The sequence below is a fragment of the Nuphar pumila genome, chromosome 6, assembly GCF_984573655.1.
Source record: "Nuphar pumila chromosome 6, dmNupPumi1.hap1.1, whole genome shotgun sequence".
NCBI classification, from domain to species: domain Eukaryota; kingdom Viridiplantae; phylum Streptophyta; class Magnoliopsida; order Nymphaeales; family Nymphaeaceae; genus Nuphar; species Nuphar pumila.
The window spans coordinates 88,247,565-88,307,575 of NC_143254.1; the positions used below are offsets into that span (position 1 = coordinate 88,247,565).

The window sequence follows — 60,011 nt, forward strand, 5'->3', positions numbered from 1 at the left end:
GAGAATATACGTCTAACAAACTTGATGAATATTGTTAATTCGTTGGCATAGTTCATGAGTTTACTACTTCATATTTTTCTCAATCTAATGGAATTGCAGAAAGAAAGAATAAAACCCTAACTGACATGATAAATGCTCTACTTGAAAGTTCTGGATTACCTACCTATATGTGGGGGGATGATTTGAATATGGCTTATCATATTTTGAATAGAGTTTTTTAAAAGCATAAGGATAGTACCCCATTTGAACTCTAAAGAAATATGAAATCTAGCTTAAACTATCTAAAAGTGGGGGGTGCTTTGCAAAGGTACTTGTTTCAGAGCACAACAGGAAGAAGTTGTGTCCTAAAACTATAAATGATGTCTTTTGGGGTTATGTAGAGAACAGTTATGCCTATAAGTTCTTAGTAATTAAGTCTGATATATCTAGCATAGATGTAAACTCTATTGTTGAGCTTCGAGAAGCTATATTCTTTGAGGATGTATTTTCCATAAAAGTTTGTGTACCTCGGAATCTTTCTTCTTTAGATGTACTTTCAATTTTTGGTTTCATTCCCGAATATGTGAAAAGGATGATAGATGTGGGGGTTGATCTATCTTATTCCCACTCTAGACCAAATGAGTCTAAGGAAGTGGTTGAACAAAGAAGGAGCAAGAGATCACAGATTACCAAGGATTTGGAAATGATTATATCACTTACCTTATCGAGAATGATCCTCCCACTTTTCGAGATGCAATAACTTCACTTGAAGCAAGGCATTGGAAAGAAGCCATAAGGAGTGAAATGGACTCTATTGTCTTTAATGACACTTGAAAACTGGTTGACCTCCCTCATGGGAGTTTCTGTATTGGATGCAAATGGATCTTTAAGAAGAAGTTAAAACCAGATGGATCCATTGATAAGTACAAGGCTAGACTGGTTGCTAAGGGGTTCAAACAAAAGAAAGGAATAGATTATTTTGACACAAATTCTCTAGTTACACTGCACTGGCCTCCATTTATGATCTCTCGGTCTATCAAATGGACGTGAAGACTGCCTTTTTGCATAGCGATCTTGAAGAAAAGATCTATATGGATCAACCTGAGGGTTTTGTGGCTCCTGGTAATGAAAATAAAGTTTGTAGACTTATTAAGTCATTATATGAACTGAAACAAGCCTCTAAACAATGGCATGAGAAATTTGATAAAGTTATTTTATTATTTGACTTTGTTGTCAATGAATCTGATAAATGTGTTGATTGCAAAGATTAAAGTAATGCATGTATCATTTTATGCCTTTATGTAGATGATATTTTATTATTTGGTTTCAATATGAAATTTGTGAATGAGACAAAGTTGTTTCTTAGTAGTAAATTTGATATAAATGATACGAGAATTAGAAATGTGATCTTAGGCTTAAAGTTGACTCATTCAGCTGATGAAATAGTTATTTTTCAATCTCACTTTGTTGAGAAAGTACTTGAAAATTTTGGCTATGACAAAAGAAGATATGTAGCAACTCCATATGACCCTCCTACTCCTCTTTATAAGAATATGACTGGTGTTCATGTGTCTCAATTAAGGTATTCTCAGATTATTAGAAGTTTGATGTATCTTGCAAATTGCACGAGACCAAATATTTTATTCTCTATGACACAATTAAGTAGATATACAAGTTGTCCAAATCACACTCATTGGAAGGCATTGGATAGGGTACTTAGGTACTTGAAATGAATTATTTCTTTGAGTTTGCATTACAAAAATTTCTTTATCATTCTTGAGAGATATAAGGATGCGAGCTGGATAGCCATAAACTATGGAAGTTATGGCGTAACTGGGTATATATTTACGTTGGGTGACAGCGTAGTCGTCTGGAGGTCAGTAAAGCAGACCATCTTATCACGATCTACTTTTGAGGTTGAGCTCTGTGCTTTAGATATCACAGGAATGGAAGCTGAATAGTTAAAAAGTCTTCCTGGGGAACTTCTTTTAATAAGCAAACCAATTCTCGCAATATCTCTGCATTGTGATAATATGGTCACAATAGCAAATATCAAAAACACAAAATATAATAAAAACATAAAATACACATCCAAGTCAGAATAAAATCTGTAAGAAAACTGGTGTCTCAATTAGTGGTTGATGTGGACTATGTTGAATCCAAAGATAACACAGTTGATCCATTAACGAAAGGACTATAAGTCATTAGTCCTGAAATCCAGAGAGAGAATGAGACTTAAATTCATTAGTAGTTCATCTACAGTGACAACCAAACCTATCTGAGTGGAGATCTCATAAAGTAGGTTTAATATGGTAATAACAAGTTGTAGGGTGAACTAGATAGCACTTTCTTAATGTGATACTACGTATCCATGTCTTTTTTCCTGATTACTCTGGAAAGATATTGTAGTTGCGAGTAAAGAAAGAGTGAAAACTCTGAATGGGTTCAAAGCCTTCTAGGCGAGATGTTAGTAATGCATCTCTGGAGAAGCCCACCTATGTGAGTATGACCGCAGTTTAAAGAATTGGGTTATTCCTGAAGTCACTCATGAAACAGGATTCAGGCGCATGGCCATTAACGCGTCGGTCTTAAAGGTTACAACCATAACCTTTATCATGTTGTTGCTAATGGATACTCCTACACCAAAGGTTCAAGTTCAAAACTTTAGTTCACTTCATTATTGTGGGGGTAAAGTTAGTCAACTAAGGTAGTGGTTCAAACTGGAAGCTACCATTACTAAAATCATGATATGTCATATTGCAGATTACTCCATCTTGCATCTTTGTTTTCTCTTGTCTTTATTCTTTGAATTTGTGGGAGAATGTTGGATGTAAGAAGAGAAGAGTATTAATTCAAAGAAGAAAGTAATTTGGGGACAACTCCTTTATGAAGTTCCTTTTTGGACTTTGATGATGTGGAATAGTCCCATATTGAAGAATCTCAAAAAGGTTGTGGGGTTTATAACCTATATGGAGATTCTATCACTTGTTCCAAACAACAAGGGGATGGGATGACTACCACACACACACACACGCAACATCGTGTCGGGTCGGGCTTGGGTTCAGGTTTAGGTAATTGGCCCTTTAGGGCCATATCCATTATCGAAGTCCAATGTTCTTTTTTCTTCCTACATGTATTGTTTTTATTTGGATTAAATAAAAAGAAAACGAGAAAATGGTTAACGGATTGTTTCATTGACGGATCACGTTACCTCATAAATGATAACGGGTCTCTTCCACGTTTTAGTACCCGTTTAAGGGTTATAAAACGTGGTTGAAGGACTGCATTTACATATACACACAGACGCAAGTGGCTCTCGAGTTTTTATTTTTCTCTTTCTCCCTGCCCTGTGAGTGTTTCCTGAAAAGGGGGTTCTGGAGCAGTCGTTCACAAAGGTTGTCTTCGAATGGCGATCTACCATCGTAGTGTACCGATTCAGATCTTTGAAGTCATTGTATCATGGGAGAAGGACGCCAGACCCTTTTTGCACCGTATGTGAGGGCAAATCTTCTCTAAGAAGAGTATTTTTATACGCCTTAGCCTATTTCATAATATTAATATGATTGTGTTGTTCTTATTCTGTTTCGTGCATATGTTTGATTTGTTGTCTTCGTCTGAATTTTGGTTTAAAACCGAATATGACATGCTTAAACCCTATTACGAATTGAATCAATTGTATATATATATATATATCATGTTGTAGTACAATATGATTTATATCATGATTCTGGTATTGATTATAACAATATATACAACCATACCATTGGGATTCGAACTTGCAACGTGCACTAACTGGTCCTGCTAGTGGGCAAAGAAATGCAAGTTTAGGCTAATGAACTTGGTGAGAGAGATGATTTTTACCTGGTTATCTGAAACAACAAAATCAAACCTATATTGAAAATCCACATGCTCAACACAGTTTTTTTATTTTGATGACCAAGTCATTTAATGAGCCCACGCTCATGTAAAGTGAACCCTAGATGGAGTCAACACCACCCAAGCTCTTACAGAGACTGCCGGTTAAAAAAACCTTCACACCTAGTGCCAATGGGAATCAAACCTACATGTTTTTTTTGTAAAGCCTTTTTGGGAATAACGGTCAAGCTCGGAACTAGGGGTGGCAATCGTGTCGGGTTGGCGGGTCGACCCAACGGGTTGGTGGGTCAGCATACCTCAACCCGAACCCGACCCGTTTATTAAACGGGTCGGCTGTGGCAAACACGAACCCGACCCGTTTAATAAACGGGTAACCCGACACAACCAGCCAACCCATTTAATAAATGGGTTGGGTCGGGTAAACGGGTTCTCAGGTTGGCGGGTCAGGTTGGCGGGTTGACGGGTCGGGTTGGCGGGTTGGCAGACGGGTTGGCAGGTTGACCCACCCGCCTAGCCCGTTTATTAAACGGGTCAGCCGGGTTGGCATACCCCCAACCCGAACCCGACCTGTTGAATAAACGGGTTACGTGGGTCGACCCGTTTATTAAACGGGTTGGCTTAAGCCCAACCCGAACCCGCCTAAGAGGCGGGTTGGCGGGTCGTGTCAGGTTTTGCCACCCCTACTCGGAACCGAGCCGAGTGTGGACAATATTGTTCAAGCTCTGAACTTGAACATTTGCATTTTGAAGCGAGCCGAGTTCGACAGGCTGAGCTCGTGTGCATGCCTACCTAGTGGGAGTCATACCTACATGTTCTTTTTTCAAAAATGACACTTTGAAGTTAGCAATTTTAACCTAAATTGTTTAATCATTAAATTAAGCTCTTGAAAGAGAAAAAGCCCTACACACAACACAATCACGTATTAATACTAAACAAAATAAACCAAATAAATCATATCTAAAAGCAATAAAATGCATGGAAGTTAAGAAAAGAACATGTAATTTTGGTCGTGTGTGTAGAGATGTAAGCGGTTAGGACTCGAGTTGTGTCCAAATCTGAGTAGGTTTAATCAAATTCAGTAGCCAAAGTTGGATCCGATTAATAATGAGATTGGGAATTGGTATTGAATTTTGCATCGAATCCAAGTGTCGGTATAAATAAAATCCAAGTCCCACTAAGATCTGAATCCAAATACAAGTAAATGTTGGATTCTACATCACAAAGACACATGGATCTAGTGAAATATTTAAAATTTTATATTTTTTTATAGGAGTGGTTTCTTCAGGTTATAAATTAAAAAATAAAAAATTTGTATAAATTAAAATTTTAAAATTAAAAAAAAAAATCCAGCACCTCTAGCACACCTGACAGGTCCTATCTTCGAGATGGATGGTGATCATACCAATTTTGTTTTCACATTTAAGGGTATGTTTGATTGCATTTTATGTGATTAGAAGTCATATCATTGGGGGCACTCGAGTCGGATATACTAGAACACATTAACATGACTTCGACACCTTTGGACATTGCTTATTTTTTTCAGAGAGTCTTTTTCATCGTTGCCAAGTGTATTTTAATAAAAAATAATAATTTTGCATATTCGAATATCAAAAATATTTTCTGTGATTAAAAATTAAAAAATTGTATCCTCGTGCCCTGTTTTACAAAGAATCTAATTTTTGTGATGCGTATCTTTGTGAATAGATCCAATTTTTGTAATAGAACTTGATTCGGATCCGAATATCATATCAAAACCCTGGAAAATGTTCACTCTCAGAGTCACAGACTCGCACGCACGACACATTTTGAGAGAGAGAGAGAGAGATGGAAGAACCAGAGAAGCGGAGGGAGAGGCTTCGAGCGATGAGGGAAGAGGCGGCCTCCGCCCTCCACGAACCAGACGCTCCCCACCACCACCTTCCCTCTCCGTCCCTCTCAACCCCCTTCTCCGCTGCCCCTTCTTCCTCCTCCGCCGCCTCCCCCTCCTTCTCCCTCCATTCTCGCTTCGACTTCTACACCGACCCGCTGGCCTCCTTCTCCTCCGCCACCAACAAGAGAAGGCTTGTTAACTCTCCGCAAAACAACCCGTTGGACACCACCTTCCGATCCTCCCCGGTCTCAGGCAAGAAAACCACGCGGTATCGCCATTTTCTAAGGTTTCTTTTGATGCTTTTGTGTAACCGATTGATCGTTTTGTTCTTTTTTTCTTTTTTTTTTCTTGATTTGTGCAGATCAGAGAGTTCTCCAGAACTCCCCTCAGATGCAACCTAATGGGCAATGGAGAAGCCCGATGGGGATGAAGGCCCCTTTTGAAGCGAACCATAATCATGGTTCTTCTTCGAACAATTCGTACGGCACACCCAACTATGGTGGTGCTTTTCACAATCTACCGAGGGGGGGTTGTTTTAGCCCTAGCCCTGACTCTAACCCTAACCCTAATTTTAATTCAGGAAAGGGGAACGGACGAGGTGGTTTTAGCCCTAACCTTAGCCCTAGTTTTAATTTGGGGAGAGGGAGAGATGGTTTCAGCCCTAATTTTAATTCTGGGAGAGGGAACGGACGAGGAGATTTTAGCCCCAAACACAACCCTAATTTTAATTTAGGAAGGGGCGGCGGCGGGCGGCATTTCGGCAACAGCCCTAGCCCTGGTTCAGGCCGGAGCGGCGGGAGGGGCCGGGGATTCGTTTCGGCAAGGGAGTGCCCGGAGAGGTTTTACCATCGATCCATGGTGGAGGATCCTTGGAAAAATTTGGTACCCATTGTAGGAAGCCTGCTGGAAGCTCGGCTGCCGGTGGAAGTGGCAACTCCGGATTCTCTGAGGTCGTGGCTTCCGAAATCGATCAGTGTGAAGAAGGCGAAGGTTGCCGAGGACGCCGGTGTGTTGAATCCTCAATCGAGCATTGCCGATTGCTTGGCGCTGTCGTTTGATGACGCCGTCCGTGACCAGACTGAATTCTGAGAGCGGCTTGTGATGGCTGGGTTAACTCTGGGAAGCCAGTGGCTGGCGATGTGGGACTAACAGGTAGTTTTCATCTGTTGCAGAGGGTGGTGATTTGAATTTTATTGTATGTTAACTAATTCGTTTGAGTTGCATTCAGTGATTCATAATGCCTGTATGGTACCTTGTGTATAATATTGTAGCTTAGTGAGGCCAATGATATTGTAAATCATGGTTCGCATTTTCTGAGCTTATTTACACTACTGAACTCAAATTATATTTCAAGGACATCTAAAAATTGTGAGTTCAGTTCTTTCTTTTTATTGAACAAATTTCTAGATCAATATGGGTTGTCTTATTTTTTGCTTCAAATCTGTTATGAGAGTTCATATGGGTTTAGCTTTGGGCCAGCTGCAAGTTATTTGGAAAGTTAAGCTTGTAGTTATTGAATCATTGGAATCATGTGATGACCTGTAAGCCAAATCGTCTCATCTTCTTTTCTTGTGGGTGGTCTTCTAAAGTTGTTGGAACATGTAATTGTGTTAAAAATTTTATTCTTCGTTTGTCAATGTAATCCCTGCTTTTAATGAGAAAACCTTGGCCAATGCATCCATATCAATCACTTTGATTTGTTTTTTTCTAACTTCTAAGGAGTTCGGTCTTGCCTTATGTGGCCTACATTGGATTTTAGTGTGTGTTTTAACTTTTTTATTTTAATTGCGTGGTTTAGTTCACCCATTTGGTGTAAATAGCTTTATGTAGAGCTAGACGTATCACCTTTTCCCCATTGCTTGTTTGTGCTTTCACATTCTATGTTTGTTTCCTGATGACCTTTTCTGCCTCATCTATGGCCTTTCTACTGATCCTTTATCCTTGCATAGCAAACTAACAATGTATGGTACTGCCCCGTCATAAATGATGTTTTTTCATTGGGAAAAATATGATTTAAAAGCTGATCCCTACTATTTTGGACATGCTGAATCCATAGATGAGGACTGATAGGATAGTCCATACTCCAAACTAGAAGCCCATAATATTTTAATCCTAGCCCTAGGTGTGGTCATTAAAAAAGAAAGTAGGATTATATGAATGAACGATTTGAAGCCTTTCAAAGCTAAAAGTCCCTTGGTATTGCACATATTGCCAGGGGTGCAAACTGATCATGTTTGGCTGGACCTCGATTCCAAAATCCAAATCCAAGTGTATATATATATATATATATATATATACACACACACACACGAAGTATGGTCTGAAATGGTATTCAGACTGGATTCATTGTGCACATTCTGAACATTTGCAGTTGTGGGTTTGACTCGGATCAGTGTTTCATGTCGGAGCTATGCTTCAATTTAGATCTGATCTTTTTGTACATTTTAAATTGATTTCAGTTTTCTTTTACCCGATCCAGTGTTACCATTATATTTTGGATCTGGATTCAACCATACGTCATCATGTCTTATACAATTTTGGACTCAGGTTCGGAACTACTGCATAATTTTCAGACTCAAAATCGGATCAAACAGAATCTGGCTTGAATCCAATGTAGGGAACCTCTTGAAGAGGGGGCGTTTTTGTCATTCAGCATGTCCAAAATAGTAGGGATCAGCTTTTAAATAGACTTGCATTTGTTGCTGCAGTTCTCTTTGGCATGGTGGCTCATGTATATCGATTTCACTTTTTTGAGCTGTTGCTTTTGACATCATCCACCAACCCAGACACGCTGCTTGGATTGCAATTTCAATTTATTGATAAAAAAATTATTTGTTTTCACATTATTGATATTTTTTTTTCAAGTTATTGATAAAATTTTTATTGTTTTGCAAGTTATTGATTAAAATTTTATTTTTCTTCAAAAAACTACTCAAGTCTGCTAGCAAATGATGCCACTGAGCTTGCACTGAATGAGGCAAAGAAAATAACAACTGCATCAAACACGTGATTTTAAAAGCTTTTGATCCTTCATGGTGAAGACTTTCCTTTTGATACTTGACAAAGATTTAAGTTGTGCAAGAAATCTCTAATCTTTTTTGGCATATTAGACGCTCATAGATATTATACTTTATCTATGGTTTCTGGATTTCCTTTTCTTCTTTAATAGCTTTTTTCCTTCTCTTTCTGCATTTTTTGCTTGAAGGGCAGTTATAGTGCTAATCATTGTAAGAGAGTTCCCCAAAGCCTATTCTGAAGAATATTTGTTAGTTTTGAATGCTTAGCCATCCATTTACCAGTACTATTCTCATGTCTAAGAGCAAACAAAAAGTAAAGATATTAGCCTTTCCATCATGATTTTTAATAGGATCTAGCAGCATGTAACATGACGCTTATCCTAAGCGGCCAGTGTAATCCATCACCACTTCCTCTTTCTTGTCAATTACACCAAATGCAGTATTGTTCTCTGGTATAGCTAAACTGATTGCCTATTTTCAAAGGCAGGACAATCCATTGAGCACCTGTTATTATTGGCTACATCTGATGAAATTGTTGGAGTTTGCTATTCTGTTCTGTGTTGGTTGCGTGCAGTAGCCATCTTTTGTACTGGATGAAGATTTGACATTTATTGGCTTTTCTCCTTTTATTGTAGCAGGTACTCTTCTTATAGCATCCTGAAGCTTTGGGCCTTTTACTCGTCTGCGGTGCCTTTCTTCTGGCACCCCCAGAATTGTTTAATCTCAAAGCTATATACAGTTTGTGTCTTCTAAGTTTTTTGCAAAAGTTACCATGAAGATTGTCTTCTTGCCATGATTGCTAGTTTGTACTTTGTAACATCTGGTTCTCTTGTCACTAGTTTCTTTCAAAGTTCTAAAGCTATGATCATTTTTCATGTAATCAAGTTGTTTTTCTAGTCTTCAATTCAGATTCTCGTTGACTTCGTCAAAGAATCTCAAGTGCATCATCTTTGTCTTGACCATTGAAGTGATTGCCTTAGTGTATAAAATGTGTGATATATCATTTCGACTTTTTTCTTCCCAGTCTTATATTTATTTATCAGGATTCTTTGTGCTTCAGCCTTACTGCATTTTACATATGGGAAACATATCAGTTCACGTGCAATAGAAGTAAAGATTGCTAAGAAAATTAACTTACAGGATTTTATCATTTGAAAATGCAAATAATCAACACAGGGACTCGGCAAACTGGGTGCGGCACCCGCGTCGACGCTACATGGGTGCGGCACCCGGTGCGGTCAACGCACCCAGGGTCATTTGTGTCCTGACTTTTCTTCCAGCGAACACAGAGAGAGAGAGAGGGGGGAAGGATGCGGCAGGGGGGCCACCGGCATTCCGGCGAGCGCAGAGAAAAAAGGGGAGGGCACGGCAGGGAGTCGCCGGCCTCCTGTCGGCCCTTCGGCAAACAGAAGAAGGGGAGAAGGAGATGTGTACCTGAGAGAGTGAGAGCCATCGTCGTCATCGGTGATGGGGTTCGGTCGCACGGCGGGAGTTAGAGAGAGTGCACAATCTAGAGGGAGAGGAGGAGTGCATGGGTGAGGGCTTCCCCCTCACCCTTGCGTGATTCAAAGGACACGGGAGGACGCAAATCAGTAAACCCCAAAGGGGTTTCCCTTATCAACAGAGGGAAAAAAATTGATCCATAGGGTTTTCCCTTATCAGTGCGGGCGTTAAATTTTTTTTTTAAAGGGGTTTTCCCTGGACTCGGTTCCGGTTCGGATCCAATTTTGTTTTTTTTTTTTGTAAAATCGTGGGTTTTCCTTGAAGAGATGAGACAGCTGACCCTGGGTGCGTTGACCACACCCAGGATCATTTATGTCCAACTTTTGGAATATATATATAGCCCCCCCCACCCAACACACACACACCACCCAGGTTTTTTGAAAGTGCCGTACCCCCCGCACCCATGTGACATACTATCCAACTTGAATTTTCTCTCCTAATTATATGCTCACGGTCTTCAATTTCCTTCTCTTGTTAATCTTACTTCTGTCCCCTCGCTCTTATGAGATAGGGTTGTCATAACTTCTTCACCTTACATTGACAAAAGTCTTCTGAGCTTTCTTTTCTGCTAGTTCCCATCTCTCGAGTTCTGCAATATTTTATTGTTTTTTCCCTTGATTTTTAATGAAAATTTACTTTTCCATTCAGGAAAAAGATCCCTTTTTCTTACTCCTTAATGTATGTGTTATCCTGCTATCCCTGTATGTATATGATCCTTTTCGTTGGATATCAAGATAAGTCTCCTGCTTTGATAATGCCTTCCTGTGCAATTTTGCCATGGTTTTACAGCTGGGGCTGTTCTCTTGCAATGAATTGTTCCTCTATGTAGCGCCTCTAAAATTGCACAAGTTATTGCAACTGGGGATGTCAACAGGTCGGATGTAACCCAACATCCAACCTGAATTAGATTAGTCAAATTTGGTAGCCAAATCCGGATCTGATTAGAAATCGGATTCGGTTTGGTATTTTCATTGAAACCTGACCCAAATCCCGATTAAAATCTGAATCCGACTAAAACCCTAACCCGATTAAGCTTAACTGTCAGGTTTTAAGCTAGTCTGATCCGGATTTGGTTTTAATTTTTTCCATTGGAATTCGATCTGTTAACATCCTAATTGAAACCAATAGGATTCAACAAAAAAGATGTTAAGCAGTAATTATTTATAAAAGCAGCTTTGTTCTCTCTTGAATTTTTGTTAATGGTACTAATGCAGCTGCTCAGGTTGGTGCGCTTTGTTCCCATGTTATGAAAAGAAAAGATGGCAACTGCACCTCTTAATTGATGCTGTTTAATTGGTTTATTGAAAGCAAAATTCTGAGAGCTTATGCCTTTCTTTAGCTCAGCTACTCTTGGGTATTGTTGTTTTCCTCTCCATCACGGAAAAACTGCAACAGCCAAATCAGAAGTAAAAATCCCCTTTATTATGATGAACAAGAATCTGAATGTCTAGGTTTTTGGCCTCTCCGGTTATGAAGGATTAGGGGCTTCAACGTATAGCTGTTTTATATTAAACTTATAACAAAAGCATAAGATCGGCAAAGGTCAGTCCAATTCTTTTAGCCTGAAGAAGAGAATTCCAATCTAGTATTTTCGTGTTTGGTAGCATGAAAGTGTGCAGTCACACTTTCTAGATGAGCTTTCGAGGTTTGGAGAATCTTTCGAGGGCAGATCAGCTCATACCGAAGATTAAGGGCATGTTTGGTGAAGAGTACAAGAAAAAATAAACTTCATGTCTTTTTTTGTGAGAAATTGAAAAAACACCGAGATTTGTGACTATGGAGCTAAGCACACAATTATGATCATTGACTAATATTATAATCTTCAATAATAAGGATAAGTAGATAACTCCCTCAAAAAAAAAATCCAACTTGCTTGAGCCCAATGATTGGCCACATGTAAGACCAGGAGATGCCAACACCACAGCACAGCGACCCACATAAGGGCAACAAGCCCATTTGCATGTTGTAACCTGTTTGGCCCACGGATTGTCATCTAACCAAAGTATGTTTCTGGCCATGACAGGTTCTCAAAATAAAACACAAAACAGAGGTCAGGGAACTAACACAAAGATCATAAAGAACAGCAGGTTCACTTCAAATATGGCTTTCATTGCTATTCATTTGCTTCATCTGCAAACCATGGAGGGAAGAAACATTTTTCACCGATATGCCTTCTCAATCACCACCAACACCCTAAGAATCAAACAAATTACATTTTCGAATGCAGAACAATGATATAGAAAATCCACCAAACCACTGAGACATGGCAATATGGCATCAATGTCTAGCACATTACTAAAGCAGTTCAACATCAATGTCGATGGCAAAGCCGGGTACAGAAGCCATTTTGAATCAGTGGTGGCTTTTTGCTGCAAATCCTATCCAAGAATGCGTCAATCAGTTGGCCAGCCAAGCTTGCTGGATCATCAATCAGTGTATCCACAAACACACTCACCACCCTTCTTTCCTGCATTGTGGCTTTCAAGCTGAACCACGTTAGGAACTTAACTCGGAACTCCTTATCGACGTGTCCTTCACATTCTAGCCACCTGATCACCTTGACACAATGCTCATACTGTCGCTCTGCTACTTGTTTATCAGATTTTGGCAAATCTTTGGCAGCATCTGGTTTACATGGAGTGTCAAGGGGTGCGGTGTTCGAGCACGTGAGAGGCACAATCTCCATTGCCATGAGCATATCACACTCATTGTTCTTACTAATTTCATCCAACGAGCGAACCTTAGAGTGGTTTTCATGGCCACTTTTAGGATGTTTCACAGCTTGATTATCATCGCTGGAGTTGGAGTCCCTCTGTGACTCTGCCTGGATAACAGAAGCATGTTCACCAGTCACATTTTCCTCTTCCAGAGTAGAGCCAGAGTCTACTTTATCCATCCTATCAGCGCTGTGACTGGATGACAAATCGTTATCTCCTATGGGCATTTCTCTAGTTATCCACCTAGATTCACATTCCCCGAGCTCTTTGGTGTTGCTCAATGGAGCAACCTTGAAAACATATTCTGTCAAAGGATCCAAGCCCGACACCATGAATTTAGTCTCTTTGTCCAAGAAAATATACATGGGTTCTTCCGGATAGTCAAGTGCAGAGACACTTCGGTACCATAATCTGCAGCCATTGATGTTGTCTGGTGAGCTCTTGTCTTCAAGTTCTAAGATCACCATGACTGTTGTTGGTGAGACGTCTTCAAAATGGACGAGGAAGGAAGAGATTGTTGCTTTTGCTGGGACACAACAGGAGTCGTTTCACAATCGTGTACATAGAAGTGAGCAAAATCAATCAATGTGAGCAAATATATTAATGAAGACTTTAAAGAAAGAGGCCAAACCTGACATACTTGAGAAGTTTGGATCATTAGGCGGTTGCTCCAAACCTGCTTGCAGCATGGAATCAACAGCCTCTATTGCAAAGGAGCAGAGTTTCTGAACCTCAGCACCACAAGAGAGCCTATTTACTATCCCTCGGGCCATCTTTAGAGATACTTGACGAAGAGGCCCGACCTCTTCCTTCAGTTTCTTTGCAGCCACATTAACGATTTCATTAAGACCCTTGTATCTCTCAGTTCCTCTCAGAATCCTCTGGCATAGAGATATTCGATAACATAATATATCGACTCTTCTAGCATCCTTTGCAATTAATAGTTGTTTCCGCCAACATCTGCAGAGAATAATATCAGTATACATTCATATATGCTCAACATCTATTACATGATCTAAAAGGAAATGGACATGTTCAATAATCTTATGTATAATCAGTTTTATAGCTTCCTCTCAATTGGTCCTTTTGAAATTTTACTTTATCAAATTCAATGGGATGATGAAAGCATAATGTAGATAGCGATCATCCATAAAAGTAATCAAAGAAATAGGTGTAATGCAGAAAATTTTATTTTAAGAGGCAAGTAGCAAACAACCGCTTACACTTTGTGTGAAGTAAATGCAGAAAATTACAGCAGGACATTATCATAACATGTTTTCTAACAAAACTATAAAGAATCAAATCTAAAGGATTACACGAATAAACATGACCTTCATTTTAATATGCCAGGAAATTATTAAGAAGAGACCAGCATAGTACCCGAGGATGCCATTCACTTTTCCACATGACACACAGTAGAAACTTCCATCCAACCTTGGACACCGCCCATTCTTAGAAATACCTGCCTTGTCATGCTTGAAAGCACATTCAAGATGGAAAGACATCCCACAAAACTCATCTTGGTTAGGAGAATCAGAACAGCAAACCAACCAAAGACTAGGATCCTTGTTGTCATCATAACGGTAACAGATACAGCACGAGCACCTCTTGCAGAAAGCATCTTCTGGCTTCATAGTAGCTCTACATACTAAGTTCTGACATAGGATAACATTGGCATTTTCGGGCTCATCACTACTCATTGATGTGTGACTTGAATTGACAGATAGTCGCAGTGGATTATCCTTTTTTCTCTGCCTTTTGGGGCTACTTGGATTGCTATCTGGTGAGGTTGGGGAGGTGGAAATTTTATCAGAAGCACATTTTCCTGCCTTCCTCTCAGACACTAGTCTGAGAAGATGTTCGATCATTTTAGTCTTTGTTATGCCAGTATACTTCCTCTCCTTGCCCATTTCTGCACAGATAAGCTGCAGGAGATCTCGACGGCTCCAAGACTGAAGAAGGTCAGATGCATTTTCTGACCATTGTGAGATCTCATAAACTAGCTGTCGCTTCTCCTCTAAATTCATCTCACTACATTTTGCAGGATCAAGTGTATAACCTGGTCAATCAACAGACAAAATTTAAAGTCACATCAGAAAGTCCTATCAGCCAGACTAATCAACAAACAGCTTATATGACTTTAGGCATGCATTGATATCCAGATAGCATGACTAAACAAGCAGATAGAGCTTTAATTGAATGAGGCTTTCAGACATTGATTGGTACCCTCATTGATTTGGTTGTTCCTATAGGCAATTCTAGACTTAAGAACAGTTTCCATACAAAACCCTAAACAAAAGAGATGGACCTCAAAGCAACCAGAAAGGAAAAAAGATGAAGACACTTGTCTTCTTTTGCTTCTGGGTAGGTGGCTATTAGGTGGTGACTGCAGGGCGGGTGCTTCTAAGACACCATGATTTCTGTTTGTTTTAAGAATATTCAAGGTTGCATTTGGTTATGCTTGGGATGGGTAAAATCTTCTATACACTGATACTGTTCCTAGGACGAGATTGGTTTGCAAGTGTTTGAAAGGAAATGACATACTTTAGGGTTTTAACTTTTTATCAAGGCAAAGAAAAGCTAAAAATGTTATAAACAAAAAATTGGAAAAACACAAAAAAAAGAGGCAAGTCAGACAGGAATGAAGTGGGCATAAAAAGGTGAAAATAAGCAAGAGTTGGAACGTTTAGTCTTGTACTAAGGATGCTATCAGAGATGAATCTATCCTATGGATCAGCATAGAGAGAATCAACATAATGGAAAAAGAAAACAGAAAGATGTAGTCATTTTCTTATTTCAGTCTTTGAAAAAAACAATAATCTTACAGTTTCTAAATACACTAAAAAAATTATTTCACAAACAATTTTTGTTTAGAAGACCAGGATACTCTCTCTCTCTCTCTCTCTCTCTCTCTCTCTCTCTCTCTCTCTCTCTCTCTCTCTCTCTCTCTCTCTCTCTCTCTCTCCTTTGCAAATCTACATCACGTGTACATAAACATGCGACAGGGAGACAACATGAATACAGGCGAGGAAAACAACTTTATCAAAAGTAGAACATGAATGGCCACATTTATGTAAGAGCATTGTGTATAATATTATATTGTATGCATCCCGTAGAATCTACATTGAAACAAGAAGAATGGCATTGAGGCAGACATAAATGATCTGTATCAAGCAAGTTAGAGAAAAGGTGCTTGAAGAGCCAAACCAATGAGCCATGTGAAAAGAAACCATTGTGTCAGAGGTTTCTAGAGTTAATGAAGAAAAGGAACATGTTGCAATGTATTCAGGAAGTCCATAACTCATAAGAAGAATACGATGGTGCAAAACAGATAAAGGGATGAGCATGAAGTAGAAAATCAATCAATGAATACTAAGATGATTAAGCCATGTTTTGCAAGGAAATCAAATGCTAAATGGACAAAGGAATGAAATATTATCTGGAGGTTGGATAAGAGAAAGTCCAAGAAAATCATGGAGAAAGGCAGCTGGAGTTGAAACGAACACAAAGTTACTCGAAGTTTATTATGGATAGAAATAAAAGGAGAAATAGAAGCGGGAATGAAATAGGCGACCCCATATAGATGGGATAAGAGATGATAATGAAGCTAAATTCTCCTTATCCCACTTGCATAAGTTCCTAGATACTACATATTATCAAAATTCAAACGTTGTACTCCGTGGGAGATAATCTCCACCCTACAATAATATACTATACTATCATAGCTACTGGTATATTTACGACATGTATAAATACCATATATAAGTTTTCATGCATATCATGTACATTTACCATGCTAGTTTGCATAGGTATGCATATGCTATGTAAATCAGATCTCCAGTGGGTCCAATCTTATGTAAGTTAAGAATTTCTAGGGCAATTTATCTTAGATGAAATTATAGATCCATTACATTTCTCATCTTTCGTATAAAATTCCTTATCATTTGGCCATTTTGTTAACCTTCACTTTACCTTTATGATGCCCATGCTTTGCTTGGGGTCAAGCACCTCAGGTTGCATACAAAATGCATTCTTCATAAGCATGCAAAGTGATATTCTTATAGGTAGGTAGTAGCCGTAAGCATGCATACACACTCCCTGGGAGCATTATACGTAGGTTGCTTCAACCAAAAGGGTCTTAAAATTCATGAAGAAAGAAGCATTATCCACAACGGTAGGAAGTTTCATGCTACTGCACATAACCCAACTACTCTGGGCACACTGAATTATCACCATGGGCAACTAGAGGTGAAACCTTACCTCACAGCCAGCCAATGCATGAAAAACATGATGCGACGCAATTGAAAATCTTACGGCTGTTACAGATCACACAAGAAAAATTCAAGGAGACTCTCACTCAACAGAAGGAGAAAAAACATATGATACAGTTGCGATAGCTTTCCGCCAGTGTTCAAATAAACCAATATCACTTTGCAAATGCAAGCCATAGGAGGAAAAAATCAAAACTCTGATACTGAAATTCATTATTGAAGCCGTGAAAAAACTGAAGAGAAAATCAACATGACCATTCTTTCAGAACTACAAATACTGAGACAACTATTGCACACAAGAAAAAAAACATCAAAACCAGTTGAGAGAGAGAGAGAGATCCCTGATTTTGGTCAGGATGCATGCTCCAGTGATTGCAATAGATCTAATTTTCTCAGGATTTGCAAATGGGACCCTTCAATAACCCGGAAGAAGGAAAAAAAAGGAAACAAAACAGCCTTTTTTACAAACAGCCGGACGTTGACCAGCGCAATCACTAGAGCAAAAGCAGATTCCACCCACAGACTGTGATGCTGAGCCTCATGAACGCTCCAAGCATTACAATGGAGAACACCCACTATCTCCTGACATCTATAGAGAGGAATGAAAACCACAATCTTCGCAACCAATGAATGGGAGAGATGCACCAACTTCAGCACACCACAATTACCACCACCAGCAGCAGCCTTCCAACCATTTCATTCAAGAGAAATATAACCACCAAGAACAAATGATTAAAAAATCAAACTTTTTTCATCCACACCCACATCTGAAATCAGTCTTTTCCCCCCACATACACAACAATCCATACCCCACAAAAAAGAAAAAAGAGAGAGAACAGGAAAGTTCTTATCCACCATCAACAAAGCTAACCTGTGACGCTTGGTTCCATGCTTGCCAATGCCAATCCCTTCTTCTTCATCAACCAAAAACTACAAATACAACACAAAGCATGAGATATCCTTTTTGGCTATTCAAAAATACCCTGAAGAAAAAAATCACAGGAGATATGGTGAAACTGAAAACTACACTAGGAAATACGAAATGGGTAGGAGCCAATGAGTGATAAAAAGAGTCAGAAGCCCTGTTAATTATTTTTTTTAATTCTTTTCACCATTAAAGAATACTAGGAGGTTTAGGTAAGCGTGTAGCTTGTAGACTGTAGGGATAGTGTCATTCTACATGCAACAAATTACAGTATATTCATTAATGTGTTAAATTAAGATGAGAGGAAATTAGAATTTGTGGTGTTGGAGGTTTCGAGGGTCTCTGATAATTGTGTGGGAGAGAGTCTGTTGATGTGATTAGCAGTTTTTCCCAGAAAAGGAAATTATTGTTTTGTATTTTTATAATGGGAAGTGAGGACAAAGGGTGAGAAGGAGATTGTCTCTTTTTTATCGTAATGAACGCATCCTTCCAAGCTATCCAGCTAGAACATCTCATGCCAAAATTGCGCCCCATCTTTTGAGGAAAGGTCATCCAGTTCGGATCCAGGTCGACTTAGTTTGACCCGAATTTATTGAGGGATTCAGAGCTCGAATCTCGATCCGTATCTCAGTGATGCTTGGATACCTTATGTTCGGTTCGTTTATCAGCCTTTCTTGGGCCAAGAGTTTGCCCTCTGGCGCGGCCTGTCCGAAAAAAAAAAAGAAAATAAAGAGGCTAGAGCCCATTAAGTGGTCTTGGCAACAAGTTGGGTATCGGATCCATGAAGGTGCAGTTAGGCACACTCGTGTTCAGGTTATGTTGGCTGGAGAAAACAGAATCTCAAACCCGACCCACATGATTTAAAAAAGATTTAATATGTTTTATGAAAATATAAATATATAAACAAAACACTGTTTTTTTTTTTGACAAAGAAAGCTGAGGTTAGGCTAACCCCTACCTGTTTATTAATGAAACACATAAGAAAACATTAGAAAGGGGAAATCCAATATGTTATAATGAGTTTAATATTCAGTAAAAATCATAATCCAACAACCGAGGTGGTATCCCATTCCAACTGGTAAGCGGAGTCCTGAGTCAAGCTGAAGGCCCAGGATCGAATCCCTCTGCCACATTGGGGCGGCTGTTGTTCTGGTTGGGATCCGCCTAACCCCAGCTGGTCTTTCAAAAAAATAAAATTCATAATTCAAACGCGACTTATATATTATTTGAATCAGTTCATGTGACTCTAAACAACATTTGGGTTTTTGAAGGTGTTGAGTTAAAGGCCACAGATAAAATCTTGATGAATCACTTATGCTCTCTCTCTCTCTCCTTGCCCCCCCACAGCTTCACCCCTGCGTGCGACCCTATTTGTGACCCAACTTTGTGTCTCAGCCCTTACATGCGACTAGGGATGGCAGTGGACCGGGGCGGGGCGGGGGACAAGGTCTCCGCCCCGTCTCTAAAATGTAACCTTCATCCCCGGTCCACCCCTGTGGCGGGGGAGACTTTGGACCTCCACCCCGGCCCCATCTAAAAATTCTAATCCTTGCCCCGCCCCCGCACCCCCCGCCCCCGTCCCCGTCTCATATAAAAAAATCAATTCTCCAAAACAAAATGTGTCTGTAATTGCTAACTGTTAGTTGTGAATTCGCACTGGAAGTGACTGCATAAAAAAATATAAAATTAATGACACCTGAAGCTTCAAAAAATACAATTGCCACCTTTACAGATGGTAAATTAAATTATAATGGTGAAGGTATACTTCTGTCCTTGATTTGGGGAATTCATGAGAAAATGGTGAAATTGGGATTCTCGTGAGTTCCCAAACAAAGTAAAATTGTGAGGGCCAATGAGAATTCTCATTTACAAGAATGCTCATCTCAAAAATCCATATGAGGATTTCTTTCCCCAACAATTCATCAAGCAAAGCTATGTTATCCCAACTTTTCAACATTAATTGGAAATCTGACCAATGTCATTCATAATTTTCAACATACAGGGATGAATAGGATTTCACTTAGTCGGAGCTAAGCCAATATCATTTCACAGCCAAAAGGTTTGGTCTGATAATATCTGTGTCCAAACATATTACAAAAGTTACACAAAGCAAGCTGATACATTTTGTTGAGCTCTAAGCTTTCAACACAAATCACAGGCCTAACCTGCCGGTAAGGCCCAGCCTGCCAAGAGTATTGGGCTATCAATGCAAGTTTGACACCTCCTGCAATGCAGAACAACAAAAACAGTAATTACAGACAGTGATTACAGGTATTAGAATAATCAGTTTCTGCGCTAGAATGATCATATAGCAGCACATGAGACATCTGTTGGGGAGAGCCACTCCAAAACCCTGTTGAATATCCTACGTGAGAAGCTTTCGATTGTTTACCTCCCCTAAGTATTTTCTATCTACTTTATTTTTTTGTTGTGAGGAGCTTACCATGAATCCCCTATCCAAGAAGCTCTTGGAGTTACCTTTTTAGCCCATATAAGCATGCTTATGCCATGGCTGGGGAGCTGTCTCCTTCAGGATAGAGTTTCAAATATCTTTCCTTGAGACCTGTTCAACAATACACACATTTCCAAAGGAGTTGGTCCCTTCTTTTCGTCAATTAAAAGGAGTAAAAATTATGCCATATGTTGTCAAGAACTGGGAAAGGTTCATACGCACATGATCCAAAGATTTCCAAACCCTCGTTAACAGTCATCTTCTTAACAATAGATAAACATAATGTTAGAGATGAGAGAAATAAGAGGCGGCCCATTCCAAGGATCGGTCCAAAATCTACACATAGTGCCATCCAATTAAAACCCTGTAGGAAATAAATTCATTAATATTTTACCAGCCCCCATACAATTCCAATCCACGCCCTCGAACCTTTCAAGGCCCTAGCAGACCACATATATACTCTTATTCCATAGATATTTAGTTCTTATAAAATTGGCCCATACATACATTACTTCCAATTGATGAAATAATCTTTTTGGGCAGCTTAAAAGAGAACAATAAAAATAATAGGAATACTAGAGAGAATATTCTGAATCAATAAAATTCTCCCAGCATATAAAAAATTCACCTTCCATGAAACAACACGCTGCTGTATTTTTTGCAATTACCTGTTGACACATATCACCTTTCAGCTTTCCTACACAAAGAGGTATCCCTAGTACTTAAGAGAGCTCACGTACGACCCATCCTGATGTCCTTAAAAGACATCCAGCACCATGACCATCCAAATTGAGAGGGATGATTGCTAATTTATTATCATTGACCCTGATACCAGCAACCTTATCAAATTCTTTGAGCACATGTTTTAAGAACCGGATTTTCTTTTCATGTGGTTTACAAAATAGAGACATCATCAGTGAAAACAAAAATAAGACATTATTCTCAAAACAAGAAAAATTTATAACATTCATCTTAGTTTGTGCAACACCCAAATTTACTTTTCTAGACAATCTTTGTATCACCACAAGAAATAAATAGAAGTAAAAAATGATGAATTTAACAATTTGATAAATAAACTTGCAAATAAAGAATTACCATTAGCTCATTCAAGTCTAAATATCATCAGCATTGATAGCATTTGTATCTTCTACTTCACTTTCCTATGAACCAAACAAAATAGATTTTGTTAACAAGTAATAGTAGCATATAAAAGAGTGAGTAAAAGAACAAAATTTACCACATCCATATCTTCTAAAAATGTGTAACATTGTGGATTCGATGATAATGAACCTATAAATGAAAAAATAATGCATTAGTTATACATTATAACATAAGCATTCACTAATTATAAAAAAATGAACTTTCATTACCTAGTGCTTCAGCCCACAACCAATTTTGAGATCACATCAAAGCCTCTACTGTAGTTGGAAGAAGTCTACTACGATGTGGACTGATCACCCTTCCGCCTGCACTAAAAGCAGACTCTGAAGCAACTGAGGAGACATGAATAACAAATATATCCTTTACAATCGTTTGTAGAAGAGGATACTTGAGACCACTTGACTTCCAAAAAGATAGTATATCAAAATCTGGAGTTCTTGGCATCACCCCATCTTCTAAGTAATGTTCCAATTTCGATTTTCCACATGCTTTTTCAATATCTTTAGATTGTATAAACTTATTAAAGTCAGAAAGATCATTAATTGGTGGACATTTGGATTCAATACTTGATTGAGGAGGAGGAAGAAAAAGTTCAGGTACATTGGAGTTGTTTTCTTGTTTTTCATATTCACTAATCAACTCCAAACAAAGATTCTTAATCCTCATAATTTCATTTAAAGCCTCATTGTCTCCATAAATCTTCTTGTAATAATATTCCAACATGCTCAACTTGTATCTTGGATCTAAAACAGTGGCCACTCCCATAATACCATGGATCACACTCCAATACTTATTAAAATTTTCTAGCATTCTAAGCGTCATGTTTTTCACCACATCTTTTGGACAACTTAGTCACTTAGTCATCTCAACTCTAATCCCACAAATAGTTGGAAAGTAGGCATTTGTTGTAGGATACTTTGTACCTGAAAATAATTCTGTTGCGCAATGAAATAACTCTAATTTCACATAATTATCTTGTGCCACCTCCCAATCCTCTTCTTTCGGACAATGCTTGTAGTGGGGATCTCGATATGTCAAACGAGTAAAAACATCTTTATAAAGCAAAGCAGTTTAAAGCATGATAAAAGTTGAGTTCCATCGAGTTTTAACATCAAGAGCAAGTTTTTTGGTAATTGAAATATGCATTTGATGAGCAGACTCTTCAAATCTTTGTATTCTCATGGGAAATGATGTCCAATAAGAAGCACTATCACGAATTCTTTCAATTCTTTCTCCAATCACAATCAAACCATCTTGGACAATCAAGTTGAGAATATGGGCACAACAACGCATATGAAACAATCGTCCATGTAATATTAATGAATTAAATGGAAGTTTATCCAATAAAATATCTACAACTGCATCATTAGTAGTGCAATTATCCACCGTCAAACTTATCAACTTTCTATCAAGGTTCCACTCGAACAAACAATCCATCAAACACTCAGCAAGAACTTCTTTGGTATGTCGATAATGTACATATAAAAACCTGAACATAATTTAATGAAGGTGATTAAATATTGATATTGAAAAAACATGTTAGTAAGAATTGAAAAAAAAATGATTGACATTTGACAAGTACCTTATGATTCGACTTTGAAAGGTCCAAGAATTATCAATGAAGTGTGCAGTGATAGCCATGTATCCCTTCTTTTGATTGGAAGATGTCCACATGTCTGTAGTGATGGCAACTCTACTCTTAGTTTTTTCCAACAACTTTATTGTCTTGTCTTGTTCCACATTATAAATTTTGTGAATATCTTTCTTTACAGTGTTTCGAGTAATCATTTTGAACAAGGGTTGAAGAGTATTAGAATATTTTCTAAACCCATAATGATCAACCATACTAAAAGGATATTCATGTAGAATAATTATCATAGCAAGATCCCTTCTTCCAGCATCTTGAACAAATTGCCAACTCTCTATTATTTTTTCAAGATTCACTGTAGCTTTGTTTGTAGCCAAAATATATTGCTTCATATTATTATGCTTAAGCCTAAGACAAATCTTAATATGATCATGCAAATGAGTAGTTCCAGCCTTGACACCACCAGCAAGACATTTATGACAATGATTGCACTCTGACTTATCCTTTCCACCAATCTTTTTTCTAGTGAAATGTTTTCATACAACTGATTTATGCCTACTTGTCTGTTCAAGTGCAAATCTACCTGAATCAGTTGATTAATCTTCATTATCTTCCACTGAAATATGGTTGCTATCAACTGGTGTAATCAGAGCTTGAGACATACTATGCGAACTTGAAGGTTGAGAACTTATTTATTGGTTATTGGTTCTTCCTCTTCCATATCAAATTACTGTCCACCAACTTATAGATCTACAAAACATTCACAAAAAAGGGACTATCAACAAATTTCCAGACTGCTTATCAGATGTAAACTTTAATTAATTTCTCCGCAATTAAATTTCATACAGAAACATAAACAACTTGAACCAACCGAAACCAACCAAATTTGAAATACAGGAAACAAACAGAAACAATAACAACTTGAACCAATATGGAAAAGAAAATACTAATTTGATAAACCAATATGGCACTGTTAGACATCAATATGGCATTGAATTATATGCAGGTTTGCTTGCCAAATTAATCCGGTTATAAGGAATTTTTGAAGGAGTATTCCAAGCAGGAAGCAACCTATCGGCAATGTCTTTGGCTTTTTGAAGAAATATTTTGTCGCCCGATAGGTCATATGTGCTTAAAAGTCCACCAACAATTCTGAAATCCAGTGGTGTTGGAAACATAAGAAACTAAACAAATGAGAATCAGATCTAGAATGCCTAGTAATGCCATTTCAGCACAACATAAAAACTCTACACTTTGGATATCCAAAAATTAATTGAACCAGAAAATTAAACCTTATAATGCAACCTTATGGTTGTCTCAAAAACACTAGCTTCACACTCCTTATTCAGGTCCAAAGATTGTGCAATCCACCTGTAGTCAAAGGAAAAAAATGAAATATGTACAACAAAATATCAAAGAGAAGGCTACAAAAATATAAATGTCTAATACCAGAGAAGCAACTCACTCAAATGTTCAGACCATAAAATCTCATTCTTGACCTATATATAACCAAATATGAAAGATAATGAAGTACAATATCATTACTCAGAAAAGCCTAGGGAGGTCAGAACTGGAATTTTGTAATAGTTCAACTTGTGATGTGGGTCCAGTCTTTTTCTGAAGAGAATCACAAAAGAACAATTCTACACTTGATTATTTTTTCATATTTTGTTCAATGGAGCACAAGTAACTAATATTAGTGTTGGAAAATAAAAGGGCACCAATATGGGACAAAGGACTTAGGAAGCACATGAAATCAATAACTTGAAGACATTCCATGTTCACAATTCATGAAAGGTTTCTTATGAAGACATTCATTCCACATGTTCATTCGACCTAAAATTAGAGAACAAGTTTTATAGTATCTGATAGGATTCTACTTGCATGCAGTGCACGCAATTTTGTTCTTCAACTGTATCACTCATGTACACAGGTGAAGCTAAGCTTTTGTACTACAGGAGCAGTGATGCCTTCTTTCATGTTGATCCATTTGAATACATATCAGGGTCCCATATTTAGCACCCTTCACCATATTTTGTTACTATTGGACTTAAATCCGAAAAAGTCAGTCCACTGATAACAAGCAAACTTTAAATGAATTGAGTGAAAATGGTTATCAATATGGCACTGTTAAACCAATATGGCATTGTAACTTGAGATCTGCCTATCCATGTCCAACTTAGGAATTGCTGGAAATTAAACCATTTGATGTTGCTCAACCAAATTAGTCACCAATGTGCCAGAATACCACCAATGGTTATCATCATTATTTTAAAAGAAAATGAAAACAAACATGTATGATAGTTCCTTCGTAATCATTAACTGAAGGCAGTGTCAAAAGTCCATCAACATCATATTCCCTCAAAGTTGAAATGTACAATGTCGAAAATGAGTTTAATCTCCATTGGCTGTGGTTCTTAGGTTCAAGAAAAAGAAGGTGAAGAAAAAAGGGAAGGTGAGGAAGATTGGGAGAAGAAGAAAGAAGGGGAAGAAAAAAAAGAAGGTGAGGAAGATGGGAAGAGGAGGGGCGTCGGCAATGGCCGACGTTTGAACGAAAGGGAAAGAGAAGAAGGTGAGGAGAGGGGTCGACGACAACGTTGCTCCGGCAACGCGAGGCCACAGATGGGGAAAGGAAAAAGAAAAGAGGGAGGAGATGGCACCATAGAGGAGGCTCACAGCAACGACACAGGGCGGCGATAGAGATGGAGTGAGGGAAGAAGAAAGGAAGGAGGGAGAGATGGCGTTGGTCAACGACGTCCCGGCTCCAACGATAATGCAGATGGGGAAGGGAAAGAGGCGACAACTCCAGGGTTAAGATTTAGGAACTTAGGGTTAGTAAATAGTAAGAGAAAATATAAAGGGGTGGGGGCGGGGGCGGGGATGGGGCGGGGGCGGTGCGAGGATGGGGTGTTGCAGGGCAGGGATGGGGCGGGGCGGGGGAAAGTGCCAATCCATCCTCGGCTCCATCCCTGCACGGGGATGAATTTTAACCTTCATCCCCGTTTCATGCCCTCCATCCCCAGTCCAAACGGGGTGAGGCGGGGCAGGGCCCCGCTTTCCCCCGGTCCACTGCCATCCCTACATGCGACCCCATATGTGGTATGTGGCTATAGCCCTACCCATAACCCCATGGCCCCACTTGTGGTCGGTAGCCTCTGCCTCTATCTCTCTCAATTTTCTCCAAGCCTTTGCCCTTCTCGCAACCCCAACTGTGGTCCCTCCTCTCTCTCGCCCTCCACGGCTATGCCCTTGTCTGCGGCCCCACATGTTGCAACGGCTAGTCGAGTCACCACTCTCTCTCTCTCAATTCTGACCCCAACCCTCCACATAACCCTATCTATGGGTCCCCCCTCTCTCACCCTTCATGGCTTTGGCCCTACCCGCATCCCCACAAGCCACAATGGCAAGCTAGCCAACCCCCCCCCCCTCCCCCTCAACTTTTTGTGTGGCTCCTTCCCTTTGACAACCCAACTTTGTAATGGTGCAGCCACATGCCCATCATCATCAGACACCATCTTGAGGCACCAAGGCAGCCTTCGGCTGTCCAACGCATCATGCAGACTATTCTCGTAGCACACACAGAACATTTAATCTCTCTCTTGTGTTTAGGGCATAAATGTATAATTGATAATATAAGAATTAAGATTTTGATTAGTTTTTTTTTTAATTGGCATTCAAACTTTTAATGAGATGAATATTAATTTGTTACTTTTGTCTTTTTTTTAAACAATATTATACATGATCCACATGCTTGATCTTAGTTAAAAAATTAAGGGTTTTATTATTTTTTGTTTTAATTAGCTTATATATGATGCTTGCTAAGATTGAGTTTTTTATTTAATTTTTTTAAAAGCATGAATATTTAATTAGATTTTATAATTTTTTAATAGCATTTAGATTTTTGTTTTGTTTTTAAAGAAGATGAATATTTAATTTTAGTATATTTTTGTTTTTTAATTAACATTAAACATGATTCAATATGCTTAATGTTATTGTCAATTGTGTGGATTCCTGGAAAATTGAACATGCCCAACACATTTATGGCATCGGAACTGCGAAAAAAAATACCTGAAGGGCATAAAATCCCATTTAGCACCTAACGTGTGAGCCACTATAAACTTATATATATATATATATATGTTCGCGCACACTAATTTTGAAAATTTTGATATTGGTGACAACGACTGCAAATTAGTACAATGAGGCCCATGAACAAAATGGTTATTTACAACTTTGCAACGAAGAAAAAAAATGGAAACTTTCCTACAAATTTGTCATGCCTCATGCACCGAAGCCTCACCACCCCCAAACTATGCCACAAGATAGCGTCGAATAAGCTTGCACGTTTTAGTGTCACGACAAATGGGGTGCACTCTACAACGCGTGTAATGAGTCAATGACTTGTGGGGTATTTTTTACTTTTGACTTTTTTATTAACTTTTTCTGTTTATTTTTTATTTTATCAATGTTTTGAGTTTTAGCTTAGTTTTTTCTTAATAAATCGTTGTATTATCATATGATTAATATATATATATATATATATATATATATATATATATATATATATAATGAACTAAGATATTTTTACAAACTAAATATTGACAAATATGTGTTCTTGTGTCAAACATTCATAAAAAACACATCTTCCCATGCCAATGCAAATCTATGGGACGTGGGCTGGATCTACCTGATCGAAATTCAAATCCGAATTTTGTGCAGTTGATCCAAATGCAGGTCTTGATCTGAAAAGATTCGATAATCTAAGATTGAATAGAGATCCTGAATATAAATAGGGATATTAGATCAGATAATTAAAAAAGACCGAAATCAAGGTTTTTACATGTAAATGCATTGGATTATATCCGAAACCGAACATAGATCCGCTGTCAAAACACTTGTTTGAATCTCTGATTTTACTCAACTCTTGGGATATGAGGTGGTGTGGGGGGTCAGTGTTGTGGTGTGGGTCCCACCAAGATCCAACGTCTATCAAACATTGGATCTCAAATCTGTGGCTACCTCATATCTTTCGTGAAATAAAATGGAGAAAAAGGTGGTGGGGATCTCATCTACAAATTGAGAGAATTAGATTTCAAATCCTCTCAGGGAAGGAGCTATGTTGTAGTCAGGGTGGGCTGCCCACCCTGATCTGAAAATCCCCCAATAGGGTGTATCGGGTCAGGGTGGGCTGCCCACCCTAACCGGCCATGTGCATGAGAGGCCGGGTCAGGGTGGGCACCACCTGGGTCCGACCTACATAGTAAAAACGATGTGCTCCTGCAAACTCCGACCTTAGGGCAGTGGGCATGCCACATGCATCCTGTCCGCCTCCTGGCGGCCTCTCCAGCATATCATTGGGACTTCTTCTTCTTCTTTTTCTTGTGATTTTTTCTGATTCTAGGAATTGGAGTTTCTTGTGTTTTTTTGTCTAATTAGTATTTGGATTTTTTATTGTGGTTTTCCAATGAGATGAATGTTTAATTAGGTATTTTTATGCTTTTTTTGAATCAGCAGTAGATATGATTCTACATACTTGATTTTTGGTTATAATTTTAGGGGTTTCATTTTTTTCTCAATTAGCATGTATATATGAATGATTTTTGTTAGCAAATATTTTATTTACTTATTTTTTAAATAGAATGAATAATTAACTCGGTTTTAGGGTCTTTTATTTTTAAATTAGCATTTAGGTTTTTGTTTTAGTTTTAAAAATGAGATGAATATTTAATTAGGTATTCCACATGCTAGATTTTAGTTAGACTTTTAAGGATTTTGTATTTTCTCTCTCTCTCTCTATATATATATATAATGTTTGTTAGGAAATAGGTTTTTGATTTTTTTAGTAGCATGGATATTTAATTAGGTTTTAAAGTTTTTTTGTATTTTTTTCAATTAGCATTTTGGTTTTTATTTGTTTTTTGATAAGTTGAATATTTAATTTGGTATTTTTGTTTTTTAAAATAAACAATAAACGTGATTCCACATGCTTTTTTTTAGTTAAATTTTTAAGTTTTTTTTTTTTACCAAATAGCCTATAAATGAGTGATGCTTGTCATGATTTAAGGATTTGATTTGTTTTTTTTTATAAAATGACATAATTGTTTTTATGGGTTCAGTGTTTTTTTATTTTTTCAATGATAAGTAGGCAAGAATCCATGAATAATCAATAATAAATGCTTGATTTTATTTAAACCTTATAAGCAAGCATGCCAGCTGTGACATCAATTGCTCCTTCTCAAAGTTGAAAGCCTTGAAAAAAAAACCCAAAGATTTTTAGTCAAAACATAAATATCATGATTTAAATGCAATATTACATTTTTAACAGCTATTTATCATGAAAACCCCATGGTTTTTATGTTTAACTAATTTTTATTTATATTTTCTTGTAATTTATAATGTATTTTTTATTACCAAGATTTTGTCAAAATGCAAGATTTAAAACAACAACAACAAATTCTCATGAGTTTTTGACTGCCGATATTTTGCCGTTTTTAACTTTAGTCACTATGGTAAAAAGTTAGTAAAATAGGTTTAGTGGGCGGAAGATGACCAACCAACAAGTGTTTGGTTAGGTTTGACGTGTATAAGGTCGTTATATGATGATTGAAATGATTGTCTTGCAAGTAATAGGTATAGAATTATAATTCTCCTTTTCTTTTTCTGTTTTTAAAAATGAACCACAGTTTGAGTTTGGTTCGATAGGTCTAGAGTTCAAATTCTATTGCTTTCAACTTGGTAACAATGATTTTCTTTTAACAAGTCAGCTCGAGCTCCATATCAGCTACATATTGGCTGGCCTCCAGTTGGTAAAACCCTTGAGGTCTCTTGCCCACTGAGGAGAAAACAAGCTTCAATCTTGTAGCAAAGGAGGCTTTTGGGAGGTTTTAAACTTGTGACATCCCATAACTTGATGATGTTTACAAGTGGCCTCAACCAGATGAGCAGCGCTCTTATGAGCTGGTTATGATAAGGGCTTTCATATCCAAGTTTGGTTAAGATCCAAAAGTATTGCACATAAACCTATAGTCAGCATTATGAAAAACTTTCCCATTAAAAAAAGATGGATAAAACACGCATATGGATTTGATTTGGTTTTGGTTTGATAAATTGACGTGAAAAAAGAATTCAAATATATGATTTTTTTCTTGAAAACCAAGTTATACGAGATTTGAATTCAAGATTAAACATGATTTTTTTCTTGAAAACCAAGTTATACGAGATTTGAATTCAAGATTAAACATGATTTTTTTTAGAGAGAAGATTAAACGTGATTGAAACCCATCTGAATAAATTTGAAACCATGCTAGAGTTTTTGATTTTTTTTTCATAAAAATGGGTTTTTAGTGTTACAAACTTCTCTCTCTCTCTCTCTCTCTCTCTATATATATATATATATATATTAAAAGTGGAAAATTTTCAAACATAACTAAGTTTATGCTCGGTTAATTAAAAACACAATTCTGTCAATTTAACTTGAGTTATCATTAACCCAACTTGTTTTAAGAGGTTAAAACTATTAATTTACATATACAACAATATTTTTCCTTGTATTAGGGGTTTTCATGTTTTTCTCCCTTGTGGGAGCATCGTCACAATTGGATTATTGCTTTTTTTGGATTTATAACCTGAAGAAACTGCACCTCCGAGGCTATGACCCTCTGCTCTTGGGGCCTATGCTATGTGTTAGCTTGCGCAGAGGGGCGACACTCATGAAAATCAAACCTTGACTGCTCATCTAGCAGCAAAGGCCCCACCCCACTACGCCAATCACGCCTTGGGCAGGTGCATTATTGCTGGTTCACTGTTTTCTGCCCACTACCTGAGGCATCTAGCACTCCCCAAGTTCAGATTTCTTTTCACCACAACCCCTACCAATCATTTTTTTTCTTATTCAGCAATGCAGGCAAGCATGCAACAAGTGCCTCATTTTCTGTATTTGTGCGCGTGGAGATTGATGACAAATTAAAAAGAAATGCATCTGAGCTTATTCTTTCATGGATGAGATGTGGGTGCCCGTTAGAATTACTAAGCTTATATGTAGAAATAGCTAGGGATGGCAGTGGACCGGTGGAAAACTGGGCTCCGCCCCACCTCGCACCATTTAGACCGGGGATGAAGGACATGAAACGAGGATAGAGGCAGGGATGGAGGTTAAAATCAAAACCCATGAGGGGATGGAGGCGGGGATGAACTTACTCTTTCCCCCGCCCCACCCCGTCCCATCCCTGATCCCCGTTAGTAAAATGCTAAAATACTTTTTAGGTATGACAGTGGACCGAGGGAAAATGAAGCCCGGCACTTCCTCACCCTGTTTGGACCAGGGATAGAAGATATGAGACGGGGATGGAGGTTAAAATCAAAACCCGTGTGAGGATGAAGGCAGGGATGGAGCTTCCATCCCTAATTTTGTATGGATTGAAGGACTTATGCGTTTTGTTGGTTCTTTCACTTTTGAATTATGCAAGGAGCTATAGCTTGCTGTTATACTATACTTTGATTTGGTTGTTTCTGAATGGTGATATGAACTATAGGGTTTTTTTATCTTAAAAAAAAAAAAATTACAAGGTTTGTTGATACTCATGTCCCTACATGTACACTTTACGCCTACATCTAATATAAACAAACTGCATAGAAATAGTGCAATATTAGGATCTCCTTACAGAAAACTAAGGAAGATTCACCTTCTTTTAAAGGCCTGATATAAATATTTTAGGACTTAATTTTTTCTTGACTGATGGAGCAATGGGAACTCTCAATCAATGATGCATATTGTGAAGGAAAAATCATCTCTACCAAACCACTTTATTCTTATCAGTGCCTTAATCCACAAAAGCTTTCTGTCTTCTCAGAACCTGCCTGAAATGCTTGGCTGCTGTCATGGAAGAGTTGGTTTGCCAAGAGAAAGTGTTTTGGTGGTTAAAATAGCTGGGTGCTCTTTTTTTTAAAAGAAAGCTAGGGTTAGGCAGACCCCCACAAGTGATTATTCAACGTACCACTGGGTATTGAACCTGCAACGTCCTAGCACAAGGAGATGTGCACTGACAGCTCGTACCAACTATTCAGAGCCCCCGGTTGGTAACAATAAAGAAACCGTGTATTTTTTACTGTCGACAAAACATTCAGTGTTTTTATAAATTTTTTTTTTCAAAAAAAAACAAAACGTTTTTCTTAGGGATGGTGGTGGACAGGAGAAACCTCGCCCCGTTTAGACTGGGGATGGAGGACATGAAACAGAGATTGAGGTGGGGATGGAGGTTAAAATCAAAAGCGGTGCAGGAATGGAGGCGGGGATGGACTTATGCTTTCTCCCGCTCCTCCTCGTAACCGTCCTTGATCCCCGCCTTCCCCTACCCTGCCCCTGTCCTGTTTCCAATCATTTTTTAGAGATGGAGTGGACCAAGGAAAAACGGAGCCCACACCTGCCTCATCCCGTTTGGACCGAGCATGGAGAACGGGAATGAAGGCGAAGATGAAGATTAAAATCAAAACCTGTGTGAGGATGGAAGGTAAGATTTTGAGACGGGGCAGGAGTAGAGACCTTGTCCCCACCCCCCTTCCACTACCATCCCTACGTTTCGCAGTCTAAAGAGGCAGCTTTTTTGTCAAATTTTCATATAAAAGAAATACATTTAAAGGTGCGCCAACCATCATCCCACCTGATGAGTGGAGTCTTGGAAGGCTATTTGGATCCGGATTCAGTAAAATGCTCCATTCATACCTAATCATGTCATATCCGAACCATTTACATCCTAACCAGGGGTCAAGCAACGAGTATGGATCGTTATTAATTTAACGCGTGAAAAGCATAAAGCAGCGTTTTTCAATCCATTAAATTATTATAACGGTATAATAGCACGTTTATTTTCCGATATACCCCAAAATTATGCTGCCTTCCTCCCCAAGATTCGTTTCTTCTTCTCTGAAAAGAGGGTACCATCGCTTCTTTTTTGGGGTCTCTCTCTCTCTCTCTAATTAATCTGAAGAAAACCGTGCTCTCTCTCTCTATTGCGAGCACTGAGAGGCAACCCGACTGCAACAGCCAACAGGTTCATCTCTCTCTCTCTCTCTCTCTCTCTCGACCGAGACCCTTCCCTGAAAACCCTGAACCCCGACGCCGCTGCCTACCCCTTCTCGCCAGAGCTCCGTGACCCCTCGCTGGGATCTATTCTCGTCGGAGGCCTGTCCCCCTCAGAACCGAATTAGGCCCCCATCAAGAGGAAATCGACGGTGACTCAAGGGCTAGCTCCCGGCAGTGGCCGGATATTTGAGAAAAACAACTTGGAAAGCTCCCTTCTGTCGCTGTAGGCGGTCATTGGCAGGATTCCGTCGTGGTGCTGCAGTCCGGTCAACCCCTCGATCAAAAATGGCGTCCGCATCCTCTTGGTCGAGACCCATTAAGATGATGGGGATGCTTTTTCAAGGGAGCTCCCGATGATTGGTTTTCAAGCAAGTTCTGAGCACCATAGATCATCTGAACCCATCGCTTCCTTTTTCCGCTGATATCGCCCCCCTTCTCTCTTGTCCTGCGGTCCATCCCCCACCATCCTCTGCATTCCACTATCGTTTTCCAGCATCGATGATCAGCTCGAAGCCTGAAGTAGGATTTCTTCTTCTGGTTAGGGCACCAACCTCCGCCCCCCATTAGACTGTCATTCACCCTCTTCCCCTCTGGTTCGACCGGCGACCGGTCCCTCTTGCCGTCCGGCATCTCTTTCTCTTTATCTTTAACGACCCGATCCGGGCTTCTCGAGCCCGGGTTCGTGGACGTTAGTTCCTAGAGGGAAATTACTCAATAATCTAAAAACAACTCAAATTCATGCTAGAATTTTTTTTTTCTTTTATTCAATACTTGATCCATTTACAATATCATAATCATCCAAAGACAAAAACAGAATAAAAGTAAAGAAAAACTATGCTTCTGACGTGGCTGAGTCGTACTAAGTCCTCTGAGTGATGACAGCAGTCCCTGAACCTACAGTTGCAACCAAAAGAAGGGAGTGAGTCTACAACCCAATAAGATTCTATTTACAAATAGACACGACCGTTGCAACTGTAGTGAGCTCTTAGCTCTTAGTCTTAGTTTAGTTTGCTACTTATGCACACATGTTAGTTATTAGTTTTACCTCTTTTACCGCATCTCTATTCTCATTTTCAAACACCTCTTCTACTCTAATCGGCTATTCCGGACATAGCCTCCTCGGGTGTAGCAACCCATGTAGACAACTGAGAGTCTACAATGTTGGTCAGACTTATGAACCACTCACAAACAACGTAGTCCAAACCGGCCTAGACTACGAACACAAGTGTTGCAGCAGCTCGCCGGTTGCAAGCCGAGAGCGAAGAGACTCAAACGGTAGCTAGCCGAAGAGTCAGGGTGGCTATACCTGCCCCCAAGGTGTCTCAATGAGCTATACCTGCCCCCAAGGTTTTGTGGTTCATGCTACGTCCTCATGTGTCTAGTGGGCAATGTTTTAACACCTAAGGGTTACCTAGAAATGTCTGAGATATTCCCAGGTTACTCACGAGGTATACACCTTAACATTACTCTAGACCATGCTTCCTAGTAGAGTTCTCATCACACACCGGGTGGTCATCCTATAGACAACTTTTATTCAACATTCACATTTTGAATTTAGTACGTTATACAATCTTCAATGTATATCCACTAATTACTTTTAACACATGTTTACATGTCTGAACTGTTAAGGATGACAACCCACTACAGATTAATTCACGACACTTACAATGCCCCTCCCAAGGCATAAGCGTGACATTTTCCAAGGTAATATCTACCCTCAATTTTCATATAACACATCAATCTCATACATGCAATCATGTCATGCCACTTTTATTTTATAACTCAGAAATTATGCATGATCAGGTTTAAGCAACACACTTGAACTTTATAGATTCCTAGACATGCAAAATAGTGTCTCTTTACAATAAACAAAACTAGCATACTTGAAACGCATGGAATCATATATAAAGATGTCTAAACTAATTAGCATGTATTTTAATCAATTAAGGAGGAATTTGCAAATGTTCACTTACCTGAAACACTTAAATTCCAATTTTTAGCCTCACGCAACCCTTGCTCTGAAAACAACGAATACATCGTATCATCAAAATTACCAAAACACCCTTAGACTTAACTGTCAAACTCTAACTCCATTCTTTCAGAGTTTGTTCACACATCCCCTACTAATAGATTCTACCCAAGCAGTAGAATCCATGGATTCAAGAATCAGATGAATCTGACTTCGGGCACTTAGTTATGCCTTGTATATTTTGTAGGCATATCAAGGGCAAAATGGTTTTTTTGCTCTTTCAATGACCTCTATGTCATCTTTACTTCATGTTACTTTAAGATCCACACACATAATAAAATTTGACCACTCAGGTCCTCAACTCAACTATGATTTGGATCATGGATTCGGTATTCTTGATTCAAACCTGCTTGAAAGGGGTTTGTCTGAATCTAAACCAGGTCGTTTAATCGAATCCATTTGAGTTTTGGGTCCAAACTAAGATCCAAACCTGAATCCAATTTGTAATGGAAAAATCGAGTCTTCGCTACTTTGATTTTTTCACCGTACTCGATGAATCAATCGCACACGCGTCCAATTTGTCTTGGTCTAGACTTAGTCGGTCTGACCCATATTGGGTCCACCTTTGGTTTGAATCGAATCTATCTCCCATTACAAACCCGATTCCGTCTGCTTACTAATCAGGACCCGACTTGATCCGAATAGACTGAGACGGTCTGTCACGGTATATAGACCCGACTCGGTTCGTTAAGACCGAGTCGGTCTGTCAGAGTACTCAGACCCTGGCTCGGTTTGCGTTGATCTGACTCGATTCGGTCATGCTCAAACCGAGCAATATGGCCGACTCAGTTTGTAGAAAATGCAGACTGATTTTGCCCTGCATTAATTCTGTAATAGTTCTGGCAACACCATTGTTGCCGAACTGTTGCAGCTTCTGCAGATGGTCCGGTGCATGTGGTGATGAGGGCGGTGATCAGACATACTGCCTCCTTGCGGCAACCGATCCTCCCCTCCTCATTTCTGTCACCAACGAGAGGCAACAACAGAGGGGTTTCCCCTCTGTCGTTCTCCTTCTTCTATTGCAAGGCAGAGACAGGATTCTTTCTGTCCCTGTTTTGTTGCAACTCACAGGCAACTGTGAGGTTGTCGGCGACCCCCGTATTTAGACAACCAACGAGAGGCAACAACATAGGGGAAACCCCTCTGTCGTTCTCCTTCTTCTATTGCAAGGCAGGGACAGGGTTCTCCCTGTCCCTGTTTTGTTGCAACTCACCAGCAACTGTGAGGTTGCCGACGACCCCCGTATTTAGACAACCAACGAGAGGGAGAGGCTTACCTGACGGCGACCAACGACGGCTGCAACACCTCCTCCCGATTCTCCCTTCACGCTCCCTCTCTGCTCCTCTGGTGATCGAATAGGGAAATGAGAGGAGACCCCCCCCATGGCTTTTATAGTCATGGGGGTTGGTCGGTTACCCCCTCCCTCCTGCATTAACTGGGGGCAGCCCGCTTCCTCTCCCATGATCTGCTTCGTGGGAGAGGAAGGGGCGTCGTCCCCATCTCCTTCCGTAACCCCCCCACAATGGGGGGGGGCGTTACACTATCGACCCTCTCTCAAAACCCCAAATCCTCAAAACCCCAAATCCATTCTTCTTTTCATTCCCAGTCTGTGCAGTCTCTGTCGGTTGCCCTACGTCGAACGCTATGCGGTTTATGACAATGAAGGGGCCCTTCAGTTCATCGAGATATCCAGGAACATCTCCGCCAGCAGCTCAGCTCACCTGAAATCCGTTCCTCACCTCTGCGGTTCACCTCTATGGAAGTCGTTCGCAATCCGACTGCAAGTTTGCAACAACCATGCTTCAGTTACTGGCTTTCGGCGGCAGTCTCGGTCGATGTCTGACGAAGGCGTCAAAGTCTGTATTTCCAGCGGCAGGATCGAACGTAGGTTGCCCTAGCTTGTGTTGCGTTCGTTGGTTGTGCCGATCAACGATGGAGTCCCCGACCCTCGCAGGTGTGCCTCTATCTAGTATATTTCCTTTTTCAGAGTTTCGTAGGCTCCTTCATCGATTCCTTTCGTCGTTTGGTTATGCGCCCCTCGTCTAGCCGTTTTTGGGGGCTTGCTCCCGATCTCCCATTGAGGGTCAACCTGCGAGCCCTACATTTCATCAAGGAAGCTCTGAATGACTGGGTGCAGCCTTTGTGCTTCGCCGATGGGGATTGGATGTTGTCTTGCCTTTCAGACTCAATCGTTGGTTCTTCTCTAAGCTTTCGGAGTCCCTTCGATCATGCCTAGATATGGGCTCTCTTCGTATTTTGGACATTAGGTTTTTCCTGCGAGCTATTAGACGGGAGCCTCTCGAACCGTGCTCTGTTAAGGCTTTGCTTGTTTCTCCTTTCTTCATTCGTGAGCTTCCAGAATGAGTTGCTGATCAAGGATGGTAGCAGGTCCCATCTACTTGGCAAAGCTCTTTTCATGTTGTTCGCTATAGATCTTAATTGAGTCATGCCAGGCCGGGGGATTGGTGGTGTGCTAATTGTTTTTCTCTGAACTTTCACAAACGTTGTGATTGTCATAAGTGCGGCTTATCTTTTCTCTCTCGTGGGCACCCAGTCTGGAAGCGAAGCCGATCTAAACCCTCACATTCCCATTTGTCGAGGCTGAATCTAGTCTCTAAAGATTTTTCTGGGTTGGAGCGTCATCCTGCAAGTCAGAATCCTGAACAACCTCCCCAGAAATTATCCTTCTCGCCATGGGTGCAGATTGGCAATCTTCATAACCCGGCAAATTCATTCAATGTTGTCAAGATTGGGTCTATCTGGGTCCCGGTCAGGCCACAACACTTTGAGCTTTCTTTTCCGTCTATTGCTCCAGCCAGAGTTACCGGAAGCGCCTAGCTAAAAGGGGAAGCGCGCTTCCCCGAAGCGCGCTTCGGAAGCGCGAAACGTCGCGCTTCCGAAGCGTGGGGGGAAGCGTCCCCCTTTTTTGGGAAGCGCGTTTCCCTTTAATGGGGGACGCGTTTCCCTTTAATGGGGGACGCGCTTCCCTTTAATGGGAAGCGCGCTTCCCATCACGCTTCCCCCACGCTTCCCCCTCGCTTCCCCCACGCTTCCCCCTCGCTTCCCCTGTTTTTTTCAATTTTTTTGTATTTTTTATTTTTTATTTTTATTTTTTTCGCTTCCCCCTCGCTTCCGAGACGCTTTCTAGGTCGCTTCCGAGACGCTTCCTAGGTCGCTTCCGAGACGCTTCCCGAATCGCTCCTAAGTGGTCCCACGCTTCCCCGCTTCCTAAAATTTTGAAAGTGCCTCGCTTCCCGCTCCCGCTTCCCGTATCGCTTCCCGCTCCCGCTTCCTCAACTGGCAACCATGGCTCCAGCTATGTTAGCCTCATCACCAGCATTTGATGGGATCTCCCAACCGTTGCAAGTTCTGCTAGGAGTGGGCCCCAAAAAATTTGGCTCTGCCATCAATGCTTACTCTCCTGGAGATTTGCTGCTCACTATTTCTAATGCATGGAGCTCGACGTCTGATTCTTTTTGCGCTAATTCTCGTGGCGGACCAGTGGCGCGGTTGGGTAGGCATGCTCGTGGGAAGCAAATTTTTTTTTTGCCATCCTTGCCATTGCAAGTTCTGTCAAGGGTGGGCCCACAAAAATTTGACCATGATAGCAATGCTTTCTCTAATGGAGTTCAGTTGTTAACTATTTGTCAAGCTCGGGGACTGGTATCTGCTTCTGTTTGTACCAATTCCCATTTCAGTTTGGAGGCGCGGTTGGGCAGACTTGCGCGTGATGGACAAAGGACGAATCTGCAATCGCCCCTTACTATTTTTCCCTCCAGATGCTCTGACTATCTGGTTATCAATCTTTTTGCGTTTAATGTTAGAACCAACCTGGCAATCAGATCCACGTCCTCTCCCTGTATCGCATTATGTCTCTGAGGTTTTTTCTTCTACCGAATCTTTTGGTCTTTCGCCAAACGGGGTCTCATGCAGTAGTCCAGCAAAGGGTCAGGATAGCCACCTGCTTATGCCTTTGCTTCAGCAGCATCCTAGTCCACAACCCCTAGGTGTCACGGTTGTCGATGCAGCTAAGTTGTTGGATATCTCTCTCTCCCCTTCGCAGCTGCAAGCTATAGCTGTTGATATGGATTCTATAATTTCAGTTATTTCTGCGATTATTGGGGACCCTCTCTGCCACTCTGGTGGAGCAGACTGCGAGCAGTTGTGCATTTTTTATGGTCACTTGAGGTCGTCTGTCAGTGTTGGTGGTCAGCGAAGAAGAAGGAGACCTTCGTCAATTGTTTCAGCTACCGATGCTAGGTCCCCAAGAAGGTCATCTCGGTGCCACCAACCTCGGGTTTTTCTAGATTTTGTTCCATGAAGATTGTTTGTTGGAATGTTAGGGGCTTAAATTGTCTAACTAAACGCCTGTTTCTGGCTAATTAGGTTAGGGAGCAAAAACCCGACCTTCTTGCTTTATGTGAAACTAAAATGAAGGTCATCCCGCTCGTGGTCATCTCTAGCATCTGGCAGGGAGCTGACTATCTTTAAGCCAGCGGTAAATCATGCAGGAGGTATCCTTATCTTGGGAAAGCAGTCATTAAATTTATCTCAGCTGGATGTGGGTCTTTTCTCTTTGTCTGTTGCTTTCAATTTGCAGGCATTTAATAGAAGGGTAGTGGTTTCTGTTGTTTATGGCCCTAATCTCGCCGCCATGAGGCCCGCTTTTTTGGATGATTTGGATAGGGTTGTTGTTTCCAGCACGGATTGTCACCTTCTTATGGGGGATTTTAATTTATTGTTATCTATCCATGACTTTAATAACCTCGTAATTCCTAATCCCTCTATGCGAAGTTTTCAAGACTTTGTTCATCGACATTTTCTCTACTCTATTCCTTTAACCGGGGAGCGCTTCTCTTGGTCAAATAGGCGGTCTCGTCCATGTTGTAGGGTCTTTGATAGGGTTTCTGTCACCCCTAATTTATTGGACCTCATTCCTGTCGTTAAGTGTGTGTTGTTTGCTCACTCTATCTCGGATCATGGGTAGATCATCACTCATTGGGGGATGACTTTCAACCCACTAGGAGCTTTGCGTTTGAAGAAGGGTGGCTTCAAGAGCCAAATTTTCTCTTAGTTATTGCTAATTCTTGGAACAAACTTGTTGATGAGCATTGGGCCGCGCTCCAGGTTCAAAATAAGTTTTCTCGTCTAGCTAAGGATATCAAAGCTTGACTTCATAGTCATAAGGTGGAGAAATTTCAGTAAATGGCCGCATGGGATTAAGAGATTTCTGCGTTGTATCAGTTTATGTCTTCTCCTGACTCTCTATCTGATTTGCAACTTCTCAGTTTCTAGGCCAGGTCCTTAGAATTAACTATGCTCTTAAAAAGTTGGAGGGGCAAAGAGGAAATTCGTTGGAAGCAGAGGTCTAGGGTGAAATGGCTTGCGGCTGGTGATGGCAACACTAAATTTTTTCACTCATATGCTTCCCATCGTCATAGGAGAAAGGTTGTTCCTTCTATCTCCATTGAGGGTGTTTCTTATCTCAATCAACACGTTAATTCGACAGTCTCGCTATACTTTAAGGACTTATATTCTGCTTCGTTAACTGCGGAGGGTGTCTTTGGTAATATCCTAGTTGGGTCAATTCAGCCTGAGCAAGTCAGATCTATGCAAAGGAGGTTCTCTGACGATGAGATTTTTAGGGCCATTAAGGATCTGTCGGGTTGAAAAGCGCCTCGCATTGACGGATTTCATGTCGACTTTTTTAGAATCTTTTGAGACTGTGTTAAATCAGACGTGGTGAGCATGTTTGATGAGTTACATCGTAACTCCAGACTGCCTTATCATTTTCATGTTGTTATTATTTTGCTCATTCCGAAAGATGATGAGGCCATTGATATTTCACGATTTCGCCCAATCTCGGTTATGAGTGCTCTCTATCGGATGTTTGCCAAGGTTTTGGCGAATAGGCTGAAATCGGTGGCTAACCAAAAATTTTCAGACCCTCAGTTCGCCTTTATCTGTAATAAGAGGGTCCAACACTCGTTCATCATGGCGTCCGAGGTTGTTCATTCCTTGCAGCATAGCAGTCAATCTTACTTTGTCCTTAAATTAGACTTTCATAAAGATTTTGACTCTGTTCATTGGCCATTCTTATTTCAAATGTTAGCAAATTTTGGTATTGGTCGTCGTTTTTCTGGTTGGGTGAGGGAGTTGGTCTCAAATGCCCAGGCCATGTTAAATATCAATGGTGTTAGAGGAGACCGGTTCAAGCTGGGGCGGGGTTTGCGGCAAGGGTGCCCCCTATCGCCTTTGTTGTTCAATGCAGTTGCTGAGGGTCTTGTGGTCTTGCTTAAGCGGGCTGTTGTATCGGGTTTCATTGATCCTTTGCAGGTTTTCGACTTCCCGGGTCATATTCTTACTTATGTTGATGATATGATCATTTTTTGTCGTGCAAATGTTCAACAGATGCTTAGGTTCAAGCTTATCATTCAGTTATTTCTCTCCCTATCCGGGCTTTCTCTAAATGAGACCAAATGCTCTATTACCATGTTCAATGTTAATGTCAATATGCTTGCAGCTGAAAAGAGAATTTTTAATTGCACTATTTTTGACTTGCCTATTATGTACCTGGGCTTGCCGTTACAAGTGAAACACCTCTCTTCTGCTGCTTGGGCTCCGACGCTTCAAAAAGTGAAGCGCAAATTGCTTCGTGGCAGTCGTCTTATCTCTCCATCGTTGGCCGTCTAACCTTAGTCAGACATATTCTTTCAACTATTCCAGAATTTTTCATGCCTATGTTTGTGATGCCTGTGGGAATAGAGAAGCAGCTGACGCGCTTGTTGGCAGGTTTTCTATGGTCTGGGTGTCAACTCAAGGGTAAGCATCACTTGATTGGTTGGCGTTCGGTGGTCTTACATCGGCGTATGACTGGTTTAGGCATTCCTGCTCCCAGACTGCGAAACATTGTTCTTGTCGCCAAGCAATGTTGGTTGGCCCACCAACCGGATAATCCTTGTGCTAGTTTGCTTCTTGCTAAATATGGGGCTCCAGCTCTTATCTCGGTTCGTCTGGGAACCTGGGGTTTGGCGCTCTCGCACTTGCGTAAATCGTGGTTGAGGCCTTTAGCCTGCTTTAGAGACCATTTTGAGGACTTCGGAAATTTTGGTCAGTGGTTGCAGTGGGCGTTGGCGCCAAGCGAAGAGTTTCTCACAAAAAAAGTCTATAGATCGTTGCTTCCGCCGGGGCTGATTGGTTGCCCGAGGATGTGCTTTGGGCGAAGGGTCCTTCTCCCCGTTCTCGAGTCCTGGCTTGGTTAATTTTACACGATAGGATCCAGACCCACAGTAATTTAAAACAAGGTTTTAAAACCTGTGACTCGGAACTCGACTCGTTCTTTATTGACTCGTGACTCGGCGGGTCAACTCGGTGACTCAGACCAGGTTTTGTTAACTTTTGATTTTAAAAGAAAAACAATATATAAATTATCATTTAAACATATAAAACTTTGTAGAATGACTTAATTACTAGTGTAATTTATTAATAAGTAAAATAACATCAAGTAAAACTATATCTAACTTATAATTACTCATTTAATAGCAAGAAATCAAACAACTAAGCAAAACAATAATTCAATATTTCAATAAAAACAAGCCCTAAAGTAAAGTTAAGTTAAAAACTGATAAGAGTAAGAGTAAAAACTAAAGATAATCATAATTGAGCAATCTGCCAATGCATCTCAGCAATCAACTTTCGCATCTCAGCAATAACCATACTAGACCCATGGCCATATAACAAAATTACAAAGTTCATAAGTATAAAGTTAATGATCATAACACAATGACAAAATCAAATTTTAAACATCCAAAATTCATCCACTTTTACAAAATATGATATCTCAATTCTCAAGTCAAGAGTCAATGACTCAAATCTCAAATAGAGGCGAAGTGCTATTATTTGGAACTTCATTTGAATCAATTTTTGAGTTGAAAGTAGAAATTAATGGCTGAATTGGAGTACTAGTGGTTTGGTTGCATTTTCCCTTGCATCTTCATCTTCAACTCCATCACCACCTTCGTCATCAATAAGATTAACTTCTTCAATGTTTTCAACTTCCATCTCCAAGTCTCTTAAGAAATCCTTCATTCAATAAAATATGACACATTTGAGTTAACATGCAATAGAGAAAGACAAAAAACTAAATTAAATTTTTTTTAATAAAGTTAAAATATCAAACAAACTTTTACGGTTTTACCTCATCTCTATCTAAAACTCCTTCTTGTATGACCCATTCATCCATTGGTGTTTGCAAATATATATTGTCCAAAGAAATTGGGTCAAGACGTGTTCTCTTTAATTGTTTTTCGCTCAGACGTAAATTATAATGGACAAGCAATAAGTCATTAAGTTTCTTTTGAGTTAATCTATTTCTTCTTCCGTTCACATCCAGATGAAGAACATGTTTGACTAAGTATACGAATAACAATTTTTTGAAGATCGGGGCACATATTCCATGTATTTTTCACCACATTGTTGCATAAAGCCAAAACACATAAAAATGAAAAGTTGATTAAATAAATATTCTTTTGCACAACACAACAATAATGTTAAAGATAAATCACTTAGCTTATGCTCATCTCTAGTCATAACAGCTATAGAAGTACCAAAATCTGCACTTGCGTCTTCAAATAACTCAAGTTGTTTGCATGCTCTTACTCTAGTTGAAATATTTGGCTCCAACTTCTCAATACATTTAATTAAACCACGCCTTATTTCAAGATGCTTTGTGAATTACATGAAATAGTGCAAATAGTCAAATACATTAAATTGATAATTGATAAAAGAAAGTTCATATTCAAAATTTAAAATAATTAATAAAAAGATATAAACAAATACATACCTTAGAAAATTGTGGACTATAGTGGTATTTGGGATTGAGATAGTATGCTGCTGCATGAAGAGGGTGATGAAGTTGATTTTCCCAACGATTGTCAATTATTTTCCAATAAGGTTTATACTTTTTCTCGTCATTGTCATGAATTTCTTTTATAGTCTCTTTGGCTCTATCCATAGCTTCATAAAGATAACCCATTGTAGGATTTTCTTCTCCATCGACCATTCTCAAAACTTTGACCAGAGGTTTTATAGTTTTAACAGTTGATTCTACGACTGTCCAAAAATTACTATTCAATATAATATCCTCATCTCTTTTCCCTCAGCAAATGATGAATATTTTGAATTGTTTCATTCATTTGATGCCATCATTTTTCTAAGACCACTTCGATGTTCTAGCAAAGATTGAAGCATGATAAAATTAGTGGCAAATCTTGTAGTAACTGGTCTTAGAATTTCTTTCTTATTAGAAAATTGAGTCCTCGTTAGGTTCAAAACAAAAGTATGATTGTAGATGAACTTCGTGATCCTTTTTCCTTTTTCCACACATCCAGCTATGCTTTTTATCTTAGACAAATCTTTAAGCATGAGATCTATGCAATGAGCTGCACAAGGAGTCCAAAATATGGTTTTCCTCCTATCCTCCAATATCTTTCCAGTTGCTTGATAGTTGGCTGCATTATCTGTGATTATCTGCCATTTTTTAATTTCAAAACATTATTAACATACTAGACAAATTATAAATATCAATGTTTAATAGAAAATTATAAAAGAACAGAATAATATACCTGAACAACATTCGCTGCACCTACTGTTTCCACCACTTCATCAAATAATTTTAATAATTTTTCTCGATTCTTCACGATACTTGTTGCATTAACTGATTTCAAGAAGTAAATGCTTCTTGGACAATGAACCAAAAAATTTATCAATGTCCTTTGTGTTGCATATTTCCAACCATCAGCCATAATAGAACAACCCATTTCAGCCCAAGACTCCTTGTATTCTTTGAAATAATCATCAATTTTTTTAATTTCTTCTTGTAACAATCTTCCAGAAATCTCAGATGAAGAAGGCGGCTTCAATCCCATTCCTACTGAGGAACAAACTTCAATCATCTTCGTAAAGGAGAATTGGCTGCGTTGAAAGGAATGGCTGAATGATAAAAAAATCTCGCAATAGCTGAACATAACCTATCTGTATCTTTTTTATCCAAAGCTGCTTTTATTCCAAGTTGTTTCATTGATGGAGACCCTGCCTTTACTTGAACAAAAGCATCAAGATTATGCTTTGGGGCATCATTCATCAATTTTTTCCCTTTATATATCTTTTCTCAAAAGACTCATCACTTTCATCTGACAAGTCCATATCATTATCATTTACTTCAACAAAGGAACCAATCTCATTTACAATATTTCTCTTATATAATTTGTGTTCCATAAATGATTCCAAATTCTTACGATTTTTTTTTCTTACAGATTCTTCGACTTTGTCACATGGTTTCACCTCTCCTTTAATACCAGCAAGATGATACTTAAGTCTATTAATGCCACCACTCATTTGTTTTGTACACCAAGTACATTGTACCCTCTTCTTTTTCTTATCAAGTGGTAAACCAAAATCCCACACATGGTCATTTCCTTTAGCGAATGTTATTGGAGTCTTGAAGATCCTTCTTCTGACATTTCTTTGATGATTTGATAAATCTAAAACTGTTAAATTTGAAAAGTTAAAAACATACGTAAGGTTAGTAGATTATGCACAAACCCACCAAGGAAAGTTAAAAACATAGTGTCATACAAGTATAAAACTAAAACTATACATGGTACACTACATAATGCACACAAACTGAACATTGTATATGCTCATCAGCATAAGCAAGTTATCATTTTTTTTTACTATTAACACTAGCACGATCCAGTTATCAACAACAAAAAAAACCATTAGAGCATGCTTCGTTGCCAAAAAAAATAAATAATGGATCCATGCTAATTTTTTTTGTCAAATCTGTTTGGTTAAAATAGCGAAAGAAATGAACTTGATCAACGTTCACACATAATACATGTACACATGTATCCACGTAATCAAATTACACCTTTCCTTTTGCATTTTGTTTCCCTGAAAATACTGGTTGCTGAGATTTTACAAATGCATTTTTTGGTTAAAGTCATGACCATCAAATTGATACTGTTTGAGAGGAGATTTTTTTGTCCTTTTTGTAAAATTATATAAATAACCCTAGTGATGTACAATTTATGTAACCATGTGGAAGTTCTCAATGCAAAAATCCAGTGAACTTGTCATATATTTATTAAAGGCTGAGGAATTTGACTTGCAGTATTTGTGTGTCTGTGCCTAGTTTTCAATGTGTATCCCTGATAACAATTCAACTCCTGAAGTCATCAGAATTTCAGTGTGCAGGGTTGTATGTGTACATGCATGGATATACAATATGTTTATCATATAGTGATTCAGATTGTCCTTGGACACAATTCCCCCAAGCATAGAGGGCCAAATGAAAGTTTGGAATTTGATGGAAGGATTTGAAGTCACATGATTTGGTGTGGAGAAAGCAAGAACGTGTTGTAAAAATGAGCACCTTTAGTTTGGATCTCTTGGAAGGATGAAAGATAAATTTCATCGAATCAAAAGCAAAGGCATGATAAATTAGCATGCTTTGAGACAGTATCGATAGCGTGCGCCTCAGTACCTAGAGCGTGTGCCTTGTTTGTGAGGCGTACGCTTCAAGTACTGAGGCGTACGCCTCACAGGCGAGGTCGCAGCAGCCGAAGGACCACCTTGAATCCTTTACAAAACTCGTCGGAAAATCTTGCCGGAAATTATCGCAGTGGCAGAAAGAAACACAAAAGGGGAAATTTTGAAAAAACATACCTGGAGTCCTTGAAAAATGTCGCCGATGTACTATTTTTGCGGAGAAGACACGTCGGAGCTGCGACGATGCCTTATATTCACCATCGATGTGCCTTCATCGGTGTCACTGTTCACGCCAGAGTTAATGTTCGCGATGCAAATACAAAATGCAAAAAAATAAACATTGTTCACGCCGGCGTCACTGTTCACGCCGAAAACTCCTTTCCGGCGTCGCTTTTCTCGCCGGAGTTCCCGTCGGATATCTGGAGCAGCAGCCGCACCTTCTCGGCTTTTCCTCTCTTCAGTCGAGGGTTGAACACAATGAACAGTGAAAACCTAAAGGGTTTTCGACTTTTCGTTAACAACTTAAAGGGCAAAAGAAATAATATTGCAAAAATGCCATTAACACAAACCGTCCGAGTTGTCCGATTATATTTGACCCATGACTCGTCCCGAGTCGCGCGAGTCCTCCAGCGTGTTTTGTAAATCCGAAAACGACAGAACTCGCCCGAGTTCTACGTGACTCGTGACTCGGCCGAGTCATGCCCGAGTCTTGGCAACCCGAGTATGCCTTACCGGGTTGACCCGCTGGAGGGCCGAGCCGAGCCGAGTCAACGAGTTGACTCGGCGAGTTTTTAAACGTTGATTTAAATAAGTGGGGCATTCAGCTCCCGAGTTGGTGCGTGCTTTGTCAAGCTGCAGAAGAATTTGGTTTTCACTTGTTCTGGTCTTGCCCAATATTTGTGGAACTCTTTAGCAGGACCTGGAGGCATCCGAAAGTGTTTGTTAAGGAGGAGTCATTTGCGCTAGATCTGATCTTGGGGCCGGTTTGTATTAGGCGCAGCAAGAGGTGGAGGTTCATCTGGCGAACGTGGTTGCTTACTTCTTGGTGGTTTGTTTGGATGGCGCGAAACGATGCTCATTTTTGTCAAATTCCAGTTAACATTCAAAACCTGGTGCATAAAATCTTGGTAGATGTTTATGCGATCTTGCGTATGCATCTTAGTGATCTTCCGCTCCCTCCTGCTGACGCTACCTCTCCTTTGCCGCAATCTGGGCAAGCGGCTTCGGTGTGAGCCTGTTTTTTCTGTCTGATGTTCTTTTCTCTTGTGCTTTCTTTTTGTTTTGGCTTTTGCTCTTGTTCAGTTCATGGGTTCAACATTTTGTTGATCTTCATGAGTGGTAATGTTGAATTACTTTCGTCTCTCTCTCTCTCTCCTCTCTCTCTCTCTGATATTTTTTTTTTCTAATTCTTCTGGGCAGTGTAAGAAACTCAAAAATTCAAGCAAGAAGCTTTCAAAATCAGGAGGTAAGCATCGAGTTTCGATTTTTTGTTCTTTCTTATTTCTTTTCCTCTCGATACCTGTTCACATATCGCTTGGGAGTTTTTACATTTGCTTCTCTAATAGATAGGCATTAGATTATTATCTGTCGGACGGATTCTTAAGCTCCCTCTCTCTCTCCCTCTCTCTCGTATTCATTCCTAGACCTCAGAGAAAACTGTTAGTGGAATTTTGTTGAGAAGGAAACAAGTGGGGCGTGCGCGTGTTGCGCGATTACTTTTCAAGAATATTGTTTACAATCAAAGGAAAGGAGAGTTGGCACGATGCATGATTATGCATTTGGCCCTGTGTGCCATCCTCTGCTTGCAGCAATCATTGTGTTTACGTTAGGTTGTGCTGCAATTGGATGCACCACTGAGGAGGAGGGGAAGGATTATTTACTTGGAAAAATGCCCCATTGCTGCCTATCTGGCTTCTTCTGGCCAGAGTGTGCAGGGTCTAAATTATAGTTGTTGTCATTTGTTTGTTCATTTGGTATTCTTTTATTCTCGAATTTATTGGTTTTGTTTTTTACTCAAAGATTAGACCTTTCGATGCAGTGATGTTTGGATTTCATGGAATAAGTAATATAACGGTTGATTCTGCTTTTATATATATATATATATATATATATATATATATATATATATATATATATATATATATATATGTGGGCATTTCCAACACTTTTTTTGCAAATCCAACCATGTGGATGTGCTTGGCATGGTGAATTTGCTAGGAATCAACCATAGGATAGTGTATTTTCGATGAAAAAATACTATTTTTGAATGCTTGAATATTTATGAAGATTATGAGCCATCGATTTTAAAACCTTAAAAAAATCTCTTTTATGCATCAAAATCAAATTCAACAGCGGGTTCTTATAAAACCAAACATGTAGATCACATCCTTACAGTTAGATTCAAGAGAAAAGAATAAAAAATTCATGAAAATCGCTGCTCACACATTAGTTCTCATATTTCCAATTCACATATTCTAGTGACTATATATATATATATATAAGTTGGCTTTTGAAACCTTATAAAAACCTATCCATGCATCTAAAATCAAATGCTCCAAAAACTGATTCCTATAAAAACAAGCATATAGATCACATCTATACTGTCAAAATTTTGAAAAAACACAGGAAATTGGATAAAATGTTTCATTTAGCACTGTGCCATATTTAGCATGGATTATATATATATATATATATATATATATATATATATATATATATATATATATACACACAGAGAGAGAGAGAGAGAGCCACTAGAATATGAAAACTAGACTGCGAACTGGGCATTTCCGCATTTCCGATGTTTCCTGTACAAATCCAATTTTGCAGATGTGTTCAACTTCAGCATGGTCCATTTTGCTGAGAATCAACTGTTGGATCTTGCTTTTTCTACAAAATAAATGATTTTTGGATGCTTGGATATTTATGGAAATTATGAGGCATTGATTTTGAAGCCTTAAAAAGTCCTACTTATGCATTGCAATCAGAAGATTCAAGAGCCGATCCCTTTAAAGCCAAACATGTAGATCACATTCATATTTAAGGGAAGAAAAAAACAAAAAAATCTCATTTCACACTCTAGTTCTCATATTCTAGAGTGTGTGTGTGTGCACAGAGAGAGTTGTATATGCTGCAGTCATTGTACATGGAATCTAGTCACAAACACTATTTTTCACATTTTTGCACTTTTTTTGTAGATCTAATTTTATAAATGTGATCTACTTAGTTCCTTTAGTAGAAAACCTGCTTTGGATCATGTAAGTTAGTTTTCCAAGGGCTTCAAAACTCAACAGCTAAAATTTCATCGCACAAAAGATCATATTTTTACATTGAAAGAAGATGATATAAAGTGTAATACCTTGCAAACAAACCATGATGTAAAACATCTATGAGGTCGGATTGAGTGGATATAACTTGCACTTATAATATATACACACAAGTGAATTTTACTATTGAATCAGTTATTTCTTGATGAAGTTGTGTTTCCATGCTGGTTCAGGCACTTAAAAGTTAACGTTAGGGTTTTTTCAGGCAAGCTGGGAAATCACCCTGTGGGATTTGAACCCAAGACCCCTTCTTTATGATAATTTGACCTAACCATTCAGCTATCTAGTTTGACCCCAGTTAAACATTAGTTTAGTAAACAACCAACTGATACATTTAATTGAGTTGAATTCAGTTCTACCATCACTCCCGCCATTACTACTCCTACCCCTTTGACCGACAATACAGCATATAATTTATGCCAACCGAAAATTTGTGTCCAAATTTCTCATGGATTTGTAATTGCTCATCAATATATGGCCATCATCTTCCCTTATGAATTGTTTTGTTGTTTGATGACTACATTTCTATAATTCAAGTCAATAATTAAGATGGTCTCATCTTCTCTATAATGTTTCCATCTTCTGATATGTAACCTGAACTGGTTGTGCACCATTAGTGGCAGATAAGACACTGTTTTATTTGGTTTTGTTAGCTTGCATGGATTCCTTTTTTTATTTTGCTACTCTCTCTCTCTCTCTCTCTCTCTCTCTCTTTGTGTTTTGTCAACCTGGCATTGAATGTTGATGCTGCGAGTTTTACATTGTCAGGTTAAGTGGCTCTGATGGCATCAGAACAAGCCCAGTCATCTACTAGTGCTCCTACTTCATGTAGGAGGAAGAAGTCAGAGGATGCCACCTTTCTGGCTGATTTAAGGGATCATATTGATGAATTTATCCATGCTTCTATGGATGAGCATAAGACATGTTTCCAGAAGACCATTCAAAAGGTTGGTGAGAACTTTATTCAGAATAAGGGTGATTTTGATGTTTCACTTTTAGATTGGTCACTTCACTTCTTTCTTCTGTATGTTAGTTGTCAAACTGTTAATGAAGCTCATTGTGGTTGTTTTTAGATGTTTCGAATGTCAAAAGCTGTGTCAGAGAAACATTCGGAGTCTAATGGAGTTGAAAGTGTACTGCCTCTCCAAACAACAGTCTCCAAATAGGAAGGATTACCATCTCTCCATCCCTGTTTCTTTGGACTGAAAATCTCTTAGAATGCTTCAAACCATTATAACCAGATAATGAGTATTAAATGTCTTTGTGGTCCTATCATTTTTAAGCTGCCACTCTTTGCTCGTGCATTGTCATTTTCTCGTGTGGTACATATTGCTGCAATGTGTTTTTTTTGCAAAGTTTCTTGCACTCTATAGTGTGTGTGTGTGTACATGCATATGTTGCTCTTATATCCTTAATGTCTACTAAGGCTATTTGGCTATGCTAGAATGGTTTTGAACATGGCTGTTATCCTGTCCGTAATAGTTCAGATTTAGTCAAAAAAATCACTGATCATATATGTTTTTCTTCCCTAGAGACTGAACTTGGGAAGAAAGTTCAGCTCATGAATGTATGCTTCTCATGATAAGTTCAATTTTATGGTTTCAGGCAAACTTTCTGAGAAGATGTAGGTGGAATTGCATAGTGCAGTTTGGTAGAAGTGATTTACCTCATTTAGTTCTGTTATCTGCGTTTCACATGTGCTATATTTCTTTCTGGCGTTTTAATCTGACTCGTGAACTTGTATCTCAGTCATGCCTCTGAAATGAGAGCATCATTTCCCTGCATCAAGTTTGTCATTGTCTTCATCTCCGGAAATTATTTCAGAAAATATGTAGCTGATTTTTAAACAAAATTTTATCTGTCAATGTTTGCATTATCATGATGAACTTTCTTTTGGTGTCCTAGTTGTTCGCTTGAGCTGGATACTCTTTGTTAATTCTTAATCCTTTTATAGTTTTGATGATTGATGATAAGCGCCATTTGATGGTAATGTATTCAAGGTACAGAGTGATTGCTCGATATTTGATAGGTGAACACGGGGCCTGCCTTTTGCATTTCTGGGGCAGTTGTTAATTTCTCTACATGGAGTATGAAGTCAACAAATCTCTACGTATATTAGTTAATGGAAGAAATTGTTTTTGGTAAGCAAAGCTAGTTTACCTACTAATTAGCCAAAAACAGTCTTTCTTTCTGTGGAGGGGGGGAGCGTGTTTGAAAAAAACTAGGTTGCTGGTACTGCTAAGATTTTCGATAGAAATGTTTCTTCAACTAATAATTTTTTCCTCTCTCTCAATAGATTGTTTCTTCAATTAAAAATGCCAAACTGAATCGTGTGCTTGAGGTGATGAAGGCCTTGACTGGTTCCCACGAGTGATCTGAAAACAATTTTGTGCAGTGTGACCAGGTTTTTCGCAGTATTGACAAACTACTGCAGTGTTACGCCCTTGGTTAGAGCCCTGATTCGAGTACTGAAACCCTCTTGATTTTCCTTTATATCTAGACGGAGAAAAACAATGCCTACTGGCATAATTTCTATTCTGATTTCCTGAATTCTGTTTCTGCAGAGTTTGCTGCAGGATTGATGTTTTCTGAAATAAAGTTCTCTTGCTCATTTAGTTGAGATTCTCGAGTCAAGACAAGACCATGTAACACGTTGAAAGTGACAGGATTAGTACCAGTGTAAATAGAAGTTCTAAATGCAGCATATTCTGGAGGAAGACCTCCGAGAATATGTAGAAATATGTCATCATCGTCAGTTACTTTGATGCCATTGCCAACTGATGAGAGATTATTGCCGTTCAAGTTATATAGATAGATAGATAGATAGATAGATAGATAGATAGAGAGAGAGTGAGTGAGTGAGAGAGATTGGTGCAAAACTCTTTTTGTGCCTACCACCATTGGATAAGAGTTTTCAGGTTGTTTTTAAAAAATCTGACCTTGCAGATGTCATCTGCATCATTGATTTGCTAGGAAATCACATTTGGATTATGTTTTTTTGTGAAAAAATGATTTTTTAAGTATTCACTATTTTTTAAAATTCTAGACCTTTGATTTTTGAATCTTATAAAAACCTTGAATAGAACGATTTAAAAGTCGATTCAAAAAATAAAAACAATCTTTCCAAAGCTCTTTAAGCACCTACTCTCATATATATATATATATATAAAGCTAAACAGACTATGGCTATGATGGCCCTTGCTTTGATTGAGAAAATACCATTACTAACAGCAAGCTATATAATATAACAAGCATTTGATAGTATATTGGACATATTTTGAGTAGTGAATTGACCATGTTTGACATATTTCTCTAGTCTGCCAAAATAAATGAATGATGTGAAAAGTGAGTACTATCTACATAATTTTCGGAAGAAAAAAAACCCTTATTGGTTCCAAATTTGCTTAGTATCCAGACCTGACCTATATGCAAACTTTATCCAGATATGGTGCAAGTAATTTTCTTGAAGTTAACTAAATAAAATAATAAATGATTGGAAGATCGGATGATGGACAAATGTGAACATGAGGTTTTTGAGCGTCATTTCACAAAGATGATGTGAAAAATCCTGGTGTAAAATTGCTGAGGAGTTGGTTTAAAAACAATGAGTTCTCTTCAACAAGGGGAAAGAAAACATTTGTTTCAGTGGCCCATACATGAAAAAAAGAAAGAAAGAAAGAAGCCTTTATCCAGTTCCAAATCTTGTAAGCATCCGGATCAAACCTATAGCTTAACCTAAGCGGTAAAAGAGAAACAAGTTAAGCAGAGGCTCATCAAATAATACATTCATTACTTTGTTCAGGCATTGACAAAAAATCACTTTTACCACATATTGAAAAAAAAAAAAACAGAGCCTTTGCTGCATGTGAAGCTTCTCGATCGCTTTAATAATCCCTTGACAACCCACGGTGAAAAACGGAGCCCTGCCTTGAAGAATTTAGCGGTGGCGGTGGCTGCGCCAACGGCAGCCTAACTGGACAAGGACAAGCAACTGCAAGGATGTGGTGAAGCAGCAGTGGAAGGTAAATGGCAATTGCAGGTAGGGTGTCAATGGGTCAGGTTTGGTTCGGACTCAGGTGAAATCAGGCCTAGACCTGATTTGAGATACTGGTAGTGGGTCTGGACCTGGGTTCAATTGGACCCACTACAAGAGAAACCATACCTGAATTCTATATGGGTTACATGAACCATACTCGGACCATACCCGATAAAATAATATTTTTTATCCATTTTTACATTGAAAACTTTGTGGATCTTAGTTGAAACTCAGTTCAGGCCTGGGTCTGGTATGAAATTTCACAAACCATACCTAGCTCCATATATTAATCAGACCATTCAGGTTCGACCCGGATTGTAATTGGACCTTCTTATATATCACTGAACCCTGACCCTATAAGGTTTGGTACGTGTGGGGTCCAGGTCAAACTCGACCCATTGACACCCTTAACTGTAGGGGTGTGGTGATGCAGCATTAGAGGGTAAAATGGCTGGCATAGTTGGCACTAGTGTCATCCGTAGTTGCAGCCGCAGAGGCGGTCCAAGAGCGGCTAGCACCATCCAAGATCCCATCATACCCCTGTTATCAATGCAAGTTTGATCAAATCTGCCCTCATAGATAGATTCAACATGGTTGGTTTAATTAGAATTCACCCTTGAATTGTATTTTTAAATCACAAGATTTTGTACTTTCTCAACTGTTGATTTTTGAATGCTTGAAAAATCCCGTGGCAATTCAAGTGTTGATCTTCACTAAATTGATGATGTAGAACACATCTATGGAGTTTGATTTGATCAAAGAGGGGCAGGGGTGTAGCTAGGGAGGGGGGGGGGTTAACAGGTGTGTAGCAAAAAAAAAATTAGTTTGATGGCCGGGGGTTCGGGGGCAGCGCCCCAATTTTTTTTTAGATAAAATAAAAATGGCTATAATTATTAATAAAAATCTATTTCATATGGATAAATCAAACTATTTGCTACAGTCTTTCTCAACCTCAACAAAAAGTTCTTAAACATTATCTAATGGCAATATATAACACTGGTGCAATAATTTGAAGTTCATAACAATGCATAAATTTTATTTATGACAAAATAAATCAAAATACAAAAGTACCAACTAAAATGGACCTCGACGGTTACCCGCAACATAAAATTCATCTATAAGAGAATCTATAACTAAAGTCATAGTGTATTCTCGTTCAATGTGCAATGTCATACAGTCAACAAGAAAATCATTGTCCATTTTGTTACGATTTTTCGTCTCCACATGCTTCATCACTGAAAATACTCGTTCTGTAGTGGTCGTAGAAACTGGTAATGTCAATACAAGACGAAATAATCTAGTTAGCATGACAACTTTTTGATCTTTCACTTGCAATCAACTTTTGATACAAATCAGGTAGAGTAGGTACTTGAAATCGAGGATCAGAAACCACATCAATCTGATAATGTTGTAACTCTGCTTTCAAGTAAAATATATCTTGTGGTGTAAAATCTTGAGGATAGAACTTCTTTGCAAGCTTGCAAATATCAGCTACATTAAAGGATTCAAATGAGTTTCTAGGATCCAATGTTACACTTAGAGAAAAAAGTTTGACTGATGTGTCATTAAATCTAGTATTTAACTCCACAAACAAGAAATCTATAGCTTTATTGAAAACATCAAAATGATAGTGATGCTCAACTAAGAGATACTCACGACCACGGGATCGACCAACCATATATGAACCACTGAAGTCAGGTAGGCAAATATCATTTGTTAAACAAAATGATGTTACCTCTTGAAGGAATTCTTTCCAACCATCTTCTCTCAAAGCTTGAAGCATAGTCTTTATAGTGTAGACAAATCTCATAGCAGTCAAGATATCTTGATTTTTCTTCTGAAGGGCCTGATATAGAATATCAGTAACTGCAAATATTCGATTCATCAAATGCAAGACAAATACAAATTCAAAACTTATAATGCAAATGTATGCACCATCAACTTCAGCCTAAGATCTAGCACTTGGAGAATTTTCAATCAGGCACTCAAATACTTTATATGTTGCAACGTACATATCCATCAAGCTCTTTACAGATTCATAATGAGAACTCCAACGAGTAGCTCCAGCTCTATGCAAGTTCCCAAACTGATTAGCCCCACTTTCTGTCGAATGTTCCCCAGTTTCTAACAAATGCATAATTTCTTTTTTATGTGCAACTTTCAACTCACCAACACGCTTAGGCAAAAAAGTAATAATGTTAACAACATTATCCAAATGAGAAAAGAATTGCCAAATGTCACGAACATCCTTAGTTGCAGAAACCAATGTTAATTGCAAACAATGTGCAAAACAATGAACACAATATGAATAAAAACAAACCTTCATAAATAAAGCTTGGAGCCCATTCCAAGCAACCCGCATATTACTAGCACCATCATACCCTTGTCCTCGCATATTCTGAATTTGAAGGTTGTGACTACTAAGAATATCAGAAATTTGTTTTTCAGATTCAACGAGGTAGTATCACTAACACTTTTAATTGCAAAAAATTGTTCTCTTAAAATTCTCTCTTCATTGACAAACCTCAATACAATGCACATTTATTCTTGTTTAGATGCATCTTGTGCTTCATCAACAAGGATACAATACGGTGCATCTCTATTTTCATTCTGAATCATACCTTGTACTCAGTTTGCTATAATGTGCAAAATCTCCCTCTGGATATCTGGAGAAGTGTATATGGCATTTCTTTGAGCATTAGCCAAAATAACTTTACCAACATTTGCATTCATTTTTTCAGAATAATCAACCAGTTCAATAAAATTTTCACGATTCAATGAAGATAAAGATTCATCATGGCCCCTAAATGCGCAACCTTGGAGCGCTAACCACTGAAGAGCTAACATTAAGGTTCTTACTCTCAAACGAGCTTTCTGACGTTCTTCTTGGGATACAATATTCATCACTTTGTCAATGTGATGACCCGGTCTCATCAAAATCTCTATATTTCTTACACATATATTATGATATGAAGACGGTGAAGAACCAACATAGGTAAGAAAAACACATTTTTCTTCTTGACTAACCCTCTTCCAATTATTAAACCCAACCGTTGCCAATGCTGAGAGATTCGAAGAAGGGCTATTATCAAGAAAAAGAAAGCGATAAAAACAATATGCTTTATCTTTTGTCAGAGAATACTCTAGCCAACGAAACTTATCATACTAATGTTCTTGATATCGACACACTTGTTTACCACATTGTCTACTTGGGTATTGTGCAAGTTTTGGCTGAAAAGGTCTTGCCCTAAGATAAGTCTGTCTAATTCGATCTGTTTCATTAATAGGGTGATCACACATACGTTTTCTTTTACCCTGATCTATTTCAATATAAAAATGAGATTCGGAAGTTGGATTCAGAGATGAAATATGCTCAGGTGATGAAGGAATGGTTGGAGTAGGATTTGGAGTTTCTTCGACTTGTCCATCTGAAGAGTTGTCTAACTTCGAAAAAAATGATAACAAGTTTTTTTTCTTTTCGTATTGCTCGAAGATTGTCCTCTTTCCATTTCAAATTCTACAAATAAATAAGATACCACATGAGCAATCAGTCGAAAAACATATTGTAACGGAGGGGACTCAAGGGAGAGTACTGCAACTCGAAAAGATGTAGGGTGGCATCAACTCTCTATCGGGGACGATGCCCGTCCTCTGTAACTCAAAAAGACGTAGAAAGAGAGAGCAGGGAGGGGACTCAGGGGAGAGTGATGCAACAAGGGGGTGTCGGCCTCCCAGAGTCCCAGCGAATATGATACAGAGGGGGAGCATCACCGCAGGGGGGGGGGGGGGGGTCAGCTCTCTGCCGACCTGTCGACGACCTAAGAGAGGCATAAATGAAAAAGAGGCACAAAAGGGGGCCATCGGCCTCCCGCCGATCTCTCGACAACACAAAGGGGGGAATCGCCACAGGGAGGCCTGTCGGCTCCCTGTTAGCCTCCCAGCGAATACGATACAGAGGGGGAGGTGATCCCCGCAGGGGGGGGGGGTTGGTTCCCTGTTGACCTCTCGACGACCTGAGAGAGGCATAAAGGAAAAAGGGGCACGTCAGGGGGCCATCGGCCTCCCGCCGGTCTCTTGGCAACATAGAGAGGCACAAAGGGGGGAATCGTCGCAGGGAGGCTCGTTGGCTCCCTGTCGACCGCGATTCAGAGGGGAATCACAGCAGGGAGTGGCCGTCGGCTCCCTGTCGGCCTCCCGAGTCCTCGACACACGCAGAGGGGGAAAGATGAGAGAGAAAACAGATGGAGAGAGGGACAGAGAGACGACGTGCCTGGATTCCATCGTCGGTGTCGGCTGCTGCAAGCAGGGAGTGAGAGATGGGGGAGAAAGGGAATACGTAACGGAGGGAGAGGCTGCGCTTGAAAAGGAAGAGGAAGATATCGGGTCGTGATTTAAAACCCTACCGAGTTTTGAATTCGGGTCAGGTCCGACCCGGCTTCCGAGGCAGGACTGGGCTTGCCTTTCAAATTTTTTTTTTTGATTGATCCTTGCTATGTGAAAGTCATATTGGTCCCCTCCAGTCGGAGGCCACATACCAGTACATATATAGCAATACTTCTACTAACAATATTTTCTTTACATGCCAACTAGATCACATGCTTTAATGGAAGCATTACCAACGGGGGGCTCTGCTTGTCTGAAAAGAGCAGATAATGCACGTCACCTTGTGTTGGATGTTACATGTTCAAAACCTAATGGTATAGTTGTATAACTGGTAGGGGTCTACCCATAGTGACAAATATCTCGAGATTTATGAAAAATCTCGTGATAATATCGTGAGAAATTGACTGAATGTTTAAAACAGTATTTTCTTGCAAGTTTTTCAAAATATCGCGAGATTTATGAAAAAAACATAAATACCGTAATTTCAAAGCGATATTTACGTTTTAAACAGCTATTTATTGTGATTTAAACACGATATTAATAAATTTTATTAATATTTTCTTATAAAAAATCAATTTTATATTTTTTAATTTGTTTTTTATTGTCGAGATTTTTTCAAAAAAAATGCGAGATTTATGATTTTTTTTTTTTATTTCTCGCAAATATTTGAAAAACGAGAAATTGCGGATAAAAACTTTTGTCACTATGGGTCTGCCTAACCCCTGCTTGCGGATAAAAAAAACCATGAAAGCATTGCTCTCATTATGGTCTCTATTGTGAATCAATGTCTTTCCGTCCAAGTAGGGGTGGTTGGGTTTTTGAGTATCACCCCCGCAATGGGCCGGGCTTGGGTCAAAATATCTAAACTCTAAAGCCTGCTTGACAAAAGTAGAATCGATTACAAGACAAGATTTTTACATTAAAAACTCTTTTAATTTAGTGTGCTGATGCACTTGATCACACTAAAAATGTACAATCACATTGCACCTGATCCTTCATCAACTTGCTGATTAAATTTGTAAAAAAACATTGAAAACGCTCATGTTGTATTTTTATTTTATATATTTGTTATAACTTATTATTTCTACACATATATCACCAAACAAACCAGTTTCTTTAAAATATTATGAGATTTTCCTCTCCGAGATTTATGAGCCAGGATCAGGTGCCATTACATGGCATACTTTAAAGTGTGCTGCTGCACCTGATGCCCTCCATATTTGGCTGAGAGTCTGTCAGTTGTGGGCCCT

The 60,011-nt window shown here is 39.1% G+C and overlaps 3 protein-coding genes across 7 annotated transcripts; 2 read left to right on the forward strand and 1 right to left on the reverse strand.

Moving 5' to 3' along the window:
• The first annotated feature begins 5,645 nt into the window (after nt 1–5,645).
• Nucleotides 5,646–9,746, forward strand: LOC149835064 (protein SICKLE-like). 3 transcript variants are annotated; one of them, XR_016432585.1, is made up of 3 exons: nt 5,646–5,977; nt 6,087–6,877; nt 9,378–9,746. XR_016432585.1 is itself a non-coding variant. In XM_090010383.1 (2 exons), exons 1-2 carry the CDS (start codon nt 5,680–5,682, stop codon nt 6,812–6,814), a joined length of 1,026 nt encoding a protein of 341 aa, XP_089866509.1. In that variant the 5' UTR covers nt 5,646–5,679; the 3' UTR covers nt 6,815–7,091. The 3 variants fall into 3 exon arrangements, 1 of the variants encoding a protein (XP_089866509.1); XR_016432584.1 differs by having other exon boundaries at nt 9,381–9,746; XM_090010383.1 differs by lacking the exon at nt 9,378–9,746 and having other exon boundaries at nt 6,087–7,091.
• A 2,587-nt stretch (nt 9,747–12,333) lies between these two features.
• Nucleotides 12,334–18,788, reverse strand: LOC149835065 (VIN3-like protein 2). 2 transcript variants are annotated; one of them, XM_090011668.1, is made up of 4 exons: nt 18,105–18,788; nt 14,343–15,021; nt 13,603–13,922; nt 12,334–13,488 (listed from the first exon to the last, which is right to left on the reverse strand). In XM_090011668.1, exons 1-4 carry the CDS (start codon nt 18,151–18,153, stop codon nt 12,557–12,559), a joined length of 1,980 nt encoding a protein of 659 aa, XP_089867794.1. In that variant the 5' UTR covers nt 18,154–18,788; the 3' UTR covers nt 12,334–12,556. The 2 variants fall into 2 exon arrangements, with proteins under 2 accessions (XP_089867794.1, XP_089867793.1); XM_090011667.1 differs by having other exon boundaries at nt 13,594–13,922.
• Nucleotides 18,789–33,286: 14,498 nt separating this feature from the next.
• LOC149835066 (uncharacterized) lies at nt 33,287–51,624 on the forward strand. Of its 2 annotated transcripts, XM_090010381.1 has the most exons (4): nt 33,305–33,405; nt 48,436–48,481; nt 51,111–51,289; nt 51,416–51,624. In XM_090010381.1, the coding sequence occupies exons 3-4, from the start codon at nt 51,125–51,127 to the stop codon at nt 51,506–51,508; spliced, it is 258 nt and encodes an 85-aa protein (XP_089866507.1). In that variant the 5' UTR covers nt 33,305–33,405; nt 48,436–48,481; nt 51,111–51,124; the 3' UTR covers nt 51,509–51,624. The 2 variants fall into 2 exon arrangements, with proteins under 2 accessions (XP_089866508.1, XP_089866507.1); XM_090010382.1 differs by lacking the exon at nt 48,436–48,481 and having other exon boundaries at nt 33,287–33,405.
• The last annotated feature ends 8,387 nt before the right edge of the window (nt 51,625–60,011 follow it).

Coding starts and splice junctions, on each gene's coding strand:
- LOC149835064 (XM_090010383.1), top strand. CDS start 5,680: ATGGAAGAACCAGAGAAGCGGAGGGAGAGGCTTCGAGCGATGAGGGAA. Junction 5,978..6,086: donor CCGATCCTCCCCGGTCTCAG/GCAAGAAAACCA, acceptor TGATTTGTGCAG/ATCAGAGAGTTCTCCAGAAC.
- LOC149835065 (XM_090011667.1), bottom strand. CDS start 18,153: ATGAAGAAGAAGGGATTGGCATTGGCAAGCATGGAACCAAGCGTCACA. Junction 13,923..14,342: donor AAAGTGAATGGCATCCTCGG/GTACTATGCTGG, acceptor TATTCTCTGCAG/ATGTTGGCGGAAACAACTAT. Junction 13,489..13,593: donor AAACTTCTCAAGTATGTCAG/GTTTGGCCTCTT, acceptor GTTGTGTCCCAG/CAAAAGCAACAATCTCTTCC.
- LOC149835066 (XM_090010382.1), top strand. CDS start 51,125: ATGGCATCAGAACAAGCCCAGTCATCTACTAGTGCTCCTACTTCATGT. Junction 51,290..51,415: donor TCCAGAAGACCATTCAAAAG/GTTGGTGAGAAC, acceptor GGTTGTTTTTAG/ATGTTTCGAATGTCAAAAGC.